This window comes from Marmota flaviventris, chromosome X (assembly GCF_047511675.1).
Source record: "Marmota flaviventris isolate mMarFla1 chromosome X, mMarFla1.hap1, whole genome shotgun sequence".
In the NCBI taxonomy this organism is placed as follows: Eukaryota; Metazoa; Chordata; class Mammalia; order Rodentia; family Sciuridae; genus Marmota; species Marmota flaviventris.
Window position 1 is genome coordinate 1349235 of NC_092518.1, and position 72089 is coordinate 1421323.

A 72089-nucleotide genomic window follows, 5' to 3' on the forward strand; every position below is an offset into this window, starting at 1 on the left:
TGAAAGCACTGCACTAGGGAGGGTTATGTAGAGAAAAGGGTGACTTGATCCTGTACATGTGTGTGCACGTGCGTGTGAGTGTGCATGTGTGGGTGGCACAACCCACCCCTCCCAGGTGTTTTTTAATGTGACTTGCTGCTCTGAAAACCCTTACATGAGCACCAGGGCATTTCTGATAGCCTCTGTGACCCTGCTAAAGTGCTTTTCTGGTGCCTGGTGCATGAAAGGGAATAGTAACTAAAGTTCATTATATTATGAACTCTTCATAGAAATGAATAATTGGTTTCCTTAAATATTTAAATAGTTCTTCCACCCCTGTTTTCAACATAAATTATCTAATATACATTTTTCCAAGTCAACTCCAGTTTAGTTCAACTGAACTAATAATAATTTGGAAGGTGTGAGTTAATGTTCTTATGATGATCAGCATCATTTTAGAATCTTAGAGATTGAAGGATATTAACACACAGAAAGACATGAAGAAGCAATTCTTGCATCTGAATTGGTGACACCTGGAAACTGGACACAAACAAGGCACATTTTGATTTACATCAGGGATTCAGGAAACACCCAGGAGCTGAGCACGGTAGCATATGTCTGTGATCCCAGAAGCCATAGCAGGAGGATCACAAGCTTCAACCCAGCCTCAGCAAGAAATGGAGGCCCTGAAGAAGAACTTACCAAGATCCTCTATGAAACAAACAAAAAAAAAAAAGTAAACAAAAAATTAAAAAGGACTAGGTATGGGGCTCAGTGCTTATAGACTCCAGATATAATGATGGTAATGTTCCTTTTCTCTTCTCCATTCTCTGACCCTGGTAATTATTTATCTAAAACCTCTCACAAATTTTATTTTATCACAACATATGTAAAAGTCATATAATATTTGAGGACACAGAAAATATCAGAATTCCATATAGAAAAAGTTTTCAAATAATGAGACCGGAGTTTTAAATCTGATAAAGCCTTTACTGAAAAAAATAGACACTATAAGAGAAAATGTACTTAATGAAAGGAGAGAGATAAAATCTCTAAAAAAGTATTTAAATGCTGCGACTAAAAGTTAATGCAACTAACATTTTTGCACACACAAAAATGCACAGTATATATAAGATTATGTCATAATATCAAAAGATGCAAAGAACTTAAAATACAAAAAAGATGAATCTAACAATAACAGAGATTTAACCTTGCTTTCACATCTTCACACTGATGCCATCCTTATATCCACTCTAGGGTGCATTTTTATCACCTGTGATTTGCCAGAATGAAGGCACATACACTTTTCACACTCCCACACTTGTTTTCTCAAAAGAGCATGGTTGCTGAAGGCAGTGAAGACTACATCAGGCTGAGGCAGCAGGATCACAAGTTCAAAGCCAGCCTCAGCCACTTAGGACCTAAGCAACCAAGTGAGACCATGTCTCAAAATTGGAAAAAAAAAAAATTAAAAAAGACTGGGATGTGTCTCAGTGGTTCAGCACCTCTGGGTTGAAAAAAAAAAAAAATACAAAATATTCCCTCAAATCTGAATAAGTCTAACTAGATCAGAAACAAGGAATGTCTTATCACATTTCTACATACAAGGCTTTTCTCCAGTTTGAGTTCTTCCCTGCTGTTTAAAGAGGCCTTCACAGTTGAAAGGGTACCATATCATGTCAAGACCAGAAGGGGGGACATTCAAGATGGTGGGCCAGAGACAGGCAGCATCCTGTGTTGTTCCATGGCCTAGGTCTCACCTCATCGGAATACAGGATTTCAGAGAGTGTGAAAATACACTCTAGAGTGGATTTTCACAGAAATCACCACGCTGTAAGCCCAGTGCAGAATTCAGAGCCTCAGCGTTCAAGTAAGACTCTGGACTCCAGGCCCAAACCCACAGCTCTAGCCACAAGCAGCTCTTGAGTGGCTCAGCAGAAACACCTCTCAGCCCCTCTGCAGAAATCCACACTGCACCCCATTCCCACACAGGGCACTCAGCTGCTACCTACCCACAGCACAAGGCCATCACCCAGCTCCCCCCACATCACTGGACACCCCAGCGCTGGAAGCAGACCGGCTCCATCTTGGATCACATTTCTCCCTGTATTTGGTGAGCATGGCTGGCAGATGGGAACTCCCTCTGAGCCACATATCATCCTGCCACATCCCCAGTTCATTGTCCACCACCAGAGACTGTAAACCTTTTACAAAACTACTGATTATAGTTTAAATAATAATTGAATCCAACATTTCTGGACATTGAGACTAAACTGTAAATGTCTTCATAACAACAAATAGTTTATACGTGATGTATTGTTGATATTGGGATCTGTTAACATTGTCCTTCCCCACAAAGGAGGGATCTTGCAAACCTACAAGAGCACTACAAATCAATAGGGTAAAAACCATAACACCTCAGAACCACAGAGCTGGAAAGGTAGACACACAAGTAACATGAAAAGACAAGGGAAGAAAGTGCCCAAACAAATCAAGAGAACACATCATTAGAATCATTGGCAGCTACAGCAGAAAAATGGACACAGAAAGATTTCAGGATATACATGGTTAAAATGTCCTGTAAACGCCAAGAAGGTATAAGGGAGAAAAGACAAGCAGTAAAAGATCACTTTGATAATGAGCTACATGAACAAATCCAAGAAGTAAAAGATCACCTTAACAGGGAGACAGAGGTTCTAAAACAAACAAACAGAAATCCTTGAAATGAAAGAAATAATAGGGGCTGGGGATATGGCTCAAGCGGTAGCGGGCTCACATGGCATGCATGCGGCCCAGGTTCGATCCTCAGCACCACATTCAAAGATGTTGTGTCTGCCGAAAAACCAAAAAATAAATATTAAAATTCTCTCTCTTTCTCTCTCTTAAAAAAAAAAAGAAAGAAATAATAAACTAAACTCAAAGCTCAAATGAAAGCATCACGAACAGAGAAGACCACAGGGAAGATAGGACATCAGACAATGAAGATAAAATATATAATCTTGAAAGGAACATAGACCATAGAGTGAAAATGGTAAGGAACCAGGAGCAGAACATTCAAGAAATAAGGGATAGCATAAAAAGCCAAATTTGGGAGTTATTGGGATAGAGGGAAGCATAGAGGAACAAACCAAAGGAATCAAGAATCTATTCAATGAAATAATATCAGAAAACTTTGAAAACACGAAGAATGAATTGGAAATCCAAGTTGAAGAGTCTACAGGATGCCAAATGTACAAAATCAAAACAGATCCATACCAAGGCACATAATAATAAAAATGCTCACCATACAATATATGGAGAGAATTTTACAAACCATGAGAGAAAGGAATCAGATTATATATAGGGGAAAATCAGTTGGGATAATGGCAGTTTTTTTCATCACAGACCCTAAAAGCTAGAAGATCCTGGAACAACATATATCAAGCTTAAAAAAAATGAGTGCCAACCAAGAATCTTGAATCCAGCAAAAGTAAGCTTTAGATTTCAAGATGAAATAAAATCCTTCCATGATAAACAAAAGTAAAAAAGAATTTATAGCTAGAAAACCAGCACTACAAAACACCCTTGGAAAAATATTCCATGAAGAGGAAAAGAAAAACAACAATGAAAATCAAAAGAGGAAGGTAGTACCCCAAAGGAAAAACTAATCAAAGAAGAAAATCAAGTCAATTTAAATAACAAAAATAAACAAATATGGCTGGAAATACAAACCATTTCTCAATAATAACACTGAAAGCTAATGGAATAAACTCACCAATCACACGACATAAGCTAGCAGACTGGATTAAAAACAAAACAAAACAAAACAAAAGACCCAACAAGATGCTGCCTCCAGGAGGCTCATCTGATAGAAAAAGACATACACTGACTGAAGGTGAAAGGTTGGGAAAAACCATACCACTCACATGGACTGCACAAGTAAGCAGGGTTTTCCATATTCATATCAAATAAAGGAGACTTCAAGCCAAAGGGAATGAAAAGGGATAAAGATGGACATTACATACTGTTCAAGGGAACCATACACCAAGAAGATGTAACAATCATAAATATATATATGCCCCAAACAATGGTGGAGCTGTGTTCAAACAAACTCTTCTCAAGTTCAAGAGTCAAACTGACCACAACACAATAATCTTGGGTGACTTTAACACACCTCTCTCACCACTACACAGATCTTCCAAACAAAAGTTGAATAAAAAAACTATAAAACTCAATAACATAATCAATAATTTAGACTTAACTGACACATATAGAATATTTCAGCCTGTATCAAACAGAAACACTTTCTTCTCAGTAGCACATGGAACCTTCTCTAAAATAGACCATATACTATGCCACAAAGCAACTCTTAGCAAATATAAAAAACTAGAGACAATACCATACATTTCATCAGATCATAATTAAATAGAATTGGGAAACAAAAAGAAAATAAAAAGTAAAAATTTCTCCATCACCTCGAGACTAAACATTAGGCTACTGAATGAACAATGCATTGCAGAAGGAATCAAGGAGGAGATTAACAATTTCTTAGGGGTAAAAAAGAACATAGAAACAACCGATGGAAATCTGAGACACTATGAAAGCAGTACTAAGAGGAAAATTCACTGCATAGAGTTCATTCCTTCAAAGAAAAAAAAAATTAACAAATAAATGACCTCACACTACCTCTCAAAGCCCTAAAAAAATAGGAACAAACCAGCAGCAAAAGCAGTAGAAGGCAAAAAATAATTAAAATTAGAGCTGAAATCAATAAAATTGAAACCAAAGAAACAGTTGACAATATGGAGAAAAAAAGTTGGTTCTTTGAAAAAATAAAAAAAAATTGACAGACTATTAGCCATGCTAAAAAAGAGAATGAGAGAGAGAACTCAAATTACCCATATACATGATGAAAATGATAATATTACAACAGATATGACAGAAATACAGAGAATAGAAGACATTGAAGTTATCAACAAATTTCTTAAGTCATACGATCTGCCCAGATTGAATCAGGAAGACATACACAATTGGAACAGACCAATATCAAGTGATAAAAATAGAAAACAGAGCTTACTAAGATTAAGTGGGATTCATCCTAGAGATGCAGGGTTGGTTGCACTTATGCAAATCAATAAATGTAATTTGTTACATCAATAGACACAAAAATAAGAATCATATGATCATCTCAATAGATGCAGAAAAAGCATCTGACAAAATACAGCACCCCTTTATGTTCAAGACACTAGAACAACTAGGGATATCAGTAACATATCTCAACATTGTAAAGGCTATCTATGCTAAGCCTCAGGACATCATTCTAAACAGAGAAAAATTGACGGTATTTTCTCTAAAAACTGGAACAAGACAGGGCTGCCCTTTTCACCACTTCTATTCAACATAGTTCTTGAAATGCTGGCCAGAGCAATTAGACAAATGAAAGGAATCAAAGGGATATGTATAGGAAAAGAAGAACTTAAATTGGCACTATTTGCAGATGATATGATTCTACATCTAGAAGAACCAAAAAACTCCACCAGAAAAATTCTAGAACTGTTTACTGAATTAAGCAAAGTAGCAGGACATAAAATCAACACCCATAAATCAAAGGCATTTCTGTATATCAGTGGCAAAGACTCAGAGAAGAAAATGAGAAAGACTACCCAATTCATAATATCCTCAAAAAAAAAAAAAATACTTGAGAATCAACTTAATGAAAGCAGTAAAAGATCTATATGATGAAAACAACAAAACCATAAAGAGAGAAATCAAAGAAGACCTCAGAAGATGAAAACATCTAACTTGCTTTTGGATAAGCAGAATTAATATGATCAAAATGACCATACTACCAAAAGCATTATACAGATATAATGCAATTCCCATCAAAATCCCCAAGGCATTCCTCATACAAACAGAAAAAGCAATCATGAAATTCATCTGGAAAAATAAGACATGCAGAATAGCTAAAACAATCCTTAGACTGATGTAGGTGGCATCTGTATACCACATCTTAAACTATACTACAGAGAAATAATAACAAAAACAGCATGGTGTTGGCACCAAAAGAGACTGGTAGACCAATGGAACAGAAGAGAGGACACAGACACTAACCCAGAAAATTACAATTATCTTATATTAGACAAAGGTGCCAAAAACATGCACTGGAGAAAAAAGCATCTTCAACAAATTGTGCTAGGAAAACTGGAAATCCATAAGCAACAACATAAAATGAAATCCCTAGGTCTCACCATGCACAAAGTGCAAATCAAAATGGACCAAGAACCTAGGTATTAAACCAGAGACTCTGCATCAAATAGAAGAAAAATTAGTCTGTAATATTCATCATGTGGGATTAGGCCCCAACTTCCTATAGCCCAAGAATTAAAACCAAGAATCAATAAATGGGATGGAATCAACCTAAAAAGTTTCTTCTCAGCAAAAGAAACAATCTGTGAGGTGAACAGAAAGCGTACACCGAAGGAACAAGTTTTTACCCCTCACACTTCAGACAGAGCACTAATCTCTATTGTATATAAAGAACTCAAAAAGCTAAGCAACAAAAAAACAAATAACCCAATCAACAAATGGGCCAAGGACGTGAACAGACACTTCTCAGAAGAGAATATAAAATCAGTCAACATGTATATGAAAAAATGCTTATCCTCTCTAGCAATTAGAGAAATGCAAATCAAAACTTCTCTAATCTATCACCTCCCTCCAGTCAGAATGAGAGCTATAATGAAGACAAACAACAATAAGTGTTGGTGAGGATGCGGGGGAAAAGGTACCCTCTTACCTTGCTGGTGGGACTTCCAAATTGGTGCAGCCAATTTGGAAAGCAGTGTGGAGATTCCTTGGAAATCTGGGAATGAAACCACCATTTGACCCAGCAATCCCTCTCCTCAGACTTCCCCAAAGAACTTAAAAAAACACCATACTACAGGGACACAGCCACATCAATGTTTATAGCAGCACAATTCACAAGAGCTAAACTGTGGAGTCAACCTAGATACCCTTCAGTGGATGAATGGATTAAAAAATGTGGCATATATACGCAATGGAACTTTAATCAGCAATAAAAAATAAAATAAAATCATGGCATCTGCAGGTAAATAGATGGCATTGGAGAAGATAACGCTAAGTGAAGTTAGCCAATCCCCAAAAAACAAATGCTGAATGTTTTCTCTGATATAAGGAGGCTGACTCATAGTGGGTACATAGGGGGGAGCATGGAAGGATTAGATGAATGGTAGACAAAGCAGAGGACTGGGAGCGAAAAGGAAGGGACAGAGGATTAGCAAGGATGATGGAATGTGAAGGACATCATTATACAAAGTGCACGTATAAAGACATGAATTGGGTGTCAAAATTCTTTATATACAGATATGAGTAATTGTGGTATATATGTGTAATAAGAATTGTAATGCATTCTGCTGCAATTTCTTTATCCAAAATAAATAAATAAATAGCAGACGGGTTTTCCCAGATGTAAATCCTTTTTTAAAAAAAATTTTAAAAATATTTATTTCTTTATTTACTTTTAAGTTTTCGGCGGACACAACATCTTTGTATGTGGTGCTGAGGATCGAACCCGTGCCACACGATTGCCAGGCGAGTGCGCTACAGCTTGAGCCACATCCCCAGCCCAGATGTAAAGATGTAAATCCTTTTATGTATTTGAATAAAACTGTCAAAATTAAGTACAGCCCAACATGGCTTATCCACAGGATTTTCTACAATATATATTTTTTTAATACAACTGAACAAAACTAAAACATCTGAACCCTTTGTATTTCTTACATGCATAGGGTTTATTCATTTTGGCATGAATCTTTCCAAAAGAATCTTTCTAGTACTCAGAATAAACTGCAAAAATTAAAAGATTTCCCACATTTTTTCCATTCATAGGGATTCTCTCCATGAGAATTTTCATAAAAGAGAAGAAAAATAGGTCTAGAACATGAAGCTGATAGAGTATAGCAAATCGTCCCCATTCAGAGTGTTTATTTTCCAGTGAGGGAAATGGCTTTGAAGACAACAGGGAAAATGGAATGATTTGCCATATTTTTTCACATTTAAACAGTTATTCAGCCAGATGTGGTGATGTATGCATTTAATCCCAGAGACTTGGGAGGCTTAGGCTGAAGGATCACAAGTTGGGGCCAGCTTCAGCATTTTAGAACAACCTAAGGAACTCAGCAAGTCTCTGTCTCAAAATTAAAAATATAAAAATGAATGAGGATGTGTCTCAGTGGTAGCAGGCCACCAGACCAAATCTGCAGACAAATCCTCAGTACAATATTCAGCACAGTGAGCAGTGTGTTTGAAGGGGACAAGACATATTGATCCACCACATTTCACATTTAAAGAAATTTTCTCCAGTAAACTTCCAACATGTTGATGAGAAGAACAGTAATAACAGAAGACTTTGCCAATTGTTTTCATCAGTACAATTTCTTTGCAATATGAGTTTGTTCATGTAAGTGAAGCTGATGGGATGTAACAAAGGCTATTCCCCATTGTTGACCTTCACAGGGCTTCTCTCCAGTATGAGTCCGTTCATGTGAGCAAACATGAGAGGAGTGAGTGAAGCCTTTGCCACACTGCTTACATTGATAGGGTTTCTCTTGAGTGTGAGTCCCTTCATGTCTGTGAAAGAAAAAGCAAGAAAAAGACTTTTCCACATTGTTGGTATTCATTAGGCTTTTCTTCTGCATGAATACTTCCATGTACGTGAGGTTCACTGGATGTGTCAAGGGGTTCTCCACATTGTTGATATTCATAAGACTTCTCTCCAGTATGCGTTTTTTCATGTCTGTGAAGATGATGGGATCGAACGAAAGCTTTGCCACACTGCTTACATTCATAGGGCTTCTCCCCAGTATGAGTTTTTTCATGTGAGTGAAGGTGAGTGGACCGAGTGAAGGCTTTGCCGCACTGCTTACATTCATAGGGCTTCTCTCCAGTATGCGTCCGTTCATGTCTGTGAAGGTTAGAAGAATAAGTGAAGACTTTTCCACATTGTTTGCATTCCTTAGGATTCTGTCCAGTATGGATTTGTTCATGTCTCTGAAGGTAAGACAAAGTAGGGCAGGCTTTCCCACATTGTTGACATTCATAGGGTTTCTCTCTAGTATGTGTTCTTTCATGTCTGTGAAGTTTAGAGGACATAGTGAAGGCTTTGCCACACTGCTTACATTCATAAGGCTTCTCCCCACTATGAGTCCGCTCATGTATCTGAAGGTAGGAAGAAGTACTGAAGGCTTTCCCACATTGTTGACATTCATAGGGCTTCGCCCCAGTATGAGATTTTTCATGTGAGTGAAGGTGAGTGGACTGAGTGAAGGCTTTGCCACACTGCTTACATTCATAGGGCTTGTCTCCAGTATGCATCCGTTCATGTCTGTGAAGGTTAAAAGAAGTAGTGAAGACTTTTCCACATTGTTGGCATTCATTGGGCTTCTCTCCAGTATGGATTTGTTCATGTATCTGAAGGTAAGACAAAGTAGGGCAGGCTTTCCCACATTGTTGACATTCATAGGGTTTCTCTCTAGTATGTGTTCTTTCATGTCTGTGAAGTTTAGAGGATTCAGTGAAGGCTTTCCCACATTGTTGACATTCATAGGGTTTCTCTCTAGTATGTGTTCTTTCATGTCTGTGAAGTTTAGAGGAGTCAGTGAAGGCTTTGCCACACTGCTTACATTCATAGGGCTTCTCCCCACTATGAGTCCGCTCATGTATCTGAAGGTAGGAAAAAGTACTGAAGGCTTTCCTACATTGTTGACATTCATAGGGCTTCTCCCCAGTATGAGTTTTTTCATGTCTGTGAAGTATAGAGGAGTTAGTGAAGGCTTTACCACACTGCTTACATTCATAGGGCTTCTCTCCAGTATGCGTTCGTTCATGTCTGTGAAGTTTAAAGGACTTAGTGAAGGCTTTGCCACACTGCTTACATTCATAGGGCTTCTCTCCAGTATGCGCTCGTTCATGTCTGTGAAGTTTAGAGGACTCAGTGAAGGCTTTGCCACAATGCTTGCATTCATAGGGCTTCTCTCCAGTATGCATTCTTTCATGTCTGTTAAGGTTAAAAGAAGTAGTGAAGACTTTTCGACATTGTTGACATTCATAGGGTTTCTTTTTCGTATGAATTTTTTTATGTGAGTGAAGGTTAGACGATAGAGCAAAAGCTTTGTCACACTGCTTACATTCATAGGGCTTCTCCCCACTATGAGTCCGCTCATGTATCTGAAGGTAGGAAGAAGTACTGAAGGCTTTCCCACATTGTTGACATTCATAGGGCTTCTCCCCCGTATGAGTTTTTTCATGTGAGTGAAGGCGATTGGACCGAGTGAAGGCTTTGCCACACTGCTTACATTCATAGGGCTTCTCCCCAGTATGAGTCCGCTCATGTATTTGAAGGTAGGAAGAAGTACTGAAGGCTTTCCCACATTGTTGACATTCATAGGGCTTCTCCCCAGTATGAGTTTTTTCATGTGAGTGAAGGTGATTGGACAGAGTGAAGGTTCTGCCACGCTGCTTACATTCATAGGGCTTCTCCCCAGTATGAGTCCGCTCATGTATCTGAAGGTAGGAAGAAGTACTGAACGCTTTCCCACATTGTTGACATTCATAGGGGTTCTCCCCAGTATGAGTCCGCTCATGTATCTGAAGGTAGGAAGAAGTACTGAAGGCTTTCCCACATTGTTGACATTCATAGGGTTTCTTTTTCGTATGAGTTTTTTTATGTGAGTGAAGGTTAGATGATTGAGTAAAAGCTTTGCCACACTGCTTGCATTCATAGGGCTTCTCTCCAGTATGCGTCCGTTCATGTCTGTGAAGGGAAGAAGAAGTAGTGAAGAATTTTCCACATTGTTGGCATTCATTGGGCTTCTCTCCAGCATGGATTTGTTCATGTATCTGAAGGTAAGATGAAGTACTATAGGCTTTTCCACATTGTTGACATTGATAGGGCTTCTCTCCAGTATGCGTTCGTTCATGTTTGTGAAGGGAAGAAGAAGTAGTGAAGGCTTTTCCACATTGTTGGCATTCATTGGTATTCTCTCCAGTATGGATTTGTTCATGTATCTGAAGGTAAGACAAAGTAGTGAAGGCTTTCCCACATTGTTGACATTTATAGGGTTTCTTTTTCATATGTGTTCTTTCATGTCTGCGAAGTATAGAGGAGTTAGTGAAGGCTTTGCCACACTGCTTACATTCATAGGGCTTCTCCCCACTATGAGTCCGCTCATGTATCTGAAGATAGGAAGAAGTACTGAAGGCTTTCCCACATTGTTGACATTCATAGGGCTTCTCACCAGTATGAGTTTTTTCATGTCTGTGAAGTATAGAGGAGTTAGTGAAGGCTTTGCCACACTGTTCACATTTATAGGGCTTCTCTCCAGTATGCGTCCGTTCATGTCTGTGAAGGGAAGAAGAAGTAGTGAAGAATTTTCCACATTGTTGGCATTCATTGGGCTTCTCTCCAGCATGGATTTGTTCATGTATCTGAAGGTAAGATGAAGTACTGTAGGCTTTTCCACATTGTTGACATTGATAGGGCTTCTCTCCAATATGTGTTTGTCCATGTCTGTCAAGGGATAAAGAAGTAGTGAAGACTTTTCCACATTGTTTGCATTCTTTGGTCTTCTCGCCACTATGGATATGTTCATGTATCTGAAGGTAACACAAAGTACTGTAGGCTTTTCCACATTGTTGACTTTCATAGGGTTTCTCTCTAGTATGTTTTCTCTGATGTATTCTAAATAAACTTCGGTAAGCAAAGTCTTTCCCACATACATTACATTTAAAAAGTACTTTCCCAGTATGCGTGATCACGTGACTGTGAAGACTTTTGGGTGAAACCACGGTTTTACCACCTTCTTTACCTTCATGGGATTTCTCTCCAGAATGAGTTCTTTCATGTTTTCTAAAGAAAGTGGGGGAATGAAAGGCTTTTCCACATACCTCACATTGAAAAGCTTTACCTCGCCTATGTGTTCTTGTGTGACTTTGAACATCTGTGGGAGAAGATGAGGCTTCATCACATTGTTGACATTCATCAGGTTGCCACCCAGTATGAGAATCTTCATGCCTTTGAATGTCATTGGAACAACTGATGACTTTCCCACATACTATACTTTCACAGGGTCCATCTCCAGTTTGTGTTAACATTTGTGTGTGAACACTTTTGAGAGAAACCAGAGATTTCCTGTATTGTTTCAATTCACATGGCTTCTCTTCACATTCTTCATGCTTGGAGCGTTCGGGTCCACAGTGAGATGTGATCTGCCTATGAGGAATGAAGGGCATATGAAGTCTTTGGCACACATAATGCAGTCACATGAATTTACTCTATTAAAATTTTTCTTTGCTTAAGAATTGGGATCTCATGACCAGCACATTATTAATACTTGATTAATTCATGATGTTGTATTTATTTAAGGTCCTAGGTTAACGTCACTTCCAACATGAGGTAAAGCCTAGGATTTTCAAACTTGTTCAAATTGCCAGAAAATACAGAGATTGAGAGGAAACAATGCTTTGCAACACAGCTTGCCTATGGTCATTATCCAAATAATTACACTCATATATGCAATTTCATAATACTTTTTGCATGTCAAGCACTTTGAATAGACTGAATATCTATATATCTGTATATCTATGTCTATATATATATATATACATATATATATATATATATATATATATATATATATATATATATATAATTTATTTCAGTGGACAATAGATTTTATTGATTTAAATGTGGTGCTGAGAAGAGAACCCAGTGCCTCAAGCATGCAAGGCAAGCTATCTACCACTGAGCCACAATCTCAGTCCCAGTGAAGTATATATTTCTGGTAAAAAAACCTTATAAGAATAAATACATTTAAAGTTGTGCAAATTTCTTGCATTGGTTTTTAAAATTATATGACATCCCCAGATTCCCTCAAGGATTCCTCTTGTGAGTAAAATTACCTTAGATTTCTCCCAAAATTTTTAATCTGATTTTCAATGTTCTTCTCATCACATTTGTTTCCTAAAATGCCAAACAAAAACATTATAAATTTCTAGGAGCTAGAAATGCTTTTCCAAATTCATGGTGCATTTTATGCTACATTAATTCACCAACTGATTGTCTTTTCATGTTCTACATAAATAATAATAAAAAAAAAAAAACACAAATTCTCTAAGTAAATACACAAATTATTACCTATAGATGCCAGGTTTCTGAGGACTTCCAGCATCACATCTCTGTAAAGGTTCTTCTGGGAAGCATCCAGCAAATCCCACTCCTCCTGCATGAAGTTCACAGCCACATCCTCAAAGGTCACTGAGATCTAAAATATCCCACAAATGTGTAGTGGGGACCAGGGGGAGATTTCACAGCATGAGAAATCTATACTCAACATGCATGATGATCACATGATTCCCTGGCCTCTCGATTAATTCCACAATTTGGTCATTGAAATCTCCAGTGCATTTAATTCTTCACAGCCACTCCAACACTAGATTTGGGCCCCACACAAAGTAAATAGTAGAGTGTTGTACACCCTTTCTTTGGTGAGTTCACAGGAAGGAAGAGGGGCTCCCGGGTCACCCTAATCTTATTTGTTGATTGCATCTCTATCACCTTCTTACCAATATCCTGTGCAGTAGAGAGCTAATATTAGCACTCTCCTTATTACTTACCCCTTAGAAAAGAAAGCTAACTGAGTAGGAAATTGCTGGGATCACAAAACTCAGCATTTGAGAGATCCTGCCAACCACCATGACTCACTGGGCATACACAGTTAATATAGACAACATGGTATTTACTGATCTCCTGTTTCCTTTTGAAAGTCAATTGTTCCATTCTTAAAGAAGTGCTTAGAGTCAGCCCCAACCCACACCCTCAGAGTATGGAGTCACTAAAGAGTTTCCCTCATAGACAACAGTTAGACAATCTTCCACACAGGTTGTCACAATGTGTTCACTGGGGACTGAGCTCAACTTGGGTGATTACGCTGAGGACAACTAGGAGTTTGCAGGTGCTTTACTCCAGAACAAATTTACCCAATTAGTAATCAAGCACAATGATTAATGAACGCAAAAATATAATAATTTCTGGTGGTTAATGTCAAAGCAGAATGGGGTGTGTCAAAAGATGGCAAGTGTCTCAGAAAGAACTCGATGACCCCAAGATGTCACCTTGTCCAAACAACAGCCTTACAAAATTATATCGGTTTGAAAAATAGTTTTCTTAACAGACAGCAGAAAATCCTTTCCCAAACCTCATGGCAACCATGAATGTCCAATGATTTTCAAACTCTTCTGAACAGCAGATGTCTCACTCAGATCATGTACAGTATGAGACACACACCACCGTTCTGCTCAAGGACACTTTGATCAAGATAGGCCACATGTACAATGGTGGTCTGTCATGAAAGAGATTCCTCATTCTTGTAGCACAGCTGGTGCAAGGAAACCTCAGGCACAAGTACTTCCAGGATGTGTTAAAGCAGCAGGTTTGCAGCCCAGAATCCTGAACTATCCCACACTGACTGCTTGTGAAACAGGCCACTCCATGTGGGTCTCTAAGCAGGCTATGATTTCTGCACAGTGTGGAACAGCCAAAAGGACCACCTACCAGAACATGACACTGCCACTCACAAAGATCCATGCTCAAGGCCTTAAAACACATGACATTTGAAGCACGACAGTATCAACAGAGGCTAGTAGAAACCCAAGAGAAAGCCTTTAGTGGGCTGTTCTTCATGGCATGGAAAAATTATGAGTGACATCAGGTGTCTTGGGGATAGATCACAATGATGGTCTAGGCCAACTGAAATCTAAATGGCAAAGGGTACTTCATCCCACTATTGTGCAGAAAAATATCATTTATTATACATTTAACTGTGAAAGTCTAAAACACATTTCAAAAATTTAAGAAATATATAATTAACCCAACCCCCTCAAAAAAAAAAAAAAAAAGAAAGAAAGGAAGACATGTCAAACAGGCTTCCATGAGACACTTAAGACCTGTCACCAATTTTCTACTGTTATTTCCAGACAACAGAAGTTGAGTTAAAACTTCCTAATTCTTTCTGTTTATATTTATTTTTTTAGTTGCAGTTGAACACAATAGCTGTATCCTATTTATTTATGTGGTGATGAGGACTGAACCCAGGATCTTGCACATGCTAGGCAAGTTCATGACCACTGAGTCAGAACCCCAGCCCCCCTTGTTATTCTTTATATGGCATATTTTACCATATTATCAAAATTAAATAGATAAATAAAAGTATTAAATGGAAAAGAAAACTATGAAAGACTCTCATGATCATGAATGCAAAATTCCTCATCATACAATACTTTATTGAATCCAAAAATAAATAAAAAGAATTATAAACACAGCCAAGAGGAAATTATTACAGCTCTGTAAGACTGGTGCAAAATTTAAAACTCAGTTAAAATTTAACAGGGACCAGCATACTACTGTGGGAAGTCAAGCCCAGTGGCCCAGATGCACTCACATCAGCCTCTGCAGGGCCCAGGAACACAGCACACATGCAAGGCTTATTCAGAATTAAAAACCAATTGACATTATCCATCACAACAAAAAGCTAAATAATAAATATTGATTATATCAATAGTTAAAAAAATCAAGAATAATGAAAAAAACACTAAAGCTCAAAAAAACAATGTCTTCATAGAGAGACAACATGATCCTCTATGCTACTGGAATCCACTAAAGAATCTTGAAAAACAATGATGTGACATCAGTGTTGTCATGTTCATAAACAGGAAAATTTTTATATTATTGACAGCAGGAAGCTGGGCATGGAGGCCATGCCTGTGGTCCTTGACAATCAGGGGGCCGAGGCAGGATGATCCCAGGTTTGAGTCCAGCCTGGGCAATGTAGCAAGACTCTGTTTCTAAACAAAAAATTAAAAGTTTTGGGAATGTAGCTCAATGGTATAGCAGCCCTGAGTCCAACACACAGCACCAAAATGAAAAGGAAAACAAACACACACCACTTATACAGAACCAATAAAAGAGAAATACTCATATATAAATCTAACAAAAATCTGTATGACAAAAACTGCTAACTTCTAATAAAAATATCAGAGACATGGAAAATATTTGCAGATACTTTTATGTTCACAGATGGGAAGCCTCAGTTACCATCAATTCTTACCAACTTTATTTATGGATTCAATATAATCCCAATAAAAATATTTTAAGTTATGTTTTCAGTAACAAAAGATCCAGAACAACCAACACAGTAATGAACACTCAGTTCACAGGATGAACACTACCTGAGGTTAACAGCTAATAAAAATCTACAATCATCAAGACACAGTGGTATTTGGCACAGTATAAAAATATTCCACTGATCTTTTACAAAGGAGCAGAAGAAAATCAATGTAAAATATAGTCTCTTGGACAATGTTGCCAAAGCACTGGACATGAATTAACATGTAGAGAAAGAAAATATTCTCATTTCACAAATGTCACAGAGCTCCCAGTGGAGCCTCAGTCTCAAAGTAGCACACACAGCTGGGGCTGCAGCTCTAGCAAAGCACCTGCATGGCAATTAGGAGGCCCAGGGTTCACTTGTCTGCACCAAAAAATTGCCGATACATTGTAGTACCTAATGCAAAACTCCAAACATCATTAAAATAACAAAGAAATACAGAGAAATCTGGGCTGGCATGACAGCTTCATATGCAACATCAAACACATGAACTGTGAGTGAAAAACTTGTAAATAGAACTTGATCAAAATGAAGTTTGCATTTTTCAAAAGATGCCCTTGAGAGAATGAGAAGACATGCTGGAGAACTGGACAAAATGTTGTCACAACACATAATGACACTGGGTTGGTATTCAACATACATGAAGAATACTCAGTAAAAAAAGTAAGCAACCAACTTGGAAGTGGGAAGAAGATTTGGAAAGACACTCATTCAATAAATAGGCACAGTTAATACATGTGTGAGAAGATGTTCACCTGCATATAACTAGGAAACTTCAAAATGAACAATGAGGTGCCACCAGGTACTCAACTGGAAGGGTGAAATGCCAAACACTAAAAGCTCCAAAAGACAGTGAAAACTTAAATCAGCAAGAACCCTTCCCTGGCTCATGTGAATGGAGAGAAGAACACTCTCTCTGGAAGATAGTCACGCTATTACAAAATAAACATGGTGCACTCTACAATTAATTCACCACACTCCCAGGTGTCTATGCAAATAAGGTGAAAATTATGCACAGAAAACTTCTCAGCAGTGACTACAGCAGCCATATCCAGAACTGCCCAAAGCTAGAAGCAAGGAAGATGCACCTTTCAATGCTGAATGGACAAGGTACATTTTAACCACACCAAAGAATATCACCCAGAAAGTGAGCTCTGCAGCCTGTAAAGATACAGCACCCTTAAAGGCAGACTGCTAAGTGAGAGAAGCCAGTCTGAAAGGTCAAGTGCAGTAAGATTCCAAGTCAAGAACATTCCAGAAGAGACAACATTATAGATGCACTGAAACACTTCTGTATGACATTATTATGTAGAGTATGTGACACACAAAATCACACCACACAGAGGAGGAACCCTAAGGTAAAGGATGGATTTCAGCTGATGATAAAGTGTTGCTTCATCCACTCTCTTAATCAAATGTAGGATACTGATTCAGTAACTAACAAGCATCCAACATCAATGCAAAATATTGAGAACAGTGTAGAGAAGGGTGTTTGATACTATATGTAATGGCTCATTTGAATTGTCAACCACATTGGATTAAGAGATACCTGTGATTAAGAGGCCTCTGGGTGTGTCCGTGAGGGTGTGTCTACAAATGATTGGCATGTGGAACAGAGAACCAAACTAGAGAACCTCCTTAGGTATAGGCAGCACCATCCAATAGGACGGTGTCTTAGGTGGAACAAAAGTTGGAAGAAGAAGGAAGCAGCAGCAGAGAAAGCCCCTTTCTTCTCCAATGGCTGCTGCAATGGCCTGAGGATATCACACTCTGCCTTCTTCACTCTCCCAAAGTGGACTCTGCCTGTGATTCTCCAGGGAGTTTCCAGAACCTTTGGTCTGGAAAAGGGCGGGACCACTGATCTCTCATGTTCTGAGACTTCAGCCTCTTGGACTCTGTAGCTACTACTTCTCAAGCTCTCCAGCTGCAGACGGTCACTGTAGACATCCAGCTTCAGGTCAAGTAGGCCAATCTAATAAGTCCCCTTTTATAATCACACTTCGTGTTGATGCTTTTCCTCTAGAAAACATTGACTAACAAACTATAAGTCTAACATTGCTCTGAAAAACAAAATTGATTTAATAAGGAAATGAATGAACTACCATGCCATAAACTTTAACAAATATAAACATAAGAAACAATATTACATAATGAATACCTTTCCCAAATAATAATGCAAAAAATAAAGTAAAGAAGAAAAGTCATAGTTACAAATTTCAAAACTATGGACAAGAGCAACGAAACTGATTTTCAATACTATTTCCATCTGGAAAGAAACTGGATGATAAAAATTTTTTTTTAATATATATTAATTCTTTAGTACTAGGTGGGTACAATTTTTTTATTTAATATTTATGTGGTGCTGAGGATCGAACTCAAGGCCTCACACATGCTAGGTGAGCGCTTTTTCTCTAAGCCACAATCCCAACCCCTGGATGATAAATCTAAAAGGTATTCCAACTGCTGGTGTGGTGGTGTGCACCTGTAATTTCAGCCACTAGAGAGGTCAAGACATGGAACTGGCAAGTTGGAGGCTTTCTCAGCAATTTAGCAAGACATCCAGAAATTTTGTGAAACTTGGTCTTCATCAACAATAAATGGGGGGACTGGGATTGTAGCTGAGTGGCAGAGCACTTGCTAGCATGTATGAGGCACTGGGTATGATCCTTAGCACCACAGATAAATTAACAAAAATAAGGTATTCTGCCCCTCTACAACTATACAAAACAAAAACAAAAATAAATAGGTACATAATAAATAGGAAGGGGTGAGGACGTGTTCAGTGGTCAAGTGCCTCTGGGTTTGTTACCCAGTAAAACACCTGCCCACCTCCAAAATGCTGCTCACACATTGAAATTCATTTTTTTGAGGACAACATAAGCATGAGCAAGTCCCTGGTTTCAATCCCAGCACTCAATACATCAGCAAATAAGTAAACCCCAGTCTCCAATACGAATTTTTTTGGGGTGCAGAGTAGCTCAGTAGTAAGAACCTGATAGCCCTCGGTTCAATCCTCAACAGTCCATGTACACACACACACACACATACAAAAAAAAAAAAAAAAAAACCCTGAAAATATATGTAATGAGTGATAAAAAAGGCAACAAAAATCAATGAAAACACAACACACTTTCTTACAAAGGAGACTGAACTTGCCCATGATGTACACTCTTTGAAAAAACAAAGAGCATTTCAGTAAATTATGTGAAATTCAGGGCATGGATTATTGTGTTTTATGGGGTGAACTTAGAAAAACTATATCTAAAATGAAAATAGTACACTGTATCTAAGACCAGTGAAAATATTGTACAGGACAGAGAGATTAGAGAGAGCATTTATGTTACTCCCAAGTTTCATAAGCTAAAAGGCCAGCTCCCAAATGGGTAGCCCTAGGAGGAGGTAATTAGGAGGGAACAGGAATCAGGTGACATGGTGAGAGTGCTTGTGAGAAGATCAGCACCCTTACTTAGACATATATATCTCTCCTTTTCAGAAAACAGGTGTCATTTGTTATTTCACTGATAAAGTATACAGTGATTTTTAAATGATCACAGTTCGGTATTTTAGATATTGCCAAAATTGTCCTTAAAACTTCCAATGAAGATGGGTGTGATGGTGCACATCTGTAACCACAGTGGTTCAGGGGTCAGAGGCCCAAGGTGATATAGCAAGACCCTGACTCAAAAGGAAGAATCTAAACGGGGCCAGGGATGTGGATCAGTGGCTAAGCACCTCTGGGTTCCATTGCTGATACCAAAAACGACACAGCTAACATGAACCTGCCAAGTCCAGACAACAACAGTAACAACAAACTGTCATTCCTGTCAAATTCATCAGCTTGTCCAGGACTGTAACTAATTTACATAAAATCAAATTCATAAATTTATCCACCACAATTTTTGTAGAAATGGATTCATTTCCTGCAGCAATAATGGTAGACAGAGTTTCTCTGTATCTTAAGAGGCATTCTGGAATCTAGGGCATGGATTTCAATTGGAAATCATTGAAAAGACAAGATCAAATCTCACCAATTTTCTATGCATACTCAGGGGTAGCAAAAGATAAATTAGATGTGTTTTTGTTGTTGTTGTTGTTGTTTGTTTTTTTGTTTTTCTGTTCTGTTCTTTTTCTTTGGTTTGGGATCAGAGATTAAACCCAGAGGAACTTTACTGATGAGTCACAACCCCAGACATAAGGCCTGGCTAAGTCGCTAAGGCTGTACTCAAGTTTACAATCCTACTGCCTCAGCTTCTGGAACAGCAAGGATCACAGGTGTGCACCACTGTACCTGGCTGTAATTGTTTTCACAATGGAAATGTAACTAGACTTTTTAAAATCCACTTCTTTCTTGCCTATTTGATAATAGTCCATCCCATTTGGCTCTGAAAAAATAGACCTGGGCCTCAAAATGTGAGCACATCATTTCAAAGTGATACACAGAAAGCTTTGGTGCTGAGGAAGCACACATGTGTCAGGCTCAAGGGGCAGGGAAGGTCCCTGACATCTGGGACATGCTCCCTCCTGGTCTTGCTTCCTGAATGCCTCTAGGATCACCCTCCCAGGGACCTAGACCATGACTCCACTCTACGAGGCTTTTCAGGTTTGCACAGCCCTGCACTGGGGTGAGTGTTTCTTACTCTCTGGCAGAGGTTTCGCTCCTTCACACTGTGAGACTGAAAGGGCAGGAATCACTGGTGACCTGGCCCCTCAGCACCAGCATCCACAGGCTGACTGGCCACCTCTCTCCATGGAATGGGAATAAAGCTTGGGTAAAAGAAGGTCCCAAGGAAGTAGCTGTCTAGATGAGGCTTGTTCCAGGAGATTCCTCAGCCCAGAGCCCCCAGCAGCTTCCCTGAGAGGCTGCACCCCACACCTCAGGTGTCCTCTAGGAGGAACTGACCCAGGGCCTGAAGTTCTGTTCACCCTGCAGGGACCAGGGCAGCTGTGGGCACCTTGTGGCAGCTCCAGGAGAGGACAGTGGCTGAGGACATGGGACCCTGTGAGGCGTCCAAAGGGAACCTCTGCCCAAGAAATCTGACATGGTGTCTACACCTAAGGATTATAAAGGGAGAAGCACAAGATTTTTACAGCTGTGAACTCAAGTTCTCTATACAGTTGCATCTACATCAAAGAACCTTCAGAGTACTTGACTTGGCTAACCAGACCACCATGAGGGTGGAAAGGCAGGGTTCTGTATGGAGAGCAAAAATTATCTTGGGCTATCTTAAGCCCTTTAATAGCCAATTATCTTAATTTCTGTATCAGACCACAATTCTCAAAACTATTAAATTTCTCAGAATATATCCCTACCCTTACCAGACATCTAGTCCCCACCATCTACCAAAGTAAGAATGTAATAACAACAGTCAGAAGAAATTTCTTTTTTCTTCCTTCCTTTCTTTCTTTCTGCAGCCCACAAATCTGATGATCCTACCATTGCAGTTGGTTAATGTAGTGATACGCAGTTTCTTTTATAAAAGTTCATGTAGGCCAGGCACAGTGCCACACAAGTGTAATCCCAGTAGCTTGAGAAGATAAGGTAGGAGGACTGCTAAATTCAAAGTCAGTCTCAGCAAGTTAGTGAGACCATAAGGAACTTGATGAGATCATGTCTCAAAATACAATCTAAAAAGGACTGATTGTGGCTCAGTGATTAAGTGCCCCTGGGTTTAATCCTTGTCTTTCAGGGTGGGACACATACATCATTTAGGGTCACTTGAATCCATGTTCCTGAGTATGCTCATTAATATTTAAATCAAAATGAACTATTTTCCATAGCTGGGATTGCCAATGCCTTTAATGTCAACACCTTGAGAAACTGAAGCAGGAGGGTCAGGCTGGGCAACATGGCCAGGCTGGGCAACATATCCAGACCCCATCTGAAAATCAAATTTAAAGAGTTGGGGATGAAGAACAGAAGAATGAATCAAACACTATTATCCTATGTGCATATATGATTACAGGACTGGTGTGAATCCACATGGAGTACAACCAGAAAAAGGAGCAGTGACACTCTATTTATGTGTGCTGTGTCAAAATGCATTATAATGCCATGTATAACTAATAAAAACAAATTTAAGTAAATAAATGATCTATGTCAAATTGGGGCAGGGGAGCTTGGAAAATGACCCAAGATTCAATATCCCTAGGTTCTATAAACAAATGCCTTTTTTTCCTTTTAAAGTAATTATTTTGACCAAACACAGAGAACTGTGAAGTGATTATTCTTTCCTCTCAAGTATAATAATCACAAATGGAAAACAAATGCTTTCAAAAGTGTTCTTCTTACCAGGGACACAGGCTTGTTAGAATGGCCTTAGGCCTGAGCCTAAGCAACTCCATTTTAAAAGACCTGCAGTTTCACCAGGCACATCCACAGATCCCTCCAGTAAGGCCTCAAACAAGTTCCTTCCCCTCACCCTGATAAAGAGAGTGAAGCCTCTGCCAGGCTGTCCTTGCCTGATAAGAGGGAAAGACAAGAAGATCAGGGTGCAGATGACCCCAGAATAAATGATGTCACTGAGAAATAGGGTGGTAGCTGATAAGGATTGAAAGGGTGATCCAAAGCCCCAAAATTTAGTATAAATGATAGAGCTGATGATCAGGAATTCAGCCAACAGAAACAAGGATGCACTCGAGCTGGAGAGTCTGATGAGGACCTGACATCCCATCACTTGGAATCTTTCCTGAGTCTCTGTGTGATCCTCACTGCTCTCAAACTCTACTGCCTTCTCTGGACCTTGGTAAGAGCTGCAACTCCTCTCTACAACCTCCTCCTCAACTGGTCCTCCGCTCCAAACCAGGAAAAGCCTGCCTTGGTTCCAGATCTGGTCACTGAGGTCTGAGTGAGTGTGCATCTGCTGGACTCAAAGCCTAAGACATAAGACTTTTGAACTTAGCATGCAGAGGAGATGTCTTTCATTAGCTTATCATTATTAAGTGTGTTTTCCAGTGCTTAGAATGAATCTAGAATTGTTTGCTGTGAATTGATTATGTCTATGGCAATGCCTAGCATTAAGGATTGTTGTTTTCTTGATTAAGAACCTATACAGTTAAACTGTATTGAGTAATTTGAGTGAATAGAGCATTGAAAGGGGCAGAAGTGTGTGGACATTCTTTATTTCTCCCCTTGACTGCATAAGTCACAGTTTTGCCCCCTCCACACAGCCCTGTAATCCCAGGAACTTTGAAGGCTAACGCAGAAGTGAAGCCAGATTTACAGATAGGTAGTTAGGCAGATTGGGTCTAATATTGTGTAAGATAAATAAAACAGAGGCCCTTATAGAGAATGGAGTCCTGGAAACCAGAGCAGCAATTGAAATGTTAATGTCCCCAAGGAAGGAATCCACTCTAAGGAACTGTTAATCATAATCCAAAAGTCACCCGAGACCCTTCCTGCCCACATTACTCCTCCAGCCCCCCAATCTCCCACCTTTTGGACCTTCCCACCTGCATTCTATCACTGCAACATAATGAGAAACAAAGTGTGGGAAAGCGGAAAGAAGACTTTAGCTATAGAAGAGGGAAGACCTCCCCCTTACAGGGATTCCACCTCTTGGGTCCCCTTCTTCCTGTGGGGAGAAGTCTTTTCTGCTGTCCTTTAATAAACCTTCTACTTTCCACTCTACACTTGCCTCAGCGTGCTTCTCTGGTGTTATACTTCAGCATTCAGGGAAGCAAGGACTCGTCACTGGTAAACAGCAGTAACAGAAGGATCACAGGTTGGAGACCAGCTTCCACACCAAGTGGGTGCAGATCTCAAAATTCAGTAAAAGTGGAGGCTGGGGATGTGACTCATAAAGCTACCCGAGTTTGGATCCCCAATTAAAAGAAAAAAACTATTCTCTCCAATATTTCACTACATGAGAAGTGACAATTAGCGGACGGTGTCCATTTGAAACGAGTGGGAAGAACGAACGTCTGGCCGAGCTGTGAGCTGGAGGGAAGGTGGGTTTCAGAAGGGAGGAGGCTCCTGCAATTTGGGGGACTTACAGCAGCCTCCGGAGGAGCTCCCCTGGGAGAAGGAGGGTGCATTTGTGGCCCTGCTTCCTCCACATTGGGAAGAGTGGGTCGGGCCACCAGTAGGGAGCAAAGGGGACACCAGGGACCTGAGCCGCCCTTCCAAACCCAGGGAACCAGGGGACAGGGTCCAGGGCCACCCTCCAGCGGGGACTCTGCCACGCTCAGCAGCTCACCTCAAAAACCCAAAACTCAGTTCACCCCACGAGGCCAAGGGACAGGGCCACGACTCCGCTGCGCTCCCCAGCTCACCCGGGCACCGGGCACCGGGCACCAAGGCAGGTGGTGACGCATACCTTCAACACTGGTCCCAAACTCACCATTTTTGTGTTCTGTGGTGACTCAGCGTCCTCTTGAGGAACCTCCAGGCACCCGAGACGGGGGTGGGGGGGACACAGGCAAAGCAGAGTCACCTGAGTCCCTGGAGCAGAGAACTCTCGGCTTGAAGGATGAGAAGCAGAATCGCAGAGGAAGAAATGCTCGCGAGATTGCGGAAGCCCGCCCTTCCTCTCCCTCTGTGCACTGATTGGGCAGTTCCCCCAGCATCCGGATGGATGGCCTCCAGGCCCGCCTCTGCATCGTGACTGACATCCAGCATAATCCAATCACTGGCTGAAATTGGGTAGAGTGACAGATGCTTGGCCCCAGCTCTTTTCAGGCGGAGCTTTTCAGCTGTGCTGGGAACTAATCCATGAGGGAAGCCTTGGCTTAGCCTCTGGTACAGAGGTGACACCTGGCGCTGAGCTAGGCTTCAGCCATAGAGTGCTTTCTGAGCATGGCGAGCCCCTCAACACAAAAACAAAGCACAGCTTCTCAGGGAGGCTGAGGCTGGAGGAGCCCAAGGTCAGGTCAGAATCAGCAAACACTGGGACCCTCTCTTTTTATTTTTTAAGTTGTAGATAATACAATCTTTATTTATTTCTGTTTCTGTGGTGCTAAGGATCGAATCCAGTGCCTCATGTGTGTGAGGCAGGCATTCTACCACTGAGGTACAACCCCAGGCCCGAGAGACCCTCTCTTAAAATAAATACATATATTTAATTATTATATATTATTAATTATTATATTATAATAATTATATATTATTTTTATATAAATATATATATACCTACCTCAGGCAAATTAGAAAGACACGGTCTCCATATTTTTGAAACACTCTTTAAAGCTATCATATATATCATACATATATATGATATCTACTAATGAAAACAATTTGAAAATTATTTTAGTAAATCTCATTACCTCCTGGCCTCTGATCTTTGAGGAGGCAGCCTAAGCTATAAAAGGAAACATTTGGGGTTGGGGCTGTGGCTCAGTGTTCCATCCCCAGCAGAGAAAGGGGTGGGGTGGGGGGAGGCAGACAACCCTCTAAAACAGCAACGTGCAGCGGAAATAAAATGGGCGCCTTGTGCTCAATGTAGATAGTCTACATTCTACAATTATCAATTCTTATGTACAGACCTGACTCTGCTGATCCCACAAGTCTGCTCAGCTGTTTGCCCTAAAAGCAAAAAGAAAAGGTGTTGATTCAAAGCAGGAAAGGAACTTTGACCAGTGCAGCTACACCAGGGAGACAAGGAAACCCTGTCCTTACCCTGTGTTCAGGTGCTGACAAGGGCTGTGAGATTTTTTAGAAAGGGAAATCATTGTCATGAATGTATAGAGGAAATTGTATGTAGGAGTTAGTATTAATTGTAAAAGATTAATATTGTATTATTATTGCAGTAGGTGATATGCAAGTAATATCATAATACGTAGAATTGTATTAGGTTAGGCTTCAGGCATCTGTAGTCTCATAACATGTCTGTGAACTCAAGCTCATTTGCCTCCTTGAAACATGTCATTCTATTGCACAGACTGACCTCATTATTTTCTCTCAGTATAACGTCCCCCTTTGTGAACTCTTTTTATGTCAAGGTTTCAGATGCACCAACATTTTCAAGAAAAGCCACAAGCCCATCTGCATCCTGCCTAGGAAGCAATGTACCCCCAGAAGCTGACCCAGTGCTCTCAGCTTCCTGGGTTCAACTATCAGAAAGAAATAATAACCCTGCTCAGCTCTGCCAGAAAGCCCGCATATAAAACATAAAAATGTGCCACTTGGGGCCAATACAGCCTGTCATATTAACCCCAATAATGGAAAGTATATACAATTTTATTCTTTTCTCTTAAGTTGGACTTTGTGAAGTCTTTCACATCCTGCATAGTGTCTCACATTCATTCTACCTAACAATATTGCCCATGGACCAGGGGGGCTCTTGTGTAAAAACTGTGGAAACGTGGGCACATAGCTGCCCAGAGCTGTGAATTGAATCCCAGGTGCCTTTATTGTCCCCCATGTAGAGATTGAATTGATGTCAGGGGCACTTTAGCACTTAGCTACATCCCCAGCCCCCCTTTTCATTGTGGTTCAAAGAAGGTGGGTGGGAGCATAACTGTGATGGATCTGAGAAAATAACCCTAGATGGTGACTCCAACCTGTTATCAGACCAATGAGGAAATAAGAAGTACAAGCATGGTTGTGCAGGACAGTAATCCCAGCCTCTCAGGAGGCTGAGACAGGAGGATTGATTGCTCAAGCCAGCATCAGCAAAAATAGGGTGCTAAGCAACTCACTGAGATCTTGACTCTAAATAAAATACCAAACAAGGCTAGGGATGTGGTGAAGTGGCCAATTGCCCCTGGATGATTGGAAGGATGGGTGAATGGGTGGGAGGATGCATGGACTGATGGGAAGATGTATGTATGTCTGAATGGATGGCTGGATGAATGGGTAGATGGGTGGGCAAATACACAAATCCATGATGCATGGGAGAGAAAATGGGCAGATGGGTGGAAGGAGGGATGGCTGGTACATAGACAGAAGGATAGATATATACACAGATGCATGCTGATGGATTTGAGTAATGATAGTGATTTGCTAATCCTGAGAATAAAGGGCTCAGAACTGAGTACACTTCTACAAGCCTGTATGACATCATGTATACAGTTTAGCCAAAATAAAAAAATTCGCCACATGCTCTAAGATCCTCTGGCCTTCAAAGTCCCCCAGTCAGACCATTTCTTTTGCCCCCATATTGGTGATGTCTCCCCCACACCCCACTAAGACATAATTTTTTCCCTAGTCCCCAGTCATACTGGGGATCAGGGTTTCTGTGAACTCAGGATATGCAAGTGTCTTTTGGACCCATAGCTTTCAAATCCTTTGGGTCCCAACCCAGCAGTGGCATTGCTGGGTCATATTGTGATTCAATCCTAAGCTTTTGAGAGGCCACCACATTGTTCTGCCAAGGGCCACCTGGAGCCCCAGGAGTTGGGAGAGGCAGGAAGGAGCTTCCGTGGAGCCTGTGGAGGGAGCTGGACACCATTGTAAGAGGTGGGTCCTGTCCACATCTGGCCCTTAGAACCCCTGAGTGGGACCTGGTGTGGGAACTGGGTCTCTGCAGAAGTAGTCAGTGAAAGATCCTGAGATGGGTTCCTTCTGGGTCAGGGGCCCTTATGCAATGGCAGTGTCAACACAAGAGACAGAAGAGAGGACACAGACACAGAGATGGAGCCACATGGAGACAGAGGCAGAGACTGGAATTATGGGGCCACCTGAAGCCCCAGGAGCTGGGAGAGGCAGGCAGGAGCCTCCCTGGATCCTGTGGAGGGAGCTCATCCTTGTGACCACTGGTCTCAGCCCTTGGCCCTCCAGGGCTGGGGGAGGGGGTGGTAGTTTTTTATTTCCTGCGTTATGACAACTGGTTTTACAAGCCTCCTCCGTGGTGTTCAATCTGCAATCCCCACGTGCTTGTGTGTCTGGTGCACGGCTCCATGTCAGAAGCGTTTGCTTCTGTACATTGCTTCCAAGGAAACCGGGCCTTTGTGTTTATGTGGGCTCTGTCTCATCCAGCAACGAAGCGTGATCAAAAGCCCCCAAATTTAGTATAAATGATAGAGCTGATGAACAGGGATTCAGCCAGCAGAAACAAGGATGCACTAGAGCTGGAGAGCCTGCTGAGGACCTGACATCCCATCACTTGTCATCATTCCTGATTCTCTGCATGATCCTCACCGCTCTTAACCTTTACCACCTCATCTGGACCTTGGTGACAGCCCCAACTCCTCCCTATGACCCCCTCCTCAACCGGTCATCCGCTCCACACTCCACGCTAGGGAAAGCCTACCTTGGTTCCAGACCTGATTACCACGGTCTGAGTGAGTGTGCATCTGCTGGACTCAAAGCCTAGGACTTAAGACCTTTGAACTTAGCATGCAGAGGGAATGTCTGTCACTAGCCTGTCCTGATTAAGTGTGTTTTGCAGTGCTTAGAATGAATCTAGTACTGTTTTCTGTGGATTGATTATGTCTATTGCAGTGCCCAGCATTAAGGATTGTGTTTTCTTGATTAAGAACCTATAGAGTGAAACTGTATGGAGTAACTTGAGTGAATAAAGCATTGGAAGGGACATTCTTTATTTCTCCCCTCGACTGCATACATCGCAATTTTGCCCCCTCGCAACCTAAAGATTTTTTGGAATCTATATTCTAGGAGTCAATGTTTGGAGGGTAAGAGGAAAAAGGAAACATTTTTCGTGGTCTGACTTGACACAGGGGATTTTCTGCTGGTAGAGAGGCAAATTGTGTTTTTCTGCTATTTTTTCAAATGTACTCAAACAGTTTGTACTGAGCCTCTTCCCTCCATTCTTGTCCCATTGGGGTGGGAACACCTTTAATTAACTCAGCTGCAGGACAGAGGACCAGCCCCTGCTCCCTAAAAGGTCTTAACTAGCCCCACCCAGCTGTGCTTTTGACCCTTAAGCAACTTGGCCAGGGGGCCAAAGGCAGTCTGCCTTAGGGTCGGACAGTAATGCTGACCTCTGCCTTTAAATCACTGTTTTAAAGTGCCCACGCTCTGGAAAGGGAAAATGCAAAAGATGGGAGAACACGAGGGGCGAGGGGAAGACACAGGGAAACAGTCCATTAAGGAGGAGAGAGCTGACGCCTGACCTGGGGACCCAGGCAGCTGCACCAGCCACAGCCAGTTCTGGGTTGTTCCATCACCATGGTAACCAGGGGACCTGGGGGGCGGAGCCTGGCCTCCTCATCAGGCCTTTCCCATTTTCCAGGGCTTCCCAAGGGTCCTTCCTGTCACCCAGGCAGGGCTTGTGGTCCCGCTTCCCAGCCACTAACCTGTGCTTCCTGCTTCACTGGTGACTGCCACTGGAGCTGCAAGGAGCCTGCATTTTAAGACTGTGCACATGAAACACTTTCAGGCACAATCTGACTCCACAGGCTTCTCTGTTGCAGCCCTAATCCTGACTCGCTCTGGAGCTAAATAACTGTGTGTGTGTGTGTGTGTGTGTGTGTGTGTGTGTGTGTGTGTGTCTCAACAGCTTCCTTTACAATCCTTCCTTTTGCTCTTCAGGGTAATAGAACTAAGTAATGTTCCATTGAAGAGAGGTCACAAACATAGGCTTCTTACAATTTTGGAGACTATGGGAATGCGTTTTGCACCCCGCACACACAAAAGCCAGCATCTGAGATCTTTTCTCACAATGTTTCTGTGATGACCAAGAAATCCTTCTTCTCCTTCCTGACTACATAATTACAATAAACAAACAAATGCATACACAGGGATTTTTTTAACCACATCACGTGACGTCCCAAATAGAATGAGTGCACTACTAGTCCAAAGTAAAATAAATGGATCCAAATACATGATTTAATGAGGCTTATTTTAAAATTCCATGGTTGTATAATACTAAGTTAAACTTTTATTATGAATGTATATCTTTCAAGTTATTTGGATCATCCAGAGTCCTTAATTCATGAAATAATTAACATATATGTCTTATTTTTTAATTAATATATCTATTTTTTGCTTCTAATCATTTTTCTTCAACAGAAAACACATAAGTTATATTTCTTATATATGCTCTTATGCACTGCATCTTATGGTACAGATATTTAAGATAAATGTTTGATTATAAAATATCTTTTTCAAGAGATATAACCATCAAGTAATCTCTAATTCTCAAATTTTGTACAAATTTTTATGATAAATAGATATGATTATGTCAACAGAAATGTCCAACAGCTTTAACTATATTTTCATTGAGAAACTTCTTATTAAGGTACAATAATTTGTTCAGATTCTAAGATTTATAAAAATTGTTCCAAAGTATACACAAAGAAGGATTTCTAGAGAAGGAAAAGGAGATGTTTCTACAGAGAGGAAACACACATGTTTGCTAGTATGATTATCCAGTTCTAAGTAAAAGAAAGAAAAGGATGTCTACTAGGAGGTCCTAAGAAGAAAGAAATCATCTTTGGGTCAATGAAAAGGTCTTTATATTCTGAATTTTCATGATGAAAGGGTTTTTCTAAATAAGGATATGTTTATATAATTATCTAGACAGATGACATGGAAAGTTAAAACATTTGAAAAACAGATTTCTGTATAACTGGACTGATTATATATATTTGGACTAATCAATTGTAGGATTTTTTAGGCTCCTTCCCAGATTTTATTATGCTGATGTAAGCTAAGGTATTTCTTCACATTCTGACATGACAGAGCTCATTAAAATATTAAACTTATACCTCAAGTTTGTGCTGTTTGACCAAGAACCAATTTATAATGAATCAAATTTATACAACCTTGATCAAACAATAAGTGTTTTAAAATGCTGACTTAAATTACAATTTTGACACTTCTCATTGGAGAGTAAATTTAATTGATTCAAAGATATCAGTAATTGCAATGATTGCTGCTGATTCTTGCATATCATTTCTGTTCATTGGATGTTTGTGGGATTTGAGAAAACATTATATTCAAAATGTTCTCCACATTAAAGCCATATGTGAGTTTTGAGCAATAAAACTTACAAACATTGTTAGAAATTCATTTGTATTATATACATTCTGTAACTGGACCTATAATCCGTGAAACACTGTAAGACTTGTATACTATTCCCTACACTGGGAAGTAATTTTAATCATAATTTTATTTATTTATTTATTTATTTTCCTGGTTTGCTCTAGTTATAAATAATGTCTTTATTTTAGCAGTAAATAAATGATATGAAAATTTGCATTCATTTTAGCAGTAAATAAATGATATGAAAATTAGCTTATGTCTAAACAATAAAGAATGCTTTTTAAAAATACTCATGAACCTTCAATTTTCTTGTAACATATAGCCATCTTAAAGATTTGAGTAAAATAAGTTCAGCAGTGGCAGTCATAGTTCAAAGGAATATATTATTGGAGGTTAAAAAATAGACAACTTCCAAATCTCTGAAGGGATTAGGATCTTCAATTCCAGCAATTTGCAGAACAATAGATATTTTTAAAACCACTTCTTTGCTTTTGGAATGTAGAATTTAACCACTTAGAGAAAGTACAGCATGAATCTAATCCAGCTGCTTAATTCAGGCAGTTCTGTTTTATAGCTGTGTGAATGTGCTTCACTTGAGGAAGACTGGAGACCAGACAACATACTTATAAGAACTCTAGAATGTGAGTCAGACACACTGATTTTAGTGCTTAATAGCTTTTTTCCTCCTTTACAAATAAGGATCAATGAGAATGCAAGGCAGCATTTAAGGTGCATGTGGTTTGTAGTACTGGCCAAATATTAACTTTCCCAAATGAACACAAGCATTTGAGGCTCATCTTTGTTCAAACTTGAGGTCAAGACACCAATCTTCTCCATACCTTTCACTAGGTCAGTGACATACTAACAATTCTTTCTTAAAGTTGCTATCTGGCTGCTGGGATTGTGGCTCAGCGGTAGAGCATTCACCTAGCATGCGTGGGGCATGGGGCGCATGGGGCCCTGGGTTTGATCCTCAGCACCACATAAAAGTAAATGAATGAAATAAAGGTATTGTGTCCAACTACAACTAAAAAAATCTGGCAAAGTATTTCCTTTCCTATAGCATGTAAAAACCTTTATGGGATTTTTGCTTTGTGATTTAACAAGAGGTCCTCCACTCTAGTCCTTTCTTTTAGTAGATAAGAGGGGTGGAAAAGGTGATCCAAGAGATAAAAAGATTCAAGAGAGGACTTGCCCCAGGGACTATTATAAGTCATGAAATAGGCTTAGAGTTAATTACATTTGATAGCCCAATCCCCTGCACCTAACATTTCCATTCTTTCTTGATTCTGTTAAATGTTAATAAAAATTTACAAATCCATCCGGAAATCAAAGTAGAACAAGTTTGGCTTAACAGAAATAATGTATTAACAATAAAAAGTTAGATGGATTTAAAAGCACACTAAAGTATCCAGGTGCTACCACGATAAAGGTAGGCAGGAAGTCTCTTGTTTTGTCTTCACTGTATAATGGAAATACATTATATATAGTTTTAAGAGCCTGGTCTGTTTCCAGCTTTTCATTTTCCTTACTTGTTATTTTGCTGTTGCTGTTCTGCCAGGGCTTGTTGAAGGCGCATCCGCTTCCGAGAATAGTGTTGCCAGTATAGAATCTGCTGTTTGTCAACGAATTTCGCACACTGAGCACTCACCAGCTCCTTTCGAAAGTGTTCATATTGGAGCAGTTCTAACATATGTAAACACTGAGGGTACTTTAGATACTTGGCATATTCTGGTTCTTTCCAGTAAAACAAGTACTTAAGATAATTAACAAAAGCTTTGTCTTTGAAGTAACCTCTATGGGCAAGAAAATTAAGGTAATTTGGGTTGGCTAAACACTGTACAAATTCCAACTGCAACTGAAACCGAAGTCGATTTCCAGCATCATCTGTCTCCATAGCGACGGCAGCCGCCATAACAAGCAGAGACACTAAATCGCCAGCAGTCTGACAGAGGAACAGCCTTAATCATAATTTTAAAAGGACAATTAAGAGACACCTATTTAAAGAATAATATTCTAAAATATAAAGATATTCTGTGTAAAGAATAATAGTAAAGAGGAGACACAGGTGTAGCAAGGCCCACAGGGACCTTGGAAACCTTCTTACCAGGTCCTTATTGTCTTCCCTTGATTGAAGCTGTGACATCCCAGTTTTGTGGGAGTGGCAGCCTCAAACCTATATGTGTCTGATGTTGAACTGTGGAGCCACCATGGGGTGAATAGGGTACCCCAGTCAGGGCACCTCTCTGATCCGATGAGGGGGGTCTCATGTTGGGGTCCTGGTGTGGGCCTGTCTCTGGTTCACAGGGAAGCAGGATGCTAAAATCTTATTTAAATTCCACACACTCAGAAGACAATTTGGACTGACCTGAGCAGTTTATTTGAATGTAGATGGTTTTTAGTCTCCACACTCTTGGTATAAGATAATATTTTTAGTTCCTACACAATGCTTAATGGACTTGCACCTAAGTCCCGAGGAAAGGGGCAGACCTTTTATCTATATCACACAGTACAGACCTCTGGGTCCATCTGCTCAGGGCCTCGACGTCTCCATGTTCCTCAGGTTGTAGAAGATGGAGTTGAGCATTGGGTGAGGGTGGTGTGGAAGACAGGCAGAACCTTGTTCCCTGCTGAAGACCGGAAGGATCATGGCTGTGGGTAAGAGCAAAGGGTGCTGAGTGGAAGGTCACCACAGTGAGGCGGTGCTGCAGAGGGAGAAGACATTCTTCTTCCCTGTCCCAAGGCCATAAAGCAGAGAGCAAGAAGTACTTGACCACAGAAAAAAGGAATTCCAATGAATGCAAACATAAGGAGATGTCACGCAGGTCAGTGAGGGACAGCCAATACACCAGGAAATAGAGAGGTGTGTGGAGGCGGACATCCAGGAGGGTGAGAAGGATCAGGGACAGGTTGTGAATTAGAGCCATTAGGAAGATGAGAGCAATGCAAATGAAGAGGAAAGACTAAATCCATTTTTATATCGTTATTATTTGGGGCTGGGGATTGAGCCCGGGGAGCACAACCACTGAGCAACATCCCCAGACCTTTTGATTTTTTATTGTGACACAGATCTTGCTAAGTTCCTTAGGGCCTCACTAAGTTGAGGCTGTCTAGGTTTGTGATCCCTCTCCCTCAGCCTGCTTGGCCACTGGAATTATAGCTGTGTGACACTGTGCCCAACAACACTGGTATCATACCCCTCGTCCTTAGGTTTTTTTCCTTTCCTTTTTTTTTTTGAATGGGGGGTGTCCTGTGAATTGAACTCAGGGGCCCTCAACCACTGAGCCACCTCCACAGCTATAGTTTGTACTTTATTAGAGACTGGGTCTCACTGAGTTGTTTACTGTCTCACTATGTCTGAGGCTGGCTTTGAGCTCACAGTCCTCCTGCCTCAGCCTCCTGAGCCATTGGAAGGAAGGCATGAGTCATTGCACCTGGATTTGTTCTGTTTTAAAATTATTTTATTTCTTTCAGTTACTTATACGTGACTATGGAATGCATTTATGCACTTTGATATATCATACATAGATGGGATATCATCTCTCATTTTTCTGAGTGTGCATGTTGCAGAATCATATTGGTCATGCAGTCACCTATGTATGACAGTACCCTAAACACAGAGAGAAATCCAGCCTGGGTTTTCTGACTTACTCCACCCAAGGATTAATCATGGGGAGAAAAGCTGAGTTGGATTTAAAATTTAGTGCTGTAAAAGAAGTTTAAGAAAAAATGGGACAAGCTGCAAACACGAGGATACACCTGCAGAGCTGCATCTGCTGATAGGGACAGTAGTGGGTCCACACACACAGCAGCGGCAAACTCACCACCTGAGCTAGGGGAGTGCTCAGTGCTAGAGTGCCTGCCTAGCATGCACAAGGCAGGATTGGGTCCCTGGCACAAGGAAAAGAAAAGAAATAAACTGCATTAATAATAGGGCAAAGTATATTTTGAGTAGGTGTCTCTCCAAACAATACATACAAACTACAAGATTTTATAATGCTCTTTAACTTGCCTATGTACAACACAACACATGAGACTTAGAAAAGAATGCATGACACAGTGGTGGTCCCAGAGTCATCAGCAGGCCAAGAAGGCATCAAGGAAAAGGAAGAGATCAGCTGCAGGGCACACAAGGGCACATGCCTATGGTCCCAGCTGTAGGAGGCTGAGGCAGGGTGACTACAAGTTAAGGCCAGCCTCACTCTCTTAAAAAATAACAATTAAGAGGGTTAGGGTGAAGCTCAGTGGTGGAGCCCTCCTGGGTAATGTCTGAAATAACAAAGGGAGAAAAGGAGGAAGGAAGAGATATTTCACTAATCTGTACACAAGGCTGCAGTGGAGAGGCCTCAACTAACACACACAATGTGTCTGAAACTTCTGAATGACACAAGACTAAATTGGGAAGTCAGAAAATAACAATTGATTTTTGAGAAGGAATAGTGGGCAGCAACATTGTGAGAAAAGTCAAAGAAATCAATAGTTGCATGACACAGTGAGGATGAAAGCACTGCACTAGGGAGGGTATGTAGAGAAAAGGGTGACTTGATCCTGTACATGTGTGTGCACGTGCGTGAGAGTGTGCATGTGTGGGTGGCACAACTCACCCCTCCCAGGTGTTTTTTAATGTGACTTGCTGCTCTGGAAAACCCTCACATGAGCACCAGGGCATTTCTGATAGCCTCTGTGAACCTGCTAAAGTGCTTTTCTGGTGCCTGGTGCATGAAAGGGAATAGTAACTGAAGTTCATTATATCATGAGCTCTTAATAGAAATGAATAATTGGTTTCCTTAAATATTGAAATAGTTCTTCCACCCCTGTTTTCAACATAAATTATCTAATATACATTTTCCAAGTCAACTCCAGTTTAGTACAACTGAACTAATAATAATTTGGAAGGTGTGAGTTAATGTTCTTATGATGATCAGCATCATTTTAGAATCTTAGAGATTGAAGGACGTTAACATACAGAAGGACATGAAGAAGTAATTCTGGCATCCGAATTGGTGACACCTGGAAACTTGACACAAACAAGGCACATTTCGATTTACATCAGGGATTCAGGAAACACCCAGGAGCTGAGCACGGTAGCATATGTCTGTGATCAGTGGCCACAGCAGGAGGATCACAAGTTTCAACCCAGCCTCAGCAAGAAATGGAGGCCCTGAAGAAGAACTTAGCAAGATCCTCTATGAAACAAACAAACAAAAAACTAAAAAGGACTAGGGATGGTGCTCAGTGCTTAAAGACTCCAGATATAATGATGGTAATGTTCCTTTTCTTTTCTCCATTCTCTGACCCTGGTAATTATTTCTCTAAAACCTCTCTCAATTTTTATTTTATCACAACATATGTAAAAGTCATACAATATTTGAGGACACAGAAAATATCAGAATTCCATATAGAAAAAGTTTTCATATTATGAGACCCGAGTTTTAAATTTGATAAAGACTTTACTTAAAAAAAAAAATGGACACTATAAGAGAAAATGTACTTAATGGAAGGAGAGAGATAAAAACTCTAAAAAAGTATTTAAATGCTGCGACTAAAAGTCAATGCAACTAACATTTTTGCACACACAAAAATGCACAGTATATAAGATTATGTCATAATATGTGAGATTTGACTACAGATGCAAAGAACTTAAAATACAAAATAGTTGAATCTAACAATAACAGAGATTTAACCTTGTTTTCACATCTTCACCTTGATGCCATCCTTACATCCACTCTAGGGTGCATTTTTGTCACCTGTGAATAGCCAGAATGAAGGCACATACACTTTTCACACTCCCACAGTTGTTTTCTCAAAAGAGCATGGTTGCTGAAGGCAGTGAAGACTACATCAGGCGGAGGCAGCAGGATCATAAGTTCAAAGCCAGCCTCAGCCACTTAGGACCTAAGCAACCAAGTGAGACCATGTCTCAAAATTGGAAAAAAATAAAAGTAAAAAAAGACTGGGATGTGTCTCAGTGGTTCAGCACCTCTGGGTTGAAATAATAATAATAATAATAATAATAATAATAATAATAATAATAATACTTAACATTCCCTCAAATCTGAACAAGTCCAACTAGATCTGAAACAACCAAATGTCTTACCACATTTCTACATACAAGGCTTTTCTCCAGTTTGAGTTCTTCCCTGCTGTTTAAAGAGGCCTTGACAGTTGAAATGGTACCATATCGTGTCAAGACCAGAAGGGGGGACATTCAAGATGGTGGGCAGCACAGGCAGCATCCTGTGTTGTTCCATGGCCTAGGTCTGACCTCATCAAAATACAGGATTTCAGAGAGCGTGAAAATACACTCTAGAGTCGATTTTCATAGAAATCACCACGCTGTAAGCCCAGTGCAGAAATCAGAGCCTCAGCGTTCGAGTAAGACTATGGACTCTAAGCCCAAAGCCCACAGCTCTAGCCACAAGCAGCTCTTGAGCGGCTCAGCAGAAACACCTCTCAGCCCCTCTGCAGAACTCCAGGCTGCACCTCATTCCCACACAGGCCACTCAGCTGCTACCTACCCACAGCACAAGGCCATCACCCAGCTCCCCCCACATCACTGGAAGCAGACCGGCTCCATCCCGGATCACCTTTCTCCCCATATTTGGTGAGCATGGCTGGCAGATGGGAACTCCCTCTGAGCCACATATCATCCTGCCACATCCCCAGTTCATTGCCCACCACCAGAGACTGAAAACCTTTTTACAAAACTAGGATTATATTTTAAATAATAATTGAATCCAATATTTCTGGACATTGAGACTAAACTGTAAATGTCTTCATAACAACAAATTGTTCATACGTGATGTATTGTTGATATTGGGATCTGTTAACATCGTCCTTCCCCACAAAGGAGGGATCTTGCAAACCTAGAAGCGCACTACAAATCTATAGGGCAAAAAAAAAAAATAACACCCCGGAACCACAGAGGTGGAAAGGAATACACACAAGTAACATGAAAAGACAAGGGAAGAAAGTGCCCAAACAAATCAAGAGAACACATCATTAGAATCATTGGCAGTTACAGCAGAAAAATGGACACAGAAAGATTTCAGGATATACATGGTTAAAATGTCCTGTAAACGCCAAGAAGGTATAACAGAGCAAAGACAAGCAGTAAAAGATCACTTGGACAATGAGCTACATAAACAAATCCAAGAAGTAAAAGATCACCTCAACAGGGAGACAGAGGTTCTAAAACAAAAAACAAATAGAAATCCTTGAAATGAAAGAAATAATAGGGGCTGGGGATATGGCTCAAGCGGTAGCGAGCTCACATGGCATGCGTGCGGCCACGGTTCGATCCTCAGCACCACATTCAAAGATGTTGTGTCTGCCGAAAAACCGAAAAATAAATATTAAAATTCTCTCTCTTAAAAAAAAAAAAAAAGAAGAAAGAAATAATAAACTAAACTCAAAGCTCAAATGAAAGCATCACGAACAGAGAAGACCACAGGGAAGATAGGACATCAGACAATGAAGATAAAATATATAATCTTGAAAGGAACATAGACCATAGAGTGAAAATGGTAAGGAAACAGGAGCAGAACATTCAAGAAAATGGGATAGCATAAAAAGCCAAATTTGGGAGTTATTGGGATAGAGGGAAGCATAGAGGACCAAACCAAAGGAATCAAGGATCTATTCACAGAAATAATATCAGAAAACTTTCAAAACACGAAGAATGAATTGGAAATCCAAATTGAAGAGGCTACAGGATGCCCAATGTACAAAATCAAAACAGATCCATACCAAGGCACATAATAATAAAAATGCTCACCATACAGGATAGGGAGAGAATTTTACAAGCCATGAGAGAAAGGAATCAGATTATATATAGGGGAAAATCAGTTGGGATAATGGCAGATTTTTTCATCACAGACCCTAAAAGCTAGAAGATCCTGGAACAACATCTATCAAGCTGAAAGAAAATGGGTGCCAACCAAGAATCTTGAATCCAGCAAAAGTAAGCTTTAGATTTCAAGATGAAATAAAGTCCTTCCATGATAAACAAAAGTAAAAAAGAATTTATAGCTAGAAAACCAGCACTACAAAACATCCTTGGAAAAATATTCCATGAAGAGTAAAAGAAAAACAACAATGAAAATCAAAAGAGGAAGGTAGTACCCCAAAGGAAAAACAAATCAAAGAAGAAAATCAAGTCAAGTTAAATAACAAAAATAAACAAATATGGCTGGAAATACAAACCATGTCAGGTCTCAATAATAACCCTGAAAGCTAATGGATTAAACTCACCAATCACAAGACATAAGCTAGCAGACTGGATTAAAAAAAAAAAAAAAGACCCAACAAGATGCTGCCTCCAGGAGGCTCATCTGATAGAAAAAGACATACACTGACTGAGGTGTAAGGTTGGGAAAAAACATACCACTCACATGGACTGCACAAGTAAGCAGGGTTTTCCATACTCATATCAAATAAAGGAGACTTCAAGCCAAAAGGAATGAAACGGGATAAAGATGGACATTACATACTGCTCAAGGGAACCATACACCAAGAAGATGTAACAATCATAAATACATATGCCCCAAACAATGGTGCAGCTATGTTCAAACAAACTCTTCTCAAGTTCAAGAGTCAAATTGACCACAACACAATAATGTTGGGTGAATTTAACTACACCTCTCTCACCACTGCACAGATCTTCCAAACAAAAGTTGAATGAAAAAACTATAAAACTCAATAACATAATCAATAATTTAGACTTAACTGACACATATAGAATATTTCAACCTGCATCAAACAGAAACACCTTCTTCTCAGTAGCACATGGATCCTTCTCTAAAATAGACCATATACTATGCCACAAAGCAACTCTTAGCAAATATAAAAAAGTAGAGACACTACCATACATTTCATCAGATCATAATTAAATGGAATTGGGAATCAAAAAGAAAATAAAAAGTAAAAATTTCTCCATCACCTGGAGACTAAACGATAGGCTACTGAATGAACAATGCATTGCAAAAGGAATCAAGGAGGGGATTAACAATTTCTTAGGGGTAAATAAGAACATAGAAACAACCGATGGAAATCTGAGACACTATGAAAGCAGTACTAAGAGGAAAATTCATTGCATGGAGTTCATTCCTTCAAGGAAAAAAAAAATTAACAAATAAATGACCTCACACTACCTCTCAAAGCCCTAAAAAAATAGGAACAAACCAGCAGCAAAAGCAGTAGAAGGCAAAAAATAATTAAAATTAGAGCTGAAATCAATAAAATTGAAACCAAAGAAACAGTTGACAATATGGACAAAAAAAGTTGGTTCTTTGAAAAAATAAAAAAAATTGACAGACTCTTAGCCATGCTAAAAAAGAGAATGAGAGAGAGAGAACTCAAATTACCCATATACATGATGAAAATGATAATATTACAACAGATATGACAGAAATACAGAGAATGGAAGACATTGAAGCTATCAACAAATTTCTTAAGTCATACCATCTGCCCAGATTGAATCAGGAAGACATACACAATTGAAACAGACCAATATCAAGTGATAAAATAGAAAACAGAGCTTACCAAGATTGTGCAATATGATTAAGTGGGATTCATCCTAGAGATGCAAGATTGGTTCAACTTACGCAAATCTATCAATGTAATTTATGACATCAATAGACCCAAAGATAAGAATCATACGATCATCTCAATAGATGCAGAAAAAACATTTGACAAAATACAGCACCCCTTTATGTTCAAGACACTAGAACAACTAGAGATAACAGTAACATATCTCAACATCGTAAAGGCTATCTATGCTAAGCCTCAAGACAACATCATTCTAAACAGAGAAAAATTGACGGCATTTTCTCTAAAAACTGGAACAAGACAGGGCTGCCCTCTTTCACCACTTCTATTCAACGTAGTTCTTGAAATGCTGGCCAGAGCAATTAGACAAATGAAAGGAATCAAAGGATATGTATAGGAAAAGAAGAACTTAAATTGGCACTATTTGCTGATGATATGATTCTATATCTAGAAGAACCAAAAAACTCCACCAGAAAAATTCTAGAACTGGTAAATGAATTAAGCAAAGTAGCAGGACATAAAATCAACACCCATAAATCAAGGGCTTTTCTGTATATCAGTGACAAAGACTCTGAGAAGGAAATGAGAAAGACTACCCAATTCACAATATCCTCAAAAAAAAAACTTGAGAATCAACTTAATGAAAGAAGTAAAAGATCTATACAATGAAAACTACAGAACCATAAAGAGAGAAATCAAAGAAGACCTCAGAAGATGAAAACATCTAACTTGCTTTTGGATAGGCAGAAATAATACGATCAAAATGACCATACTACCAAAGCATTATACAGATATAATGCAATTCCCATCAAAATCCCCAAGGCATTCCTCGTACAAATAGAAAAAGCAATCATGAAATTCATCTGGAAAAATAAGACATGAAGAATAGCTAAAACAATCCTTAGACTGAAGTAGGTGGCATCTCTATACCAGATCTTAAACTATACTACAGAGAAATAATCACAAAAACAGCATGGTGTTGGCACCAAAAGAGACTGGTAGACCAATGGAACAGAATAGAGGACACAAACACTAACCCAGAAAATTACAATTATCTTATATTAGACAAAGGTGCCAAAAACATGCACTGGAGAAAAAAGCATCTTCAACAAATTGTGCTAGGAAAACTGGAAATCCATAAGCAACAACATAAAATGAAATCCCTAGGTCTCACCATGCACAAAGTGCAAATCAAAATGGACCAAGGACCTAGGAATTAAACCAGAGACTCTGCATCTAATAGAAGAAAAAGCAGTCTGTAATATTCATCATGTGGGATTAGGCCCCAACTTCCTATAGCCCAAGAATTTAAACCAACAATGAATAATGGGATGGAATCAACCTAAAAAGTTTCTTCTGAGCAAAAGAAACAATTTGTGAGGTGAACAGAAAGCCTCCACCCTGGGAACAAGTTTTTACCCCTCACACATCAGACAGAGCACTAATCTCTATTGTATATAAAGAACTCAAAAAGCTAAGCAACAAAAAAACAAATAACCCAATCAACAAATGGGCCAAGGACATGAACAGACACTTCTCAGAAGAGAATATACAATCAATAAACATGTATAAGAAAAAATGCTTATCCTCTCTAGCAATTAGAGAAATGCAAATCAAAACTTCTCTAACCTATCACCTCACTCCAGTCAGAATGACAGCTATTATGAAGACAAACAACAATAAGTGTTGGTGAGGATGGGGGGGGGAAAGGTACCCTCTTACCTTGCTGGTGGGACTGCAAATTGGTGCAGCCAATTTGGAAAGCAGTGTAGAGATTCCTTGGAAATCTGGGAATGAAACCACCATTTGACCAAGCAATCCCTCTCCTCAGACTATACCCAAAGAACTTAAAAACACCATACTACAGGGACACAGCCACATCAATGTTTATAGCAGCAAAATTCACAAGAGCTAAACTGTGGAGTCAACCTAGATGCCCTTCAGAGGATGAATGGATTAAAAAAAAAAGTGGCTTGTATACAAAATGGAATTTTAATCAGCAATAAAAAAGAAAATAAAATCATGGCATCTGCAGGTAAATAGATGGCATTGGAGAAGATAATGCTAAGTGAAGTTAGTCAATCCCCAAAAAACAAATGCTGAATGTTTTCTCTGATATAAGGAGGCTGACTCATAGGGGGTACATAGGGGGAGCATGGAAGGATTAGATGAATTCTAGATAGGGAAGAGGACTGGGAGGGAAAAGGAGAGGACAGAGGATTATCAAGGATGGTGGAATGTAATGGACATCATTATACAAAGTATATGTATAAAGACATGAATTGGGTGTCAAAATTCTTTATATACAAACAGAGATGAATAATTGTGGTATATATGTGTAATAAGAATTGTAATGATTCTGCTGCAATTTCTTTATCCAAAATAAATAGATAGATAACTAGCAGACGGGTTTTCCCAGATGTAAATCCTTTTTAAAAAAATTTTTAAAATATTTATTTATTTATTTATTTTTAAATTTTAGGCGGACACAACATCTTTGTATGTGGTTCTAAGGATCGAACCCGGGCCACATGAATGCCAGGCGAGCACGCTACTGCTTGAGCCACATCACCAGCCCAGATGTAAATCCTTTTATGTCTTTGAATAAAACTGTCAAAATTAAGTACTGCCCAACATGGCTTATCCACAGGATTTTCTACAGTATTTTTTTTTAATACAATTGAATAAAACTAAAACATCTGAGCCCTTTGTATTTCTTACTTGCATAGGATTTATTCATTTTGGCATGAATCTTTCCAAAAGAATCTTTCTAGTACTCAGAATAAACTGCAAAAATTAAAAGATTTCCCACATTCTTTACATTCATAGGGCTTCTCTCCATGAGAATTTTCATAAAAGAGAAGAAAAATAGGTCTAGAACATGAAGCTGATAGAGTATAGCAAATCGTTCCCATTCAGAGTGTTCGTTTTCCAGTGAGGGAAATGGCTTTGAAGACAACAGGGAAAATGGAATGATTTGCCATATTTTTTCACATTTAAACAGTTATTCAGCCAGATGTGGTGATGTATGCCTTTAATCCCAGTGACTTGGGAGGCTTAGGCTGAAGGATCACAAGTTTGAGGCCAGCCTCAGCATTTTAGAACAACCCTAAGGAACTCAGCAAGTCTCTGTCTCAAAATTAAAAATATAAAAAAGAATGAGGATGTGTCTCAGTGGTAGAATGCCACTTGACCAAATCTCCAGTACAATCCCCAGTACAATATTCAGCAGAGTGAGCCCTTTGTTTTTGTTTGAAGGGGACAAGACATATTGATCCACCACAATTCACATTTAAAGAATTTTTCTCCAGTAAACTTCCAACATGTTGATGAGAAGAACAGTAATAACAGAAGGCTTTGCCAATTGTTTTCATCAGTACAATTTCTTTGCAATATGAGTTTGTTCATGTAAGTGAAGCTGATGGGATATAACAACGGCTTTTCCCCATTGTTGACATTCATAGGGCTTCTCTCCAGTATGAGTTCGTTCATGTGAGCAAAGATGAGAGGACTGAGTGAAAGCTTTGGCAGACTGCATACATTGATAGGGTTTCTCTTGAGTGTGAGTCCCTTCATGTCTGTGAAAGAAAAAGGCGTTTCCACATTGTTGGTATTCATTAGGCTTCTCTTCTGCATGAATTCTTCCATGTATGTGAGGTTCACTGGATGTGTCAAGGGGTCCTGCACATTGTTGATATTCATAAGGCTTCTCTCTAGTATGCCTTTGTTCATGTCTGTGAAGGTTAGAAGAAGTAGTGAAGACTTTTCCACATTGTTGACATTCATAGGGTTTCTTTTTTGTATGAGTTTTTTTATGTGAGTGAAGGCTAGACGATAGAGCAAAAGCTTTGCCACACTGCTTACATTCAAAGGGCTTCTCTCCAGTATGCATCCGTTTATGTATCTGAAGGTAGGAAGAAGTACTGAAGGCTTTCCCACATTGTTGACATTCATAGGGCTTCTCCCCAGTATGAGTTTTTTCATGTCTATGAAGTTTAGAGGACATAGTGAAGGCTTTGCCACACTGCTTACATTCATAGGGCTTCTCCCCACTATGAGTCCGCTCATGTATCTGAAGGTAGGAAGAAGTACTGAAGGCTTTCCCACACTGTTGACATTCATTGGGCTTCTCCCCACTATGAGTCCGCACATGTATCTGAAGGTAGGAAGAAGTACTGAAGGCTTTGCCACACTGCTTACATTCATAGGGCTTCTCCCTAGTATGAGTTCGTTCATGTTGGTGAAGGGAAAAAGAAGTAGTGAAGACTTTTCCACATTGTTGGCATTCATTGGGCTTCTCTCCAGCATGGATTTGTTCATGTATCTTAAGGTAAGATGAAGTACTGTAGGCTTTTCCACATTGTTGACATTGATAGGGCCTCTCTCCAGTATGCGTTCGTTCATGTCTGTGAAGGGAAGAAGAAGTAGTGAAGACTTTTCCACATTGTTGGCATTCATTGGTCTTCTCTCCAGTATGGATTTGTTCATGTCTCTGAAGGTAAGACAAACTAGTGCAGGCTTTCCCACATTGTTGACATACATAGTGTTTCTTTTTCGTATGAGTTTTTTTATGTGAGTGAAGGTTAGACAATTGAGCAAAAGCTTTGCCACACTGCTTACATTCATAGGGTTTCTCCCCACTATGAGTCCGCACATGTATCTGAAGGTAGGAAGAAGTACTGAAGGCTTTCCCACATTGTTGACATGCATAGGGCTTCTCCCCACTATGAGTCCGCACATGTATCTGAAGGTAGGAAGAAGTACTAAAGGCTTTCCCACACTGCTTACATTCATAGGGCTTCTCTCCAGTATGCGTCCGTTCATGTCTGTGAAGGGAACCAGAAGTAGTGAAGACTTTTCCACATTGTTGGCATTCATTGGTCTTCATTCCAGTATGGATTTGTTCATGTCTCTGAAGGTAACACAAACTAGTGCAGGCTTTCCCACATTGTTGACATTCATAGGGTTTCTTTTTCATATGAGTTTTTTTATGTGAGTGAAGGTTAGACGATTGAGCAAAAGCTTTGCCACACTGCTTACATTCATAGGGCTTCTCCCCACTATGAGTCCGCACATGTATCTGAAGGTAGGAAGAAGTACTGAAGGCTTTCCCACATTGTTGACATTCATAGGGCTTCTCCCCAGTATGAGTTTTTTCATGTGAGTGAAGATGAGTGGACTGAGTGAAGGCTTTGCCACACTGCTTACATTCATAGGGCTTCTCTCCAGTATGCGTCCGTTCATGTTTGTGAAGGGAAGAAGAAGTAGTGAAGACTTTTTCACATTGTTGGCATTCATTGGGCTTCTCTCCAGCATGGATTTGTTCATGTATCCGAAGGTAAGATGAAGTAGTGTAGGCTTTTCCACATTGTTGACATCGATAGGGCTTCTCTCCAGTATGCGTCCGTTCATGTCTGTGAAGGGATAAAGAAGTAGTGAAGACTTTTCCATATTGTTGGCATTCATTGCTCTTCTCATCAGTATGGATTTGTTCATGCGTCTGAAGGTAAGACAAAGTAGTGTAGGCTTTTCCACATTGTTGACTTTCATAGGGTTTCTCTCTAGTATGTTTTCTCTGATGTATTCTAAATAAACTTCGGTAAGCAAAGTCTTTCCCACATACGTTACATTTAAAAAGTACTTTCCCAGTGTGCGTGATCACGTGACTGTGAAGACCTGTGGGTGAAACCAAGGTTTTACCACCTTCTTTACACTCATGGGGTTTCATTCCAGAATGAGTTCTTTCATGTTTTCTAAATAAAGTGGGGGAATGAAAGGCTTTCCCACATACCTCACATTGAAAAGCTTTACCACTCCTATGTGTTCTTGTGTGTCTTTGAACATCTGTGGGAGAAGATGAGGCTTCATCACATTGTTGACATTCATCAGGTTGCCACCCAGTATGTGAATCTTCATGCCTTTGAATGTCATTCGAACAACTGATGACTTTCCCACATACTATACTTTCACAGGGTCCATCTCCAGTTTGTGTTAACATTTGTGTGTGAACACTTTTGAGAGAAACCAGAGATTTTCTGTATTGTTTCAATTCACATGGCTTGTCTTCACATTCTTCATGCTTGCAGTATTCGGGTCCATAGTGAGATGTGATCTGCCTATGAAGGAATGAAGGGCATATGAAGTCTTTGGCACACGTAATGCAGTCACATGAATTTACTCTATTAAAATTTTTCTTTGCTTAAGAATTGGTATCTCATGACCAGCACATTATTAATACTTGATTAATTCATGATGTTGTATTTATTTAAGGTCCTAGGTTAACGTTACTTCCAACATGAGGTAAAGCCTACGTTTTTCAAACTTGTTCAGATTGCCAGAAAACACAGAGATTGAGAGGAAACAATGCTTTGCAACACAGCTTGCCTATGGTCATTATCCAAATAGTTATACTCACATATGCAATTTCATAATACTTTTTGCATGTCAAGCACTTTGAATAGACTTAATATCTATCTATCTATATATATATATATATATATATATATATATATATATATATATATATATATATAAATTTATTTCAGTTGACAATAGACTTTATTGATTTAAATGTGGTGGTGAGAAGAGAACCCTATGCCTCAAGCATGCAAGGCAAGCTCTCTACCATGGAGCCACAACCCCAGTCCCAGTGAAGTATATATTTCTGGTAAAAAATCTTATAAGAATAAATACATTTAAAGTTGTGCAAATTTCTTGCATTGGTTTTAAAAATTATATGATATCCCCAGATTCCCGCAAGGATTCCTCTTGTGAGTACAATTACCTTAGATTGCTCCCAAAATTTTTGATCTGATTTTCAATGTTCTTCTCATCACATTTGTTTCCTAAAATGTGAAACCAAAACATTATTTCTATTTCAAATTTCTAGGAGCTAGAAATGCTTTTCCAAATTCATGGTGCATTTTATGCTACATTAATTCACCAACTGATTGTCTTTTCATGTTCTACATAAATAAAAAGAAAATTAAACATAAATTCTCTAATTAAGTAAATACACAAATTATTACCTATAGATGCCAGGTTTCTGAGGACTTCCAGCATCACATCTCTGTAAAGGTTCTTCTGGGAAGCATCCAGCAAAACCCACTCCTCCTTCATGAAGTTCACAGCCACATCCTCAAAGGTCACTGAGATCTAAAATATCCCACAAATGTGTTGTGGAGGCCAGGAGAGATTTGACAGCATGAGAAATGTGTCCTCAACATGCATGATATTCGCTTGATTCCCTGGCCTCTCAATTAATTCCACGATTTGGTCATTGAAATCTCCAGTGCATTGAATTCTTCACAGAAACTCCAACACTAGATTTGGGCCCCACACAAGGTAAATAGTAGAGTGTTGTACACCTTTCCTTTGGTGAGTTCACAGGAAGTAAGAGGGGCTTCCGGGTCACCCTTATCTTATTTGTTGATTGCATCTCTATCACCTTCTTACCAACATCCTGTGCAGTAGAGAGCTAATATTAGCACCCTCCTTATTACTTAACCTTAGAAAAGAAAGCTGACTGAGTAGGAAATTGCTGGGATCACAAAACTCAGCATTTGAGAGATCCTGCCAACCACAGTGGCTCACTGGGCCTACATAGTTAATATAGACAACATGGTATTTACAGATTTCCTGTTTCCTTCTGAAAGTCAATTGTTCCATCCTTAAAGAAATGCCTAGAATCAACCCCAACCCACACCCTCAGAGTATGGAGTCACTAAAGGAGTCACTAAAGAGTTTCCTTTATAGACAACAGTTACACAATCTTCCACACCGGTTGTCACAATGTGTTCACTGGGGACTGAGCTCAACTTGCGTGATTACACTGAGGACAACTAGAAGTTTGCAGGTGCTTTACTCCAGAACAAATTTACCCAATTAGTAATCAAGCACAATGATTAATAAACATAACAATATAATAATTTCTGGTGGTTAATGTCAAAGCAGAATGGGGTGTGTGGAAAGATGGCATGTGCCTCAGAAAGAACTCGATGACCCCAAGATGTTAACTTGTCCAAACAATAGCCTTACAAAATTATATCGGTTTGAAAAATAGTTTTCTTAACAGACAGCAGAAAATCCTTTCCCAAACCTCATGGCAACCATGAATGTCCAATGATTCTCAAACTCTTCTGAACAGCAGATGTCTCACTCAGATCATGTACAGTCATGAGACACATACCACCGTTCTGCTCAAGGACACTTTGATCAAGATAGGCCACATGTACAATGGTGGTCTGTCATGAAAGAGATTCCTCGATCATGTAGCACAGCTGGTGCAAGGAAACCTCAGGCACAAGCACTTCCAGGGTGTGTTAAAGCAGCAGGTTTGCAGCCCAGAATCCTAAACTTTCAAAAATTTAAAAAAGATATAATTACTACACACCCCCCACCCCCCAGATAAAAGAAAGTCAAGGCTCTGACATCTCAAACAGGCTTCCATGAGACACTGAAGATCTGCCACCAATTTTCTACTATTATGTCCAGACAACAGAAGTTGAGTTAAAACTTCCTAATTCTTTCTTTTTATATTTATTTTTTTACTTGCAGTTGAACACAATAGCTTTATCCTATTTATTTATGTGGTGCTGAGGATTGAACCCAGGACCTTGCACATGCTAGGCAAGTTCTCGACCACTGAACCACAACCCCAACCCACCTTCTAATTCTTCATATGGCATATTTTACCATATTATCAAAATTAAATAGATAAAGAAAAGTATTAAATACAAAAGAAAACTATGAAAGACTCTAATCATCATAAATGCAAAATTCCTCAAATACTTTACTGAATCCAAAAATAAATAAAAAGAATTATAAACACAGCCAATAGGAAATTATTACAGCTCTGTAAGACTGATGCCAAATTTAAAACTCAGTTAATATTTTCCAGGGACAAGCATACTAACGTGGGAAGTCAAGCCCAGTGGCCCAGATCCACTCACATCAGCCTCTGCAAGGCCCAGGAATGCAACACACATGCAAGGCTGATTCAGAATTAAAAAACCAATTAACATTATCCATCACAACAAAAAGCTAAATAATAAATATTGATTATATTAATAGTTAAAAAATTCAAGAATAATGAAAAAACACTCAAGCTCAAAAAAACACAATGTCTTCATAGAGAGACAGCATGATCCTCTATGCTACTGGAATCCACTGAAGAATCATGAAAAACAATGATGTGACATCAGTGTTGTCATGTTAACAAACAGGACAATTATTATACTATTGACAGCAGGAAGCTGGGCATGGAGGCCATGCCTGTGATCCTTGCCAAACAGGGGCCGGGGCAGGATGATCCCAGGTTTGAGTCCAGCCTGGGCAATTTAGCAAGACTCTGTTTCTAAACAAAAAATTAAAAGTTTTGGGAATGTAGCTCAATGGTAGAGCAGCCCTGCAAATAAGGTGAAAATTATGCACAGAATACTTCTCAGCAGTGACTACAGCAGCCATATCCAGAACTGCCCAAAGATAGAAGCAAGGAAGATGCACCTTTCAATGCTGAATGGACAAGGTACATTTTAACCACACCAAAGAACATCACCCAGAAAGTGAGCTCTGCAGCCTGAAAAGATACAGCACCCTTAAAGGCAGACTGCTAAGTAAGAGAAGCCAGTCTGAAAGGCCAAGTACAGTAAGATTCCAATTCAAGAACATTCAAGAAGAGACAACATTATAGATGCACTGAAACTCTTCTGTATGGCATTATTCTGTAGAGTATGTGACACACAAAATCACACCACACAGAGGAGGAACCCTAAGGTAAAGGATGGATTTCAGCTGATGATAAAGTGTTGCTTCATCCACTCTCTTAATCAAATGTAGGCTACTGATTCAGTAACTAACAAGCATCCAACATCAATGCAAAATATTGAGAACAGTGTAGAGAAGAGTGTTTGATACTATATGTAATGGCTCATTAGAATTGTCAACCGCATTGGATTAAGAGATACCTGTGATTAAGAGGCCTCTGGGTGTGTCCGTGAGGGTGTGTCTACAAATGATTGGCATGTGGAACAGAGAACCAAACTAGAGAACCTCCTTAGGTATAGGCAGCACCATCCAATAGGACGGTGTCTTAGGTGGAACAAAAGTTGGAAGAAGAAGGAAGCAGCAGCAGAGAAAGCCCCTTTCTGCTCCAATGGCTGCTGCAATGGCCTGAGGATATCAGAATCTGCCTTCTTCACTCTCCCAAAGTAGACTCTGCCTGTGATTCTCCAGGGAGTTTCCAGAACCTTTGGTCTGACTAGGGCAGCACCAGTGATCCCTCTTGTTCTGAGGCTTCAGCCTCTTGGACTCTGCAGCTACTACTTCTCAAGCTCTCCAGCTGCAGATGGCCACTGTGGACATCCAGCTTCAGGTCAAGTAGGCCAATCTAATAAGTCCCCCGTTTATAATCACACTTCGTGTTGGTGCTGTTCCTCTAGAAATCATTGACTAACAAACTACAAGTCTAAAATTGCTCTGAAAAACAAAATTGATTTAATAAGGAAATGAATGAACTACCATGCCATAAACTTTAACAAATATAAACATAAGAAACAATATTACATGATGAATACCTTTCCCAAATAATAATGCAAAAAATAAAGTAAAGAAGAAAAGTCATAGTTACAAATTTCAAAACTATGAATGAAAGCAACAAAACTGATTTTCAATACTATTTCCACCTGGAAAGAAACTGGATGATAAAACTTTTTTTTTTAATATATATATTAATTCTTTAGTACTAGGTGGGTACAATTTTTTTATTTAATATTTATATAGTGCTGAGGATCGAACTCAAGGCCTCATGCATGCTAAGTGAGCGCTTTTTCTCTGAGACACAATCCCAACCCCTGGATGATAAATCTTTAAAAGGTATTCCAACTGCTGGTGTGGTGATGTGCACATGTAATTTCAACAACTAGGGAGGTCAAGGCATGTAACTGGCAAGTTGGAGGCTCTCTCAGCAACTTAGCAAGACATCCAGAAATTTGTGAAACTTGGTCTTCATCAACAATAAATGGGGGTACTGGGATTGTAGCTGAGTGGCAGAGCACTTGCTAGCATGTATGAGGCACTGGGTATGATCCTTAGCACCACAGATAAATTAACAAAAATAAGGTATTCTGTCCCTCTACAACTATACAAAATAAAAATAAAAATAAATAGGTACATAATAAATAGGAAGGGCTGAGGACGTGCTCAGTGGTCCAGTGAGTCTAGGTTTATTACCCAGTAAAACAACTTCCCACCTCCCAAATGCTGCTCACACATTGAAATTCATTTTTTTGAGGAGAACATAAGCATGAGCATGTCCCTGGCTTCAATCCCAGCACTCAATACATCAGCAAATAAGTAAACCCCAGTCTACAATACTAATTTTCTTGGGGTGGAGAGTAGTTCAGTAGTAAGAACTTGATAGCCCTCGGTTTAATCCCCAACAGTCCATGTACACACACACACACACACACACACACACAAACACACACACACACACAAATAAAAACCCTGAAAATATATGTAATGAGTGATAAAAAAGATTATAATACAAAAGATACACAATGAGAGGCAACAAAAATCAATGAAAAGACAACACACTTTCTTACAAAGGAGACTGAACTTTCCCATGAACTACACTCTTTGAAAAAACAAAGAGCATTTCAATAAATTATGTGAAATTCAGGGCATGGATTATTGTGTTTTATGGGGTGAACTTAAAAAACTATATCTAAAATGAAAATAGTACACTGTATCTAAGACCACTGAAAATGTTGTACAGGACAGAGAGAGTAGAGAGAGCGTTTATGTTACTCCCAAGTTTCATAAGCTAAAAGGCCAGCTCCCAAATGGGTAGCCCTAGGAGGAGGTAATTAGGAGGGAACAGGAATCAGGTGACATGGTGGGAGTGCTTGTGAGAAGATCAGCACCCTTACTTAGACATATATATCTCTCCTTTTCAGAGAACAGGTGTCACTTGTTATTTCACTGATAAAGTATACAGTGATTTTTAAATGATCACAGTTGGGTATTTTAGGTATTGTCAAAATTGTCCTTAAAACTTCCAATGAAGATGGGTGTGATGGTGCACATCTGTAACCCCAGTGGTTCAGGGGTCAGTGGCCCAAGGTGATGTAGCAAGACCCTGACTCAAAAGGAAGAATCTAAAAGGGGCCAGGGATGTGGCTCAGTGGCTAAGCACCTCTGGGTTCCATTGCTGATACCAAAAACGACACAGGTAACATGAACCTGCCAAATCCAGACAAAAACAGTAACAACAAACTGTCATTCCTGTCAAATTCATCAGCTTGTCAACGACTGTAACTAATTTAAATAAAATCAAATTCATAAATTTATCCACCACAATTTTTGTAGAAATGGATTCATTTACTGCAGCAATAATGGTAGACAGAGTTTCTCTGTATCTTAAGTGGCATTCTGGAATCTAGGGCATGGATTTCAATTGGAAATCATTGAAAAGAGAAGATCAAATCTCACCAATTTACTAGGCATACTCAGGGGTAGCAAAAGATAAATTAGATGTTTTCTTTCTTTCTTTCTTTCTTTTTTTTTTTGTTTGTTTGTTTTTTTGTTCTGTTCTTTTTCTTTGGTTTGGGATCAGAGATTAAACCCAGAGGAAGTTTATTGATAAGTCACATCCCCAGACATAAGGCCTGGCTAAGTCGCTAAGGCTGTACTCAAGTTTACAATCCTACTGCCTAAGGCCCTGGAACAGCAAGGATCACAGGTGTGCACCACTGTACCTGGCTGTAATTGTTTTCACAATGGAAATGTAACTAGACTTTTTAAAATCCACTTCTTTCTTGCCTATTTAATAATAGTCCATCCCATTTGGCTCTGAAAAAATAGACCTGGGCCTCAAAATGTGAGCAGATCATTGCAAAGTGATACACAGAAAGCTTTGGTGCTGAGGGAGCACACATGTGTCAGCTTCAAGGGGCAGGGAAGGTCCCTGACATCTGGGACATGACATCTCCTGGTCTTGCTTCCTAAAAGCCTCTAGGATCACCCTCCCAGGGACCTAGATCATGACTCCAGTCTACGAGGCTTTTCAGGTTTGCACAGCTCTGCACTGGGGTGGGTGTTGCTTATGCTCTGGGAGAGGTTTCGCTCCATCACATTGTGAAACTACAAGGGCAGGAATCACTGGTGCCCTGGCCCCTCAGCACCAGCATCCACAGGCTGACTGGCCACCTCTCTCCACGGAATGGGAACAGAGCTTGGGAAAAACAAGGTCCCAACTAAGTAGCTGTCTAGATGAGGCCTGTTCCAGGAGATTCCTCAGCCCACAGCAGCTTCCCTGAGAGGCTGCACCCCACACCTCAGGTGTCCTCTAGGAGGAACTGACCCAGGGCCTGAAGTTCTGTTCACCCTGCAGGGACCAGGGCAGCTGTGGGCACCTTGTGGCAGCTCCAGGAGAGAACAGTGGCTGAGGACATAGGACCCTGTGAGTTGTCTAAAGGGAACCTCTGCCCAAGAAATCAGACATGGTGTCTACACCTAAGGAAGATAAAGGGAGAAGCACAAGATTTTTACGGCTGTGCACTCAAGTTCTCTATACAGTTGCATCTACATCAAAGAACCTTCAGAGTATTTAACTTGGCTAACCAGACCACCTTGAGGGTGGAAAGGCAGGGTTCTGTATGGAGAGCAAAAATTATCTTGGGCTATCTTAAGCCCTTTAATAGCCAATTATCTTAATTTCTGTATCAGACCACAATTCTCAAAACTATTAAATTTCTCAGAATATATCACTATCCTTACCAGACATCTAGTCCCCACCATCTACCAAAGTAAGAATGTAATAACAACAGTCAGAAGAAATTTCTTTTTTCTTCCTTCCTTTCTTTCTTTCTGCAGCCCACCAATCTGATGATCCTACCAATGCAATTGGTTAATGTAGTGATACACACTTTCTTTTATAAAAGTTCATGTAGGCCAGGCACAGGGCCACACAACTGTAATCCCAGTAGCTTTAGAGGATAAGGTAGGAGGACTGCTAAATTCAAAGTCAGTCTCAGCAATTTAGTGAGGGCAGAAGGAACTTGATGAGATCATGTCTCAAAATACAATCTAAAAAGGACTGATTGTGGCTCAGTGATTAAGTGCCCCTGGGTTTAATCCTTGTCTTTCAGGGTGGGACACATACATCATTTAGGGTCACTTGAATCCATGTTCCTGAGTATGGTCATTAATATTTAAACCAAAATGAACTATTTTCCATAGCTGGGATTGCCAATGCCTTTAATGTCAACAGCTTGAGAAACTGAAGCAGGAGGGTCAGGACTTACAGGCCAGGCTGGGCAACATAGCAGACCCCATCTGAAAATCAAATTTAAAGAGTTGGGGATGAAGAACAGAAGAATGAATCAAACACTATTATCCTATGTGCATATATGACTACAGGACTGGTGTGAATCCACATCACGTACAACCAGAAAAAGGAGCAGTGACACTCTATTTATGTTTACTGTGTGAAAATGCATTATAATGCCATGTATAACTAATAAAAACAAATTTAAGTAAATAAATGATTTATGTCAAATTGGGGCCGGGGGGCTTGGAACATAACCCAAGATTCAATATCCCTAGGTTCTATGTACAAATGCCTTTTTCCTTTTAAAGTAATTATTTTGACCAAACACAGGGAACTGTTAAGTGATTATTCTTTCCTCTCAAGTATAATAATCACAAATAGAAAACAAATGCTTTCAAAAGCATTCTTCTGCCGCAGTCTGGCTGGGCACACAATCTCGAGCCACCACACAGCTTGTAGATTCAAACAGCAACTCTTTATTCCCTAACTCACACCAATCACGTTCTGGGGAAATCCACATTCTCTGCCCAAATTCACATCCACTGGGCTTCTGTCTCCCAAAAAATACTGTCTGACACAGGCCTTGTTAGAATGGCCTTAGGCCTGAGCCTAAGCAACTCCATTTTAGAAGACCTGCAGTTTCACCAGGCATATCCACAGATCCCTCCAGTAAGGCCTCAAACAAGTTCCTTCCCCTCACCCTGATAAAGAGAGTGAAGCCTCTGGCAGTCTGTCCTTGCCTGATAAGAGGGAAAGGCAAGAAGATCAGGGTGGAGATGATCCCAGGGTAAATGATGTCACTGAGAAATAGGGTGGTAGCTGATAAGGATTGAAAGCATGATCCAAAGCCCCCAAATTTAGTATAAACGATAGAGCTGATGAGCAGGAATTCAGCCAACAGAAACAAGGATGCACTCGAGCTGGAGAGTCTGATGAGGACCTGACATCCCATCACTTGGCATCTTTCCTGAGCCTCTGCAAGATTCTCACCATTCTCAAACTCTACTGCCTCTTCTGGACCTTGGTGAGAGCTGCACCTCCTCCCTAGGACCCCCTCCTCAACTGCTCCTCTGCTCCACACCAGGAAATGCTTGCCTTGGTTCCAGACCTGGTCACCGAGGTCTGAGTGAGTGTGCATCTGCTGGACTCAAAGCCTAAGACATAAGATCTTTGAACTTAGCATGCAGAGGGAATGTCATTAGCTTATCATAATTAAGTGTGTTTTCCAGTGCTTAGAATGAATCTAGAATTGTTTGCTGTGAATTAATTAACCTAGAATTGTTTGCAGTTAGGGTGATAAACAAGTCAAGATGGCACCTGGCTTTTAGCCAAAGGAAGTAGTGGTTGAGAAGGCCAGCAAGCCATTAAGATGATAGAGATTCCTTGATGAGTGACTGCTGTGTCTAGATTATGTCAATTAAGTTAAGCTGTGTGTAATCATTAAGATGATGATTCCTTATTGGTTGATTGTTATACCTAGTTTTTGTTAACTGAATACACAGCTTGTTCTTAATTATGTAGATATACCCCTACTGTCCTACAATAAATGGCTCCCACTCCTGCTGTATCCACCTTCACAAGTTGATCTTCACCCCCCAGTTAGTTTGCTGCTTCCAGGCTGTGGCACATTTTGCTGTGAATTGATTATGTCTATGGCAATGCCTAGCATTAAGGATTGTTGTTTTCTTGATTAAGAACCTATACAGTTCAACTGTATTAAGTAATTTGAGTGAATAGAGCATTGAAAGGGGCAGAAGTGTGTGGACATTCTTTATTTCTCCCCTTGACTGCATAAGTCACAGTTTTGCCCCCTCCACACATCCCTGTAATCCAGGAACTTTGGAGGCTGAAGCAGAAGTGAAGCCAGATTTACAGATAGGTAGTTAGGTAAATTGGGTCTAATATTGTGTAAGATTAATAAAACAGAGGCCCTTATAGAGAATGGAGTCCTGGAAACCAGAGCAGCAATTGAAATGTTAATGTCCCCAAGGCCTGAATCTATTCTAAGGAACTGTTAATCATAATCCAAAAGCCACCCCAGGCCTTTCCTGCCCAGATTACTCCTCCAGCCCACCAATGTCCCACCTTTTGGACCTTCCCACCTGCATTCTATCACTGCAACATAATGAGAAACAAAGTGTGGGAAAGCGGAAAGAAGACTTTAGCTATAAAAGAGGGAAGACCTCCCCCTTACAGGGATTCCACCTCTTGGGTCCCCTTCTTCCTGTGGGGAGAAGTCTTTTCTGCTGTCCTTTAATAAACCTTTACTTTCCACTCTACACTTGCCTTGAGAGACCCCAGCCCAATAACTTTAGGCCCAGTTACAAAATCATCAAGGCTTGCTTTTGCACCTGCACAGGCGTCAGATGTGTTTTTCAGATAATCAGTTAAGTGTAACCGATTAGGAAAGAACAGGATGGTTGGGAAAGAACTGGCACGGTTGAGCAAACGGAAGCATACAGTGAAAAATAAGTGGTTTTTATGTGGTTTTCCAGGAACCTATAGTGAAAAACAAGTTTACCCTTTAAGTGACCTATATGCTGGATTCAAAAGAGCCAATGAGATACCTGCTACTGTGCTAGGGGGGAAACTGACCACTGTACCCTATAAAAGATCTGTACCCCAAAGCCCGGTGTGCCAGTTCACCTAAGCTCCGGCTGAGGTGTTGCTGAGCACCCGCAGGCGCCTGTGTATTAATAAACTTGCCTCTTGCTTTTGCAGCCGTGTTTCATGTGGTTCACTTTGGACAGGGACTCTGAGGGTCTTTCAGCCTCAGCGTGCTTCTTTGGTATTATACTTCAGCATTTGGGGAAGCAAGGACTCGTCACTGGTAAACAGCGGTAACAGAAGGATCACAGGTTGGAGACCAGCTTCCACACCAAGTGGGTGCAGGTCTCAAAATTCAGTAAAAGTGGAGGCTGGGGATGTGGCTGATAAAGCTCCCCGAGTTTGGGTCCCCAATTAAACGAAAAGAACTATTCTCTCCAATATTTCGCTGGATTAAAAGTGACAATTAGCGGACGGTGTCCATTTGAACCCAGTGGGAAGAACGAACGTCTGGCGGAGCTGTGAGCTGGAGGGAAGGTGGGGTTTAGAAGGGAGGAGGCGCCTGCAATTTGGGGAACCTACAGCAGCCTCCGGAGGAGCTCCCCTGGGAGAAGGAGGGCGCATGTGTGGCCCTGCTTCCTCCACATTGGGAAGAGTGGGTCGGGCCACCAGTAGGCAGCAAAGGGGACACCAGGGCCCTGAGTCGCCCTTCCAAACCCAGGGAACCAGGGGACAGGGCCCAGGGCCACCCTCCAGCGGGGACTCTGCCACGCTCAGCAGCTCACCTCAAAAACCCAAAACCCAGCTCACCCCACGAGAACAAGGGACAAGGCCACGACTCCGCCGCGCTCCCCAGCTCACCCGGGCACCTGGTCCCAAGGCAGGTGGTGACGCATGCCTTCAGCCCTGGTCACAAACTCACCATTTTTGTGTTCTGTGGTGACCCGGCGTCCTCTCGAGGAACCTCCAGGCACCCGAGTCGGGGGTGGGGGGGACACAGGCAAAGCAGAGTCACCTGAGTCCCTGGAGCAGAGAACTCTTGGCTTGAAGCATGAGGAGGGGAGTCCCTGAGGAAAAAACGCTCGCGACATTGCGAAAGCCCGCCCTTCCTCTCACTCTGCGCACTGATTGGGAAAATCCCCCAGCATCCGGGATGGACGGCCTCCAGGCCCGCCTCTGCATCGTGATTGACAGCCAGCATCATCCAATCACTGGCTGAAGTTGGGTAGAGTGACAAATGCTTGGCCCCAGCCCTTTTCAAGCGGAGCTTTTCAGCTGTGCTGGGAACTAATCCAGGTGGGAAGCCTTGGCTTAGCCTCCGGTACAGAGGTGACACCTGGCGCTGAGCTAGGCTTCAGCCATAGAGTGCTTTCTGAGCATGGCGAGGCCCTGGGTTTAACCTCAACACAAAAACAAAGCACAGCTTCTCAGGGAGGGTGAGGCTCGAGGAGCCCAAGGTCAGTGAGACCCTCTCTTAAAATAAAAGGAAAAGAGTGGGGATGTAGCTCAGTGGTCCAGGTCAAGCCCCAATGTTTTATATATATATATATATATATATATATATATATATATATATATATATATATATATATATATATATTACATATATATATATATAAAACATATTTCATATGAAATATGTTTTATATATATATATACATTATATATATATATACATTATATATATATATATACAATATATAAACAATATATATACCTCAGGCAAATTAGAAAGACACTGTCTCCAAATTTTTGAAACACTCTTTAAAGATAGCATATATATCCACATATATGTGATATCTGCTAATGAAAACAGTTTGACAATTATTTTAGTATTTCTCATTACCTCCTGGCCTCTGATCTTTGAGGAGGCAGCCTGACCTATAATAGGAAACATTTGGGGTTCGGGCTGTGGCTCAATGTTCCATCCCCAGCAGAGAAAGGGGTGTGGTGGGGGGAGGCAGGCAACCTTCTAAAACAGCAATGTGCAGCAGAAATAAAATGGGCGCCTTGTGCTCAATGTACATAGTCTACATTCTAGTATTATCAATTCTTATGTACAGACCTGACTCTGCTGATCCCACAAATCTGCTCAGCTGTTTGCCCTAAAAGCAAAAAGAAAAGGTGTTGATTCAAAGCAGGAAAGGAACTTTGACCAGTGCAGCTACACTAGGGAGATAAGGAAACCCTGTCTTACCCTGTGTTTAGGTGCTGACAAGGGTTTTGAGATTTTCTTGAAAGGGAAATCATTGTCATGAATGTATAGGGGAAATTGTATGTAGAAGTTAGTATCAATTGTAAAAGAATAATATTGTATTATTACTGCAATAGGTGATATGCAAATAATATCATAATATGTAGAATTGTATTTGGTTAGGCTTCAGGCATCTGTAGTCTCATAACATGTCTGTGAGCTCAAGCTCATTTGCCTCCTTGAAACATGTCATTCTATTGCACAGACTGACCTCATTATTTTCTCTCAGTATAAAGTCCCCCTTTGTGAACTCTTTTTATGTGAAGGTTTCAGATGCACCAACATTTTCAAGAAAAGCCACAAGCCCATCTGCATCCTGCCTAGGAAGCAATGTTCTCCCAGAAGCTGACCCAGTGCTCTCAGCTTCCTGGGTTCAACTGAGAGTTAAACCAGAAAGAAATAATAACCCTGCTCAGCTCTGCCAGAAAGCCCGCATATAAAACATAAAAATGTGCCACTTGGGGCCAATACAGCCTGTCATATTAACCCCAATAATGGAAAGTATATACCATTTTATTTTCTTCTCTGAAGTTGGACTTTGTGAAGTCTTTCACATCCTGCATAGTGTCTCACATTCATTCTACCTAACAATATTGCCCATGGACCAGGGGGGCTCATGTGTAAAAAGTGTGGAAACATGGGCACATAGCTGCCCAGAGCTGAGAATTGAATCCCTGGTGCTTTTATTGTCCCCCATATCGAGATTGAATTGATGGCGGGGGCACTTTAGCACTGAGCTACATCCCCAGCCCCCCTTTTCATTGTGGTTCAAAGAAGGTGGGTGGGAGCATAAGTGTGATGGAGCTGAGAAAATAACACCAGATGGTGACTCCAACGTGTTATCAGACCAATGAGGAAATAAGAAGTACAAGCATGGTGGTGCAGGACAGTAATCCCAGCCTCTCAGGAGGCTGAGACAGGAGGATTGCTTGCTCAAGCCAGCATCAGCAAAAATAGGGTGCTAAGCAACTCAGTGAGATCTTGACTCTAAATAAAATACAAAACAGGGCCAGGGATGTGGTGAAGTGGCCACATGCCCCTGGATGAATGGAAGGATGGGTGAATGGGTGGGAGGATGCATGGACTGATGGGAAGATGTATGTATGTCTGAATGGATGGCTGGATGAATGGGTAGATGGGTGGGCAAATACACAAAGCCATGATGCATGGGAGAGAAAATGGGCAGATGGGTGGAAGGAGGGATGGCTGGTACATGGACAGATGGATAGATATATAGACAGATGCATGCTGATGGATTTGAGTAAAGTTAGTGATTTGCTAATCCCGAGAATAAAGGGCTCAGAACAGAGTACAATTTTACAAGCCTGTATGACATCATGTACACAGTTTAGCCAAAATAAGAAAATTCCCCACACTTTCTAAGATCTTCTAGCCTTCAAAGTCCCCCACTCAGACCATCTCTTTTGCTCCATTTTGGCCCTGTCTCCCCCACACCCCACTAAGACATAATTTTTTCCCTACTCCCCAGTCATACTGGGGATCAGGGTTTCTGTGAACTCAGGATATGCAAGTGTCTTTTGCACCCATAGCTTTCAAATCCTTTGGGTCCGAACCCAGCAGTGGCATTGCTGGTTCATATTGTGATTCAATCCTAAGCTTTTGAGAGGCCACCACATTGTTCTGCCAAGGGCCACCTGGAGCCCCAGGAGTTGGGAGAGGCAGGAAGGAGCTTCTGTGGAGCCAGTGGAGGGAGCTGGACACCATTGTAAGAGGTGGGTCCTGTCCACATCTGGCCCTTAGAACCCCTGAGTGGGATCTTGTGTGGAAACAGGGTCTCTGCAGAGGTAGTTAGTGAAAGATCTGAGATGGGTTCCTTCTGGGTCAGGGGCCCTTATGCAATGGCAGTGTCCTCACAAGAGACAGAAGAGAGGACACAGACACAGAGATGGAGCCACATGGAGACAAAGTTAGAGAAGGAATCATGGGGCCACCTGGAACCCAGGAGCTGGGAGAGGCAGGCAGGAGCCTCCCTGGATCCTGTGGAGGGAGCTCATCCTTGTGACCCTGGTCTCAGCCCTTTGCCCTCCAGGGCTGGGGGAGGGGGTGGTGGTTCCTGGATCACTTTTGATTTCAGTCTCTTTGGTTTGGGTTATTAATTATAACAGCCCCAGGAAAACCCTCACAGACTCAGTATACTCTAGTTTTACAGTTGGAAAATTATCATTTCTGGAGCTGAGTTTTGCAGCACTAAGAAATTTTACTTGCACTGGTCGATTTTAAATATTTTTTTCCAATAACTAGACACACAGCACCACCCCATCCACAAAACTGCACTGTATTTCAGTGTATCATTCCCATAGCAAGCAACATCCCCAATGCTCAATTCATCAGCCAAGATTATCCTAGATTAGCAGCCTAGTAGGTTGTTTTATCTTCATTTTATTTTATTTTATTTTATTTTTTGGTATTGCAGATTGAACCCAGTGTGCCTAACCACTGAGCCACATCCCCAGCCCTTTTTTATATCTTATATACAGAGTCTTGCCCATTTGCTCAGGCCCTCACTACATTGCTGAGCCTGGCCCCCAAATTCAACCCTCCCGCCTCAGCCTCCCAAGCCACTGGGATTACAGGCATGCCACACCACAGCAGATAACACTATGTTTTTGAGGAGTCCTTCCGTCCTGGGAGCAGAGATCTCTAAGAACACAGGAAGCAAGCAAGTTGGGTGCTACTAGGCAGATTATCAAACAGACTGAGTACGATCATGGGTTAGAAATGGTCTAGGGCCATGGGAGTTGGCTTCCTGGGGAGCAGAGTTTGAGGGAGGTTGTGTGGGTAGGGGCAGCTGGGTGGGTCCTGATTCTGCTGTGTCTCATTGCTCCAGATAGGGAATACCCATAGAATGTTAAATAGACTATATAACATAGAATTTCATTATTTAATAATAATTGTATAATTATAATGTAATAATAGATAAGCTCTACCTTATAATTTACAACCTATGTTAATGTGCCTGTGTCAATATTCATTTTGAAGTGGCACACACTGTAATTCTGTGACTTGGGAGGCTGAAGCAGGAGGATTGTAAGTTGGAGACCAGCCTCAGCAACTCAGAAAGTCCCTAAGCAACTTAGAGTCTATGTCAAAATAATATATATATATATATATATATATATATATATATATATATATATATATATATATATATATATAAAGGATTAGTGATGTAGCTCAGTGGTTAAGCACCTCAAGTTGAATCTCCAGTACCAATAGTAATAATAATAATTAAAGTAATAATTTTGTTGATACATCTGCAGAATTGAAAGCTTGATACTTAGTAAGTTCAGAACTTGGAGCCTCTGTAGGGGCTTGGGGTACAAAGTCAATAGAGTCAAGGTGTGGCTGGGTCTGAAGATGGTGACCCAGCCCAGAGGATGCTGAAGAACTCAGAGGTGTCAAGGTGGGCTGGTGACTGGGGACACAGCTGGCCCAATGTGCTGGCTTTCTGTTCCACACAGCATCGGTGGTGAGAAAGAAGCAGGGCTCCTAGCGATGGCCAGCTGCCATGTCTTTCCTTATCCCAAGATCCACTGGGCTGGAAATGGGTTTGGCCATCAGGCAGAGGTGGAGTTAGCTTGGGTGGTGGCCTGAGGTCATCAATGAACAGTCAGGGTCTGTGGACTGAAGGCCCCAGGCTGGGTGTTTTGTTACAGCAGCCCAGGAAGACTAATAGAGTGACCACCAGCCCTCTGACCAGTGCAATGACCTGAGTGTATCTGGAGCTGCCACATTGGAACTGAGGGTCCCTTAGCTCTGAGTGATGAGCATGTGGCCATGTGGTAAGCCAGCCATGGGCTGGGTGTGAACTATGAGCCTGCTGGAACCAGGGATCCGAGTCAAGCATGAGGATGCGGGTCTCCCAAGGGTCTCTGCAGAGTTCAAGGATTAAAGGCAGGTCAAGCTGGACCACTTGTCCTCAAAGCATGGTAGGCCCCTCCCCCTTGGCAGGCTCAGGCGCCCTCTGGCTGGAAGAGCAGGGTCAGGAAGTGCCTGTTCCACAGAGTTGCTCCTGTGGAGGGACAAGAATCACAGAGATGACTGAGGATACCAGAAGGTCTCAGCCAGGTGTCCTCAGGAGGTGAATAGCACCAGGGGCGGTGGCCCGTGTGTGGGTGGGCATAAGCTGTTCTGTCCTCTCCAGAGCAGAGAGAAGGTGGCCTCCAATTAGATCCCGCACAGACACATTCACTACAATGAGACCTGAGAGTGTGACATCCAGAGAGCAGCTACTGCCTGAGGATCTACACCTCAGACAGGAAAAGCCACCCATCAGGATGGACCCCAGCCATGACTGACATCTGTCTGTTCAGCCTGCTCTGTCCTGCTGCCCTCCAGCCACAGGCACAGCCCACCAGCTCCCAGCCCTGCCCGGCTGCTGGTCGACCTGAGTCCCTTCAGCTCTCACCTTCCTCCGTCACTATTCTCATTTTGGAGAAACACAGCTGATTTTAAAAAGGTTCTTTGAGATCAAAATTCCTCTTTCATCTCACTCCAGGGACAATGGCAGCTTCTAGGAACACAAACAACAGTGAGTGTGGCGCAGGGGAGGGTGTTAGACCAGGACGCAAGAAAAGACCACTGGCTCCAATTAAAATCAAATTAAAGCAAGGTTATTATTTTGACCAGCCGGGCTGCCTCTCCCACCCAACACTGACCCCGGGACCTGTCTGCACAGCAAGGCCCCCTCCTCCCCCACCATCTACCTTCCCTCCTGTCATTGTCTCCACCATCCTGACACCCGCTGGTTCCATTCTGTACTCCAGAGGCTCTGCAGTCTTCAGCAACCTGGGCCTTTTCTGGGTCTCTACTTGAGGGAGACACCCCTGCACATGCAAGGGACTGAGTAGCTTTTGTCCCTGTTTCTCACTTACTGCCAATTTAATCCCCAGCCAGCCTACAGGCCCTTAATGGGACCTTTTCCTTGCCAACACCTCGCGGGACCTCTCTTTCACGTCTCTGCAGTCACTCTCTGCTCTCTGGGCTGTGTTCCTGTGCAGACACTTCATCCAGTTTCCTGAGTTTACAATCCTCTCCTTGATGCAGGGGGCCTGTTTTCAACACTTGGTCGAGAGCAGAGTGCCCCCTGCTGGCTGTCCTGTGTTATGACCGCTCGTTTTACAAGCCTCCTCTGTGGTGTTCAATCTTCAGTCCTCAGGTGCTTGTGTGTCTGGTGCACTGCTCCATGTCTGGGTCCGTGCGTTTGCTTCTGTACATTGCTTCCAAGGAAACCGGGGCTTGTGTTTGTGTGGGCGCTGTCTCATCCAGCAAGGAGGCCCAGGGAACAGGGTCGAGGACAGTGTGGCTAGAGAGTCAAGAATCAAGACCTCCAGACACCAAGCAGGAAGCAGGTCTGATTTTATTGCGCAGTAACCATGTGTATACACTCGGGCAGCAGCTAAGCACATTACACGCAGCCACCAATATAATTTCTGAACAACTCTAGGAGACCAAAGCAGGCCAAACAATATTCCCTCTGGCCTACTGATGATTCCAAGGTTGTTCTGTTGAGCAACTGCTGGCAGAGGAGTGACTATGAAGAGCCACAACCAATCAAGTAGCAGGCCGTGGAGCAAGTGCAGGGTCTGCAACAGGTGGCCTCACGCCCAGGGAGGGGCCTACAGGGTGAGCAGCCTGCAGCTCACACCCCTAGCTGGAGGGGAGTGGCCTGCCACTCAGGTGCCCTTCATGTATGAAACATATGCAGTTGTCCATGCACTTGTCCCCACGTCTCCCCCTCAGACTTGCCACAAGGACTTTTGCTAGCATCCCTTATTTTTCTTTGGTGGCCTTCACATGCTTGCATAAGCGTCTCACAACACAAGAAAAAAATTATTACTGTCACACTCAGTAGGGCCAGGGTAATAGCGTTATAAGGGATAGTAACTTGGCTCTCAGGTTTTTCCAATGTTCAGCCAATCCCTGGAAGAAAGAGGAGGCTGTTGAGACAGACACCTTAGTCCCCTTGATTTTGTCCATGGCCTTAGTGACGTCATGCAGTCGTAACACAGTGAGCATCCCAAGCGCCCTTCATGAACTGAGAAAAAGTGGAGAACTCTAAGGTTCCATTGTGAGATACAGCGTATTGGGTGACGCAAATACTATGAAATTCAGGGTGACCGTGAGCCTTAGCAACATAAACAGAACACTTCGTGGCTCCTGGTGGAGGTCTGGTTCTTGCTGAATGAGGAAAATAGTGGTTCAGTTCAGTTTATTTAAGTCATTTTGAGAGGCGAAGGCTGCTGCCACACAGGGGACACATTGTTTCTAGTGTGCACAGTGTGGATCCTCTGAGTGAGCGCAGCAGTGGCAGTGGCTATGGTGGCGATGGTGGCCACTAGGGCAACAATCCCAGCAATGATGAGGGCAATATCACGCCTTGTCCGGTGCAGGTTCTCACTCAGAAGATGCTTCCTCTGCATGTCCCATGGACTCCTCCACTCCTTGGACTGGTTCACTGGAAGTCAGGCTGCGGGGGGCATGTGAGGATCAATACACATTTAGCTTTCATAGCCGGTGTAGACAGGTTGTGAGCCAGCAGGATGCATTGACTGCACAAGGGATCTCTGCATGAGTGATATTTACACCATCAGAGGCAGTGATTATGAGCATGGCAAGGGTGGTGTGACACAAGCTTGTGCACAGTGGGTATGGGTATACTTTGGGATGAAGGTATATGTTGGGTTTAGGGCCCATTATCCACTCATGCATCCAGCCAGCTGCCACCCATTTGAAGGGTCTAGTGGCCAGCAATATTGGCCTGATATCCATCATGCCATATTGATTTCCTGCATAATGGTTGGTGACAGATCATCCCAGGGATCAGTTACTGCATTAGCTCACATGGTTTGAGGCACATGGCTTACATTCCAGGGAGCTGCGCCCAACCCGGCACTTAGGTGTTGATGTTCTCCAAAGAAATTTCTCTTACCAAGGAGATAAGGTGTGGCTGCCACACATTGATTCCATGGGGTGCTGTCATTATAAGAGGGGGGCTTTCTAAAGAGTGTTGTTGGGCATGTTGGCAGGAAGAGTTTCTTGCACTTGCCATGGGGAGGTAGTCTATGGCTTTTGGTAGCGTTAACTACCAAGTATCAGTGAGAGACAGCCATCATAGGACTTGTTATATTGATCTACAAAAGTTTCATTAGCAAGAGCAAAAGAGAGAGGACGGTTCTAATTGTAGGTCTCATTATCAACGACGGAGAAACCACTTGGCCGAGCAGGCGTGGGAGTGCTGGTGTTCCCCTGCACAGGTGGTCCTTGTATGGCTACCTCAGGATCAATGAGGAAGGAGTTATTAGAAAAGAGCTTAGATAGGGCTCCTTCCCAATTGACCAGGCTAATTTGGTGGCCAAGGCTCCAAAGCCCAATTTACCTGGCAGGCAGTTTCACTGCAGGCACCCAGATGGGGTGAGGCTTCTGTCAACATGTACAAACCCTGGACCCAGTTTTAGGAGGGACGCTGGACCATCATGCACTTGTGATGGGATCCAGCTGGGAGATTATAGGTAAATGGCAGGGCACAGTGAAGGGGGCCTACTGTTTGTGGGTGGCTCTTTCCATGGAAAATTTTGAGGTTGAAAGAAAATTTGAAGCAAACAAGATTTTGTTCAAGGCATTGTGAGGGGATTTGGTAGAGCCTTCTCCCTCCCCCTGCCCCATTTTTGTAGCCTGGTCATTAATTCCTTGCGCGTTCTGTCTACAATGCATTAAACCTGAGGGTTATAGGGGATCCCAGTGACATGATTTCTGTGCCATGTAGAGCAAAATTCCTTGAAGGCTCTGCTTGCCCAGGCTGGACCAGTGTCAGTTTTCATGGAGAAAGGAGCTGCCATGATCCCAAAGCACTTAAGTAGATGGGGATGGCCATTCCACAGCCTGAATAGGTATCAGTGACCACATAGTTATATTTTAATTTCCTGAAGGTACATAATGAGTGACATCTGCTTGCCATAAAGCATTAGATTTTAATCTTGGGGATTTACTCCAGCAGGTTGTTAAGTGACAACAGGAAGGAAAGGGGCATATTTTTGTCGTCTTGACTAGCTGCTTGCAAGCCTCCTTGGTCAGTTCAGGAAATAATTTGCAGAGGCTCTGGGCATTCTCGTCAGAACTGTCCTGTCCCTCCACACCCCCAGCAGAGAGGCTTGAGCCCCTTCTGTCCCTGTATCCTGGGTGGCCAAATCCAGTCATCCACTGGGCTGCATTGTGCTGGCGCCTGCTGCTCTCTGTCCCTTGTTTAGTCCCTCCCTGATCACCTCCTTGGCTGGGGCTTCCCTTGATTCTTCATGAAACACTTTTCCTTTCAAGCCTTGTTCACTCTGTCCATAAACTGTGGCAAGTCCTCAGTGGATTTTGCCTTAGGTTCTGTGTATCCACTGTACCTCCCCCAGCTGGTTCCTTCTAGCACATTCTTAAAGCAGAGAGTGAACCAGATTGACATAACCTGGTGGGCCTGTGGCTTGCACCATGAGAAGAGTAGATCCCCTCTCCCCACAAGCACTCAGCTGGGGGGTCAACATTTGTGGTGGGGTGAGGTTCCCCTGCTATTCACATTTGTCATAGAAGAAGGCCTTCCACGTCAAAAATGTTGTCGGCTCAGGAACCGCTCTGGCTGGTCTCTCCAGTCTGCAGGGCATTAAGTTCAAGAGTGAATGATTTGAGCACTTGATCTGCAGATGGCCCCCGGGGCTCATCCCCTGTACTGCCTTCTTTCCCTCCTTCAGGGCAACCTATGACTGTGGGTACCAACCGGCAGGGCGCTGTGGCGGCGCTGTGTTGGTGGCAGGCTGAGTTCCTTTCCATCAACTTTCATCTCTTCTCTTCCACAGACCTTCCAAAGGCTCTCTGGCCACTTGGAGTGGGTTTCTGGAGACCATGGCTCGGGCCTGTCTGGTGGCCTGGTCATTTCCAAGCCATCAGGGCCCCATGTTGAGCAGTGCTAATTGCATTCTTAACTATACATTGCTACAACTTTTATGGTTAGGAGGAATCCTCCTTATGTTTCAGAATCTGCTCTGGCAAAAGGGTCACAAAAGTCAGGCCCTTCATACTCTCTTGGGTTCCTCTCACCCATACTAATTCCGACCTGCATTTCCATGCAGACAACAGGTGGTTTGCTGGGGAATGGGACAGACCCTGTCCACTTCCTCCAGGCAGGGCTGCAGAGACATTGCTTTTTTGGCAAATGAAGCATGTGGGGTCTGCCCACTGGGCCACATTTATAGTTACTCTCTTACCTTGTGCTCCCACCATTCATTTATCTGTCTCCTAACAAAGGGCAGAAAAAGACAACATGCTTCCTTGCGAGCCTATGGGAGGGAAATACCCAGCCATGCTGAACTCAGCTTTGACGCCACCCAGGAAGACACAGTGGTTCACACCAAGAGCCCTGAGAGAGCTGGGAGGTTCCAGCTAAAACGCTGAGAGCACCACTGTGAACTCAGCAAACTACAGAAGCAGGACTCGGGGGCTGCTGCCAGTGTGGCCCTGGTACCAGCCTGCAGGGTCAGGTCTGCACATCCGGGTGTGGGGGACAGGCCCTGTGCTGTTATAAAACCCACAGCGCTGGCCTTAGTCAGGCACCCAGAAGACCAACCCTGCAAGGGTGCTGAGAGCTGCAGGCGGACACCTCATTTGCCCCACGGCTCAGAGGACAGCAGTGGCCCTTATGGAGCTGACCCTGAGGCTGTGTGCCGGTCACTCCCTGGGCCCTCACTCCTTGTCCCCTTTTCTGTTCTCCAGCATCAGCCTTCTCACCTCCCTGTTTCTGAGGGTGCAGATGAGGGGTTCAGGAGGGGGTGACGGGGTTGTAGAAGAGCATGAGGACCTTGCTCTGGTCCCGGGAGGAGCGGCTCCTGGCTGCATGTACTTGAAGATGATGTTCCCATAGGACAGGGAGCCCAGGGTGAGGTGGGACGCAGGTGTTGAAGACTGTGTCTTCCTGAGGACGACTGCATTCTGAGCACAGCACTGATGATGTGGCCACAGGAGACCAGGAGGAAGACCACGGGAAACAGCATGATGCCCACATCCAGGACAAGGACAGTGCCCTCAATAGCCACCATGCTGACACAGGCCACACGGATCAGGATAGGTATCTCACACAGGAAGTGTTCCTTCTTCTTGTGCGCACAGCAGTGTAACCATAGGGTCACTGACACATGACCAAGGAATTGACTGCACCACAGCCTGGAAATCATGATCACTGTGTAGGGCAGGGGCTTCCAGATAGCCACTAACCTGTCATAGGCCGTGACAGCCAGCAGCAGTCCCTCCACTCCACCCAGGCCCAGGAACAGGAAGAGCTGGACTGTGCCCCTGCAGAGCTGATGACCTTGTCGTGGACACGTAGTTTGTGCAGCAGCTGGGGATGGAGCTGGGGGTGAAGCTGAGGTCCTGGAAGGACGAAGGGGGTAAGGAGTACACGGGCGTGTGGAGGTGGGGTCCAGCTGCGACACCAGGATGATGGAGTGTGGCCCAGCAGGGTCAGCAGGTGGGCTACCAGGAGGACCACAGGGAGGACCCTCTTCACATTGGGGAAATTAGAGAATCCCACGAGGATAAAGAGGCCCTGGGTGCTGCCATTGGTCCCATCGATCTCTATGGCACCTGAGGAGAGGTGTCAACAGCAGCAACGGCAAGGGCTGCTGGAGTGTGGGCTCCTAGCCAGGCTTCAAGCAGCACCGTGAGGACTTGTTTACTGACTCACATAACCTCTATCTGTGCTGTGCAGGCTCTGCTGGGATTATTATTATTGTTCCCAAGTTATAGAAAGGAAACAGTGAATGTCCCACGTGGAGGGGCAGACCTGGTCTGCACCCAGGAAATGTGGCTGCCATCTTCACCCTTATCCACCCCCGATTCAGTGTTACTGCAGAACAGGAGGACACACACCTGCTGAGCTCCATCCTTTGCTTCTTCCAGCTACACAAGTTCCTGAGCTCCTGTCAAAACCTCAGAGGCACAAAGAACACCCCAAACAACCACCTGATAGGATTTAGGAAACACCATGTGCAGCTGATCCTTGAACATCATGGGGTTGAAGTACAAGGGCAGCTCATACAGAAATCTGGTTCAGTCTATAAAACAAGCATAGAGATTTACAAGCATTTGATAAACTAAAAGACAAAACATGTAACTAAATATTCGTTCTTTAAAATATATATTTATTTTTTTTAGTTTTTTAGGTGGACACCATGTCTTTATTTCATAGTTGTGTGGTGCTGACCGTCGAACCTAGTGTCTGCTGCATGCTAGGTGAGCACAGCACCATGGAGCCACAGCCCCACCCTACATGTTCAATCTTTATCAAAAGTTTAGAATGTCACGAATGCATAAATCTACGCTGTCATTATGATACTTTATCATGTACTACTATAAAATACACACAAATCTCATGTAAAAAGTGAAAATATATCAACATTTCCAGAAACAGAGACCATACAAGGAGCCACTTGCAAAGGAGAGAAATAAAAAGCAAAGCAAAACTGCAGCAGCAGCATCCCTGCAGGAGAGGAACTCGGGGAGCCTGGCGCTGCGCCATGGCCTCAGCCACCCCTGTGGCGGGAAACGTGTCCTTCTCCTCACTTGAGCAATGGGGACAGGATCCTAAGCCCCTGGCCCCTGTGTGGAGGTTACTGCTCAGGCTTCTGACTCCCAATAGGAAACCCAGGCTCCTGGGAGCCCCAACAGTCCTGACCCCGGACCCTCTCCTCACAGTGGAGAGGACGTGACCCAGAGACACCCCAGACAAAAGGCACCCTGTGCATCGAACTTCACCTGGAGGATGCAGGGATGTGCCCAGAGGAGCATCCTGGGTCCTCAACCCTAGGGAGCCCCTCACCCTCTTCACCCAGCATCCAGATTGCTCCCTTGTCAGATGAAATATGCAAAAACCTCCCATGAAATCAAGCTAAAAAGAACACACAAATGAGACAATTTCTGTGACAACACATTCACCATTATTTTTGCCAAAACGTCACAATTTCCAACTCATGATGTAAACCATGGTCGTGGAGCTGTGCTCCATTAGGTCATGGCTCAGACTCTGAGGGGGACAACTTCAAATAACACCCACTTAAAGCCTGTGACGTGCCCACCCCAGAGCGTGGCCGGGGGGGGGGGGGGGGGAGGGAAGAAGCAATTTTTGCTTCTGTAGACCATGGGACAGTGGGACCTGGTGAGCACTGCTGGACCCGGACACTGACTGCCTCACGTTCGTCCCACAGCTTTACCCAAGAGAAGCGATTGCATTTGTGCTGACTGCGCAGGAGACAGCCCCCTGGGGTTCTCTGACCA

At 41.9% G+C, this 72089-nt stretch overlaps 3 protein-coding genes across 4 annotated transcripts; all 3 read right to left on the reverse strand.

The window, feature by feature from the left end:
* Window positions 1-7454: 7454 nt before the first annotated feature.
* LOC139703303 (zinc finger protein 709-like) lies at window positions 7455-58604 on the reverse strand. 2 transcript variants are annotated; one of them, XR_011705704.1, is made up of 5 exons: window positions 58434-58604; window positions 47661-47787; window positions 47417-47477; window positions 43741-46748; window positions 7455-8144 (listed from the first exon to the last, which is right to left on the reverse strand). XR_011705704.1 is itself a non-coding variant. In XM_071606562.1 (4 exons), exons 1-4 carry the CDS (start codon window positions 58434-58436, stop codon window positions 44006-44008), a joined length of 2934 nt encoding a protein of 977 aa, XP_071462663.1. In that variant the 5' UTR covers window positions 58437-58604; the 3' UTR covers window positions 42302-44005. The 2 variants fall into 2 exon arrangements, 1 of the variants encoding a protein (XP_071462663.1); XM_071606562.1 differs by lacking the exon at window positions 7455-8144 and having other exon boundaries at window positions 42302-46748.
* LOC114082255 (zinc finger protein 709-like) lies at window positions 8501-24687 on the reverse strand. Its single transcript, XM_071606561.1, has 4 exons — window positions 24539-24687; window positions 13172-13298; window positions 12937-12997; window positions 8501-12247 (listed from the first exon to the last, which is right to left on the reverse strand). Exons 1-4 carry the CDS (start codon window positions 24539-24541, stop codon window positions 8602-8604), a joined length of 3837 nt encoding a protein of 1278 aa, XP_071462662.1. The 5' UTR covers window positions 24542-24687; the 3' UTR covers window positions 8501-8601.
* On the reverse strand, window positions 29899-33553 carry LOC139703306 (mediator of RNA polymerase II transcription subunit 31-like). The gene has a single exon (XM_071606569.1). It carries the CDS (start codon window positions 32996-32998, stop codon window positions 32612-32614), a length of 387 nt encoding a protein of 128 aa, XP_071462670.1. The 5' UTR covers window positions 32999-33553; the 3' UTR covers window positions 29899-32611.
* Window positions 58605-72089: the final 13485 nt, after the last annotated feature.

Bases quoted from the DNA above. Each gene is read 5' to 3' on its own strand.
- LOC139703306 (XM_071606569.1), bottom strand. From the start codon at position 32,998: ATGGCGGCTGCCGTCGCTATGGAGACAGATGATGCTGGAAATCGACTT.
- LOC114082255 (XM_071606561.1), bottom strand. The intron at 12,998-13,171 runs GTAATAATTTGT...TTGGCATTTTAG, and splicing joins CAGAAACCTGGCATCTATAG to GAAACAAATGTGATGAGAAG. The intron at 12,248-12,936 runs GTAATTTTACTC...CATTCCTCATAG, and splicing joins AATTTTGGGAGAAATCTAAG to GCAGATCACATCTCACTGTG.
- LOC139703303 (XM_071606562.1), bottom strand. The intron at 47,478-47,660 runs GTAATAATTTGT...TTCACATTTTAG, and splicing joins CAGAAACCTGGCATCTATAG to GAAACAAATGTGATGAGAAG. The intron at 46,749-47,416 runs GTAATTGTACTC...ATTCCTTCATAG, and splicing joins AATTTTGGGAGCAATCTAAG to GCAGATCACATCTCACTATG.